Below are 72,089 nucleotides of genomic sequence, written 5' to 3'. Positions count from 1 at the left end.
AGCGTCACATAATCATCACATTCATCATGTTCTTGGGGGCGAATGGATATCTTAGAATAGGAATAAGCTTGAATTGAATAGAAAAACAATAGTACTTTGCATTAATTCATGAGGAACAGCAGAGCTCCACACTTTAATCTATGGTGTGTAGAAACTCTACCGTTGAAAATACATAAGTGATAATAGAGTTCATTGGTCTCGGCCCCAGAGGGGGAACCAGAAGAACCAACCTCTGAATATAGTAGTAAAAAGTCTTTTTTAAACTAAACTAGTTACTAGGGTTTACAGAAATGAGTAAATGATGCAGAAATCCACTTCCGGGGCCCACTTGGTGTGTGCTTGGGCTGAGCATTGAGCTTTACACGTGTAGAGGCCCTTCTTGGAGTTGAACGCCAGTTTATAACCTGTTTTTGGCGTTTAACTCCACTTTGCAACCTGTTTCTGGCGTTTAACTCCAGAATGCAGCATGGAACTGGCGTTGAACGCCAGTTTCAGTCATCTAAACTCGGACAAAGTATGGACTATTATATATTGCTGGAAAGCCCTGGATGTCTACTTTCCAGCGCAATTGAGAGCGCGCCATTTGCAGTTTTGTAACTCCAGAAAATCCACTTTGAGTGTAGGGAGGTCAGAATCCAACAGCATCTGTAGTCCTTCTTCAACCTCTGAATCTGATTTTTGCTCAAGTCCCTCAATTTCAGCAAAAAAATTTCTGAAATCACAGAAAAACACACAAACTCATAGTAAAGTCCAGAAATGTGATTTTTTAATTAAAAACTAATAAAAATATACTAAAAACTAAATAAATCATACTAAAAACTATGTAAAAACAATGTCAAAAAGCGTATAAATTATCCGCTCATCATGCACTGAGGATGGGTCTGGTTGAGTGTCAGGGAAGAGAGATGTATGATTTGAGAAATTGATGAGCTAAGGAGTTCAAAATGGAACTTAAGAAAATGATGACTGTTGTGGCGAGTATGAGTGGGAGTGTGCTATGAGGAGTGGCCTCTGATTTTGATTACGTGATTATTTTATGCTTTGCTATCCGTTGTAGGGGCTGTGGCAGTATCCCGCCTACGTTCGGATGAGAGGCCTAAAACTAAACTTCTCACTCATATTGATTGCTCCAGAGGAAGGTGGTAGGGCACGCTCCCTCGGAATGTTTCCCTCTGAAATAAGAAGGTGGTAGGGCACGCTCCCTCGGAATTTTCCTCCTGAGCATGGGTTTCTCTCTGATTGCAAGGTAGTAGGGCACTAACCCACGGAATCATGCGACAACCAGAGGATGGTGGTAGGGCATGCTCCCTCGGAATATTTCCCTCTGAAAGGAGAAGGTGGTAGGGCACTCTCCCTCGGAATTTTCCTCTTTATGCGCAATAGAGAGACTAATCTGGGAGTTGTCGACCGGATTTGCTGTCGAGTTTGGCACGATAACCGACTTGTGATATCACAACCAAATAGTGGTAGACATTCATCGTGTGTATCTTCTATATACTTGCTTGCTTTGTTTACTTGAGTTTGCCTAATTTTATAACATGCTTACTTGCTTCTTGAATTACTTGCTATAAATGAATTCTATCTGTGTTTTACTTGTCTGCATTACTTGTGATTGTCTGATGATAGGAGATTAGGTAGGGGTGGCGATGGGATCGCACGGAGGTTAGGCTAGTGAGAGCTGTGGGATACAGCGGTGTGATTAGCATTAGTTAGAAACCCCCTAAGTTTAGATGACCCGATTTATGGTTTAAGTCCTTTATTTATTTATTGATGTTAAGTTTGAATATCCGTATGTGATGTGAAGTTCTAGGATTGCCTTCGGCGTCCCGGAGCCTTACATCTTACATCATTGGGCACTGTTACCATACTGAGAACCTCCGATTCTCATACCATATTTCTGTTGTGTTTTTCAGATGCAGGTCGCAACCCACCTCAGTGAGTTGTTTGGTTGGTGACCGAAGCGGAGGATCCGGATACCTTTTGAGTCTCTTTGATTTGTTTTGTTTATTTATATATATCTCTCACTTTTGTATTTTTATTTGTCCTAGAGGCTTGTATTAGAGAGAGAACAAAACTTGTATAAGCCATTTTAAACTTCAGTTCCTCCTTATCTGTATATTTGGCTAGCCGGCTTAAACTCCGCGAGCCATGGCTAGTTTCCTATGATATTACACTATTATACCATTATTTTGTTTATATCACATCTATTCCTTGTGCTTAAGTTAGACGCTTCATTAGTTCATTTTGTGCTTTTAAATCCTGTTTTTGAACTTTATCCTTCATCAGGCTTCTAGATAATATTATTCCTTCTATATATCATATGTATGAGATTAGAACTGTCATAATCCTTGATTAATCTTTGTTTTACGACGCGAGGTAAAGCTTAGGCTAATTGGGGTGTTACAGATTTTTTCACTCCTTCTCTTACTCTCTGCGACACCATTTCTGGAAAGAAGTAGAAACTAGTGATGGATTAGCTCTACTTTAAATCAATGGCTTAAAGTGTTACTTGGAGCCAAAGCACCTTATCAAAGGTGTGGATTTGGGATTGTCACTGAGAAGACATCTTTTTGATGCTCTGTGGACCTCGGTCAAAGCAAATGAATCAGTTTCAAAATTTCTAATTTTGGGAATGATTGAAGAAAAAGGAGGCACGATTTTTGAGATCTCAAAGTCCAAGGAGTTGACTGGAGAGAAACCCTATCTGGCTCTCAGCACAAGGTACAAAAAGAAAATTTCTTCTCTGTTTTGGAGAAGGAGAAAGAACCAGAATCTGAGTTGCATTGAGAGCATTCCCTGTAAGTGCTCAACGCTTTGGACTGTGTTACTACATCAAAGAAACATACTGCTAAAATGAAGAACTATCATAGAGAAGTTATGAAATTGGTTCATCTGATAGCTGAAAGGCTGTGATCAACATCTCCTTCATGGTTTATTGTTCCATTATTCTATTTCAATGTTTATCTTTCTCTGTTTTCTCTTGAGTGGAAAAAGGCATAAATGTGAGGCATTTGAAAAAGCCAAATAGAGAGAAAAGGCAAAGAGAGGAACTTGGAGAGAAAAGCCAAAGTTGATTTCAGATTTCTATTTGTTTGTATTTTAATTTTGCATTTTGTATCTGATGTATCCCTTGCTAAGTTGGGTAAGCACTTAGTGTATTGAGAGTCTAGGATGTTGCCTAGCCAAATCAAGTTTATGTTGAAGTTTGGTTTGTCCCAGATAGGATTATGTTGAGTCATAGGGAATTGATGTTTGTAACACTTGAAAGTATAGTGAAAATTCCACCAACGTTGTGGTGGAGACTAGAAGTAGGTTGCATTGCACAGAGCGATTGAACCAGAATATATGCTAGTGCCATTTTCTTCTTTTCTGCACTATTTTGTCTCTCTGCGACTTATGAGACAAAACTAAATTGTCTCCTGTACAATCCTTCACGCAGACAAACAGAAACAAATTTTCATTTCTTGGTTTTAAGGGTTAATCAATCAACTTAAAAGAAGGCCATAGATTCAACACCCCCTCCTTCTCTAAGCCATCAAGGACCTTCATATATGTATGACAAAAGTAGAGAAAACACACTAACACAAAAATTTTATTCCTTTACTTCTACATACACAAATATATGTGAGCATAATTTTTGGAGAAGAATTTTACAGTGTGCAAAGAGTTATGAAGGTGTTTTTTTAATTTAGATCATATACCCATATGTCAAAAAATTGACAGTAATTATTGGTCTTGATGTGGATAAACATAGCGCATTCGTATCATCAAAAGAGAAAATTATTTTTTACTAGCATATTCAGGTATTTGAATTTGATCTATATTATTCGAATAAAATTTAAGTACAAAACAGATCTTTAAGATTACTTTACTACTTCCGTTTCATATTATGAACACATAGTAATCCTACACTACAATTTGGTCGTGTTCAAACTTTAGGTCCCTCGTTTAATATGTAAAGAAAAAGTATAGGTAATTAACTCTACCTACAACTAACTTGAACAACTTTTTAAAAAATATGATTTTGGAATTCCAAAAACTAGGATTAGGTTCAAAAACATAAGCCACAAAAAATTAACTCCTACCGTGACCTCCGATTCCAATTACTCACTCAGCTGCGACTTCCTCTGCGTTCGCCCCCTCCATCGCATCTCTCGGCGGTGTTGGCCACTCATCATCCAACCTTGGTCACGAGTTAAGCCCGACATTCCATTTTTCCTCAGTGCTACTGACCAGCGCCGCACATAAACCTCCTTTGTGAACGCAGTACCACCACTGCATGCACGCAGCGCCCTCCTTCTACACACCACAACCTCTTTCCGCCTTACACACTCCCATTGCGAATGCCGCAACTTCCATTGTGAACACAACAACCTCCATCGAAAACGCCACTCGTCTGCCACTTTGTCGCCTGTCGTCGCGTTGCCCAGTCACGCACTAGTCGCCACCCACGGTCTCCTTTTTGTTTTCTACTAGGTTTTGAATGATATTTTTAATTAATTTTAGATGTTTCTCATGATAATTTAAATTTATGTTTTCTCTAAAGAGAAAATTCGAAAAAAAGGCCCAATTCCTTTTTTTTTCTTTGTTAATGAACTTCCTTTTTTTTATTAGTTAATTGTAGTTGACTGCATCCTTAATTAGTTACTTAATAGGATTGATATATAAAATAGATAAGGTTTGCATAAAAAAGAGTCTTCCATAGTAAAATGTCATTTCTTCTATTACTCGTTTATTTGATTATGACCGTAAAAAAGTGTGTGGAGTGTGATTTGCAAAAAAAAAAATAAATAAATAAACTTTTAAAAGTTTTACATTTAAAATCATTCTTATATAAAGTTTTTAGTGTAAAATTTTTAAAAAGATATATATAAAAAATTACTTTTCTAACCCCATGTCTCTTATGACTTATGAGGCAAATCAGGGCAAATTTGAAGTGATAGATAGGAACCCTCCCCAAGAAAAAAAAAAAAAAAAAAGGAAAAACCTTTAGTGAGTTTACAGTTGGGTTCAGATTTCATATGGAACATTTTGAAATGCCTAAGATTATACTTATAAAAGGAAAACTTTCTAACACCGTAACACAAAATCTAGAGAACTTCACGAACAACATAAAATTATCTAGTGGAAAAATGAGAACCAGCAAATTAAAGATGATGAATGGAAATATGGACGGACTCATTATTGTGATCTTGAGCGATGATTCGTAATTTATTTTTTAATTATTCTTTTAATATTAAAATAGATAAAAATTAAAATATATATTTTATTTTTTGAAAATATCAAAAGATAAAAAAATTTAAAATTTTATTATTTAAAAATTAAAAAATATTAAAAGATAAGAGAATGAATTAATACAACTTCTACTAATTTTTTATATTACCTTAACCTTTTGGTGAGTTAGTACAAAGGTCAAGCAATCTTTGTTGACGAAATCAATCAAATGTTGATTATTATTTGGAAAATTTTACTATGCTGAAGAAGGATTCATTTCTCAGGTGCTGAAGCATCCGTGTCAAATTAGGAGGATGTACGCGTATATTTTGCAGTATAAAAGTGACTTTAAATTTTGATAAGTGACAAATAATAGCTGCATAAATTGGATCCACAATAGCAGGCTTTGTCTAATAATTAACCTTAGAAAAATTATAATCATCTAATTAAGACATTAAAAAATTGTAGGTATAACATAATTTTTTAATGTTAACATAACCTTTTGGGCAATTTACGCAAGTAAATTGTTTGATCCCCAATATTACGCAAATACATTATTTCAGTTTTTAATACGCAAATGCATTGTTTCTACATACAGTCTACGATAACAATTGTTGTACGTGTAGTTAATTTGGGCCACATATAGTGAAAAAAAGTGTAGAATGGACTAAGAAATTAAAATTTTGAAAAAGTATGTAATGAGGTCCAAAATAAAAAGAGAAAAATTGAAAAAAAAATTAGAAAAGGTTCTCTGTCAGGAAAAAAAAAGAGAGAAACAAAAAGTTTATATTGATTTAGATCTATTATGGTAAATATCCACCATACAAGAAAGGTCAATGCTACTCAATATGCATGACACCCATTAATTATTTTCAACGTTCTATAATATTAGTGAAGTCCACCTGGTTATTTATAACGATTTTTATTTTATATTAGAGAGTGTATATAAAATGTTTGTTATGATGTGATAAATTTAATTTGTTACGACAGTAGAGTTGTTAAATTTGTGTAACAAACTTAAGTTAAAGATTAAAATTTTATAATTATATGATTTAAGATAGTGTAAAGTTAAATTTAGATTGTATGATAACTTAATATTTTGTTGAATGGTTTAAAATGTTCGTTTTAGTTATCTTAGATAATTTTTTAAGTTTAAGTTTATGGTAAAGGATGTAATGAGTAGTTGTTTGGATTTAGAACTTTATTATCATGATTGAGGATTTAAAATTGTGGTAGTTTAATTCATGGTTTATGGGTTATTGTATAGGATTTAAAGTGATAGCATTTATTGTTTTGATAGAAATGTAGGGTTTAGACATGTAGGGTCTAGGGTTTATATTTAAGGTTGATGATCTAGAAATTATAGTTGTGAATTTATGGTTTTTTGTTTTTTAAGATTTAGGGTTTACATGTTTGTTTGTGGGGTTGACGTATATACATCCCAAACAAAAAAACTATATATGTGAGAAACTAGTTTGGCAAATTCTAGATAAAAGGTGTGTTTAAGTTTCTTGAACGCATTTTTTTGTGTTTTTTAAGTTTTTCTGGTTTGACGAAGATGTGATTTTTCATCCTAAAGGTTTGTTTATTGAAGCAAGAAGTTATAGGTTCTGCGTTCACTTAATGTGTGTTTATATATTTGATTTTTTTGGTCGTAGTTGGTTCCAATAGTTTTTTCTATAAGACTTTTCATATTTGTTTCAAGTCATTTCATGTATTTCAAATTTTTTTACATTGTTATTGTTGTTTTTGATGTTATGATATTTTTTGTTGAATGTCTTATTGTAATTTTATTATAATATGAATTGTTAATCATGTTAAAAAGGACAAAGGAAATAAAAAAGTTATGAAACATAAGAGTAATAAGTAACAAAAATTTGTCGTGAAAAAACAAAATTAAGAAAAATGATAATTGGGAATACCAAAAAAACTAAAGAATATTTTTTTATTTGACATTGTAATATTTATCATTAGAAATCTTGTGCATGGTTTACTATTCTAATGTTTTGTAATATATACTATTGTAGGTATTAAAAATGATAAATTAAATAAAAAATTAAGCATAAATAATAATGGAAGCATAATTAGTAAAAAGTTAAAATTTACTAATAAGATTATTGAGAGTACTTAAAAAAAGTACTAAAATATGTTATTTTAAATGTTATTTTTAATGTAGTAAATGAAAATTATTTTATTATAATCTAAGTACTTAAAAAATGGTCAATTTTTATATGTTATTGTAAATTAATCAATAAATATGAACTTTTATTATAATAATAAAAAATTATTGCATTCTAAAATAGATAGTAATAAAAAAATATTATATAAAAACATATTAAAAAAGGTACAAAAAAAGATTAAATATAATTAAAAAGATGACATAATAATTTAATATAAAATTTTTTTAATAATTATCTATCTAGAGTGATTTTAAGTAATATTATCCAAACAATATTCATTTTAACAATTATGAATTTTAGCATAGAATAGCCAAACATAAATTTATGTATATGTGTTTATTGTATATTTTTATGTATAATGTTTAGTAATTATTGTGTTGGAAGTAATAATTAAGTGTTGTAAATTAGTTGTAGGTAGAATAATATTTTTCGTCTATGTACATGATATATTAATGACAATTCGTGTTTTGTATTTTTTTAATGTACAACTCTTCTATAGAACAATAATTACATAGAATTATGCTATGTGTACATTGAAATCAGCTATGTGAATAAGATACATGTTATAATATAAATACACGTTAAAACTAAATTAAATCACACATATATTTATACGCAAATACATTGGTGACTAATTTTAGTGGCTGATTTGGTACGCAAATAGTATTTTTGAATTAAATAAGATGAACTTAAGTTTGTTTGAATAAAATAGTCTTGAAAAGTTATTATTATTATTATTATTATTATTATTATCATTATTATTATTATTATTATTATTATTATTATTATTATTATTATTATTATTATTATTAATTGGTAATATTAGTATAAAAAATATATTGATTATTATAATAAATTTAATTATTCTTAATATTTTAAGTAGTTACAAAATATGTAATGTAAATTTTTTAATAAATTTCAAAGTCAATAATTAGATATTAAGAATAATTAGAACTTAGTACGCTAAAGGTAAGTATATTATTACTATTACTATCACATAATGTAAAATATTTTATGTTTTTTTGAAAATATTTAATATAAATTTTTTATATATTTTGTGATTAATGAAAAAAGAATAAAAACAAATAATTTATATTTTAATAATAATAAATATATTTTATACAACTATCTAGACTACTAGATAATAATATTAATAATAATATAAAGTTTGTATTACTATTAATGTAAAAAATTTTAAATTAATCATGAAATGTAATAAAAAACTTCTAATTAAATAGTTTTATAACAAGTGAAAAAATAAAAAATATTTAAAATATGACCATAACAATAAGTATGTATTGTGTATGATTTTTCTTTTTTTAACCACTAAAATAATTATCACTAATTTATATATAAAGGTGATGACTAAAATGTATTTTAATAATATAAGAGATATAACGTTAAATGAAATTGCTTAGTGGAGTCTGCAAAAATTAATTTATTGCTAATTTGAAATAAGGTTAGTATTATTTCTCCTGGTTAGCCATTGGCACGTGATCGATGGGATTAGTTGCTACAGGATAGATTCTAAAGCTGGCTGATATATACATCTGGTCACTTTAGGAATTTCTAAGAGGTCTAGTGAGTTCTACCTAATATCTTGGGGAGTTGTGCGTGAGAAATTTAAATTAAATATAATATAGTAGTGTAAGAAGGAAAATATTAAATGCCAATGCAGGTTACTGGTGAGGAATTTAATATTAAGTATTATTTAATTACCATTACAATTTTGTCTCATGTTACATGGATTGAATGATGCCCCTTGCTGCAAATGAAAAGCATGCATTATTCCCTCCCTATATAAAATGCGTGCATGGAACTCATTTTTGAAGAGCTAGAGTGAAAAAGAGTTGCACTCATGGAGAATGGGAGGAAACGCTTCTATGTTGTGAAGAGGGGCTGCCGGCCAGGTATCTACACCAAGTAGGAAGACGCACAGCTTCAAGTGGAGGGGTTTAGCGACAACGAACACAAAAGTTTTTGTTACAAGAGTGATGCGGAGGATTGGCTTGGTCAGATCTAAGAAGATCTGAATGATGAAGAGCACAGGCCACATCGTCCAGAGTTGGGGCTAGATGGTTTGGTTGTTCCACTTCAAAGTCTGAAAATGGCCGAGGCGTTGTTGATAGGTGGTGTTGATAGTTGCGACTCTTGGGCGTCCAATTCGGAGACTGGTAAGTTGGTGCGTTTATGTTCTTTCATGTTTACATGGCCTGATCTTGATGGCGTTGTTAAGCATTATTCAAATTTTGGAGTGTAGAGCTTGATGTCATGCCAGAGTTAGATCGAACAGAGTTTGTTTACATCGAGGGCATGGCACAAATGCTCATTTGAACATGTGGCCAACTTCAAGTTAGGCCTCCTATCTTTCTGAAGTGTGATAATGTCATGAGGCAGGGAAGGTGCCTTGCTTCTTTTAGTGTTGTAGTTCATCAGCCATACAAGGGTGCAAGAATTATTGCCAACGAACGATTGTCGATTACAGAAAGCCGAGGTAGAGAAGACATTGCTTTTGTGGCCCTTGAGCCATTGTTGTCAGAAACGCAATTGAAGATCTTTGACTTTAACTATCAAGTTGTTCTTAGGTCCCAACAACGGGTGCATCAGTTGCGGCGTGAAGCTAACATGCCCTTGTCGAAATTGTTGATGGTCCTTGAAAAGGAGAATGCAGAGCTGAGGCAAATGGTAGCCATGTATGGTGATATGTATCGGCATTAGGATATATTGTTTAGTGTTGAAGCATGGGGGAAGGTATATTTGTGTGTGGTTTAGGGTTCGCATTTAGTTTTTTCCCATAATGAATGATGTTCTCATGTTCGGTTAATACAGTGTTTGGGTCAGTTGAAGGATCTAATGTGAACTAAGTTGTGTTTTAAAACGATGATTCAATGCTGCATCATGAGGTAATGACAATTCTTAATTACTAGGTTCGGCTGTTTCTGATTAAAGTCTAGTGTCACAGTGTAAGCATATCGCATATTCCGATCCTTGGGCAGAGTTTATTACTGTAAGTTAAGAGGAGAATACAATACTATGAATATATTTTTATGGTCAAATTCAGAAGAGGAATGCTACCTAATCTATTCATTCAATGGTCCATATGGATTTAGAGTTCATGAACACAAAGAAAACGTTGCTGGGAATGTGATGATGATTGGAATAAAAGTAAATTGATTGCTTTTATATTTTGGGCTTCTAGTTTGTTCAAATTAAGATCTTTATTTACTATAACCAATCTTCTAAATTATTCTAGCTTGTTGCAGATGCAATAATAGGAAATTTATATTACTAAGTCAAATTTTTCTATTCGATTTATATCTATATAAAGACAATGATAAATCAAATTTGTATGCTTTGAGTATTACAAGTCTATAAAAAAATTGTTTTTTATAAAGTTTAAATATGTTATTATGTAATATGTTCGTAACGAGTACACCATAAATTTTTATCGTACTCATAATACCGTTGAAGCAAGTATTAAATCTTATAAAATTATTTACAAGAATTACAAACATTGTGTATGGTAACAAAATTTAAAACATCATAACAATGTTTCCTTTTAAAATTGAATTGTTAAATTTTAGTTGAACTAGTTAGAAAATAAAGAATTGTCAAACATTTTTTGTGTTCGATAAGCCATTAATAAATTTGAACATATAGTTTATTGAAAAATTTACATAACTATTATGACAATACACAAAAAAAATTAAAAATTTGATCTCTACTTTTTTTTCATGCTTTGATAATATTTTTAGTTTTTGACATAAATAATATTGTCAAAAAATAAATTTAGCAAAAAACTATTAAATTTTAAAAGTAGTGAAATATCAATGTGCCAATTGTACCTGTTTAAAAACTGTTAGAAAAATTAGTGTGTATAATATTTTTTGATAATACATCTCTAAAAATTAGAGGAGTTTAGTTGTCTTTTCCATCATACCAAATCGCCGTTACCCTACAAGCCACTCCTATTAAGCTTGTGGCTCATTTTCCCATTACATGTCTTATCATTGGTTGCTTCTTATGATAATAAAAAATGAGCTGTAACCCAGCACATTGTGAAAAGTGTTGGCTTTGTATATGTTGATGATTTTTGTTTATTGTTACTGAAACTAATAAAATTATTTATTTTTTACAACTTTAAACTACCACGGAGAAGTATACATGACTGCTATATGGTTTAAGAATGAATGACCATTTGTATCCATAAAAGATGATAACGCTGACATATGTACCCATGATAGATCGAAACTGATCTTGTACCCACAAGAATTGCCTTCCGTGTGACAAAAATACTCTATTTTGGTTAAGTGGGAGAGTTGGGATTTGGGAAGGAAAGCGCAGGGATGAAGCAATAGTGCCAAGTAACGGAAGAGCAGTAGTGGCGGCAGAGGAGGAGGAAGCTGCCATCATGAAAGAGGAATAGGTGGTTGAAATTAGAAAGAGAATTGAAGAGGGATAGGGATTTGGAGGGTTAGGGTGCCACGTAGGTTCGGATAATAACGAAGCAAGCACTTAACCAAAATAGGGTTTTTTGTCACAGGGAGGGCAACTCTCGTGGGTACAAGATCAGTTTTGATCTATTATGGGTACATATGTCAGTATTATCATCTTTTATGGGTACAAATGGTCATTTATTCATGGTTTAATAGTAGGCTAACAACTGATACGACCTTTATAAAAAGAGAAGCCCACCTCATACTATTTTATTAAAGTGTTAGTGTCATTATCTCTTGTATTTCCGCACTAGAGAAAAATTGAAACGTCGTTCTCAACTCCAATGGAGCACCCCCCACAATGTGTGGAAAAGGTGATGGAGAAATTGAAGGCAAAAACAGTCGAAGATGTTGATGTCAATGCCTCTACAACCAGGTATGATACCTATTTATTTTCACATTCTTCTTGTCCTGTTGTATTAATATGGTCTAAATAAAAGTACTAGTTTTATGGTTTTGCATCTTATTCGGTTGCAGCGATGTTCTGAAAGGGACTGACGGGCTCGACAGAAGCATCGTGGAAGACCATTTCCTCTGCGTGCTAGACAAGATCGAGGAGGTAAATATGGGATTATTTTTAAAGACGTTTAGCCTTTGTAGAGAATGTGCTCACTTTTTTTAGAATAAAAAAAACATAATGTTAACCTCTTAGAATATTTTGCCGCAGCACATTCTCAGTGATAACGAGACCACGAAGGCCATCTTGAAGAGTCAATGTGAGCAAATAAGAATGCTGGCCGAGATTATGGCAGATCATGGGAGGGCTATTTAGGCTCTTATCAAGGTGGTTACCACCTCCGCTGAGACAACAGCTTTGGCGGCAAAACCAACACCCACTATTGTGGCCCTCAACAAGGGTCAGACCTCGAAGCCAATGAAAGAAAACAACGACGCTAAGGAGTCGGGAACACACAAGCGCCACCCTGATATGACGTCATCCAAGGAAAAGGCAAAACCATCTTTGTCGCGTCAATAACGGAGTAAGAAAAAGGCTTCTGCAGAGGGTTCAAAGTCCCCAGCCTTAAAGGTACTTCAATAGCCTTTAGTGTGTATATTTTGTTCTGGGTTATCAATGTGTCAACTTGTTTTCATGAGATGTAAGCCTGTATCTCGTCTTTTGTGGCTAGCGGAAGTTAACATATGATGAGCATGAGCCCTCCTCCCATGTTGGCAACAACATCAGACAGACTACACCTGGGTCGCCATTCACATACCACACCCACGGTCCTACTCATGTAGCTGAAGAGATGCCTCAGGTGATGTTTGAAACCTATTAAACACTTCTCATGCAACCCGTGACTTTTTACGTAGAAATTTATACTTGTTGACCATGTCATATTTTTTTTTCGGTTGACTAGTGCTTGGATCTGGTCTTCTGGCCACCCAACGGAATGAACTTTAGAGGGTTGGAGTTCGCCATTGCGGCGTACATCTTCTCCAGAGGCCTAGATGAACGGCAAAATGTCGAATGCCTTTTTTCAGGGTTTTGTACACATTGTTGTTCATTTTGAGGTTATGGTCTTTTATATATTTTTTGTGAATCATATTCTCAGTGAGATCCTTGTTAGCAACGACCATTCAAGAGGGGATCGAAAGGTCTTGTGGAGCCTGTCCCTTGGAGCTTAGGTTTACGATGATGTATGGTCTATATGTGTTTTTCTTCTTTCCTAATGTAATTGTGTTTGTTATATTTTGGATGTTGCATTCACGGAACAGAAGTATAGTTATGTGTGACCCCTTGTTAGGTGATTAATCTGGTCGCTTCGATGCTTACTCATGAAAACAACTGTAAGAGGTGGTTTCTACCCACAACCTTTGCGGTAACCATCTTTAGTGTAAAGAAAATGATATTTTGACCATGATGGACCATGGCTACGCTCAATTCACCTACCTTTTTCTTTTGATTATAACGGCAAATTGCTCCCAGTCCTGTGAACCATATCATCGATACATTCGAGTTCATTCGAACTCGATTTATGGGATTCGCCGATGAGTTAATGCGGGTATGCCCATCAACAATTATCATACATAACTGTAAGCCTATCGCTAATATACGTAAAGAGACCATCACTATTAATTGGCTTCATTCACTCTTCTCTATTCATTGGTAGATATATGTTCCTTTGCATCGGGAGGGTCATTGGTACTTAATGATAGTGGACCTAGTCTACTGCAGGTTGTTGTATCTTGATTCTGCAAAAAGCACCCTAGATCATGATGCAAGGATTGCACAAATGAAATACGTGATAATTTTAACTATCATGGTGGATGCTTCATCCATTAAATCAAAACCGTGGATATTGTGTCATTTAATTAATTTGCTCATTCATTTGCAGGCTTTCTTCATAGAGACTATGTTGGAGGACAATCACTTTTGGTGGAAACCTGAGCACCTAAAACTGCATCCGTCGACGTACGATGTAGAAGAGCCAACTGTGGGACAGTAGAACTGCAGTAGTAATGATTGCGGTGTGTGGGTTGTTCAATGGATGATGCAGTCGTGGTTGTATCGTGACTTCATACTAGAGGTAACTATGCTAAACTTCAATGCTTCTTCTGTGTCTATTGTTAAAGTAGAAAGTTATTTACTACACCAGTAAAACATGATTTTTATGAAACAGGATGTCAATGACCAAACTAGGATGCGGTTGGCTCTAGACTTGATGATGGGGCGTCATAATCCAATAGCTCGTACAATATCTCGCAAGGCAATGGCGCATTGAGATCGTATAATGAACCACTCTAGTAGGAAGCAGAAAGACGATGAGGAAGAATCTGCTAAGACACCCTCACCCAGCCAAAGCCTCACTATCTAGTCCTAAAGATCACACTGTACCCAGGGAGTAGAAACTCTTTTGTATTAATTTCTGTCTATTACTATATGGGTTGTATTTTTATATATTCTAGTCCCTGGGTCTAGTGTTCTGTGTCTAATGTAGCGGTATAACATTCACAGGCATTAATAGGTGTAACTATGTGTTTTGGTTATGCCTTATTTAGTTATAGTGTGGTTAATTATATGTACAGCAAACATTGCCTGCCTTATTTAGGTAGATATAATTTAAATTAATGATTTATAAAATTTTATGTATTCATATTATTGTACTCATATGATTAATTATATTTATTCGATTTAAAAAAAATAACGGTTGTTAATTTTTAACTAATAAATAAATACATTTATACTATTTTTAAATTAAAATATTTTAAATAAATGTACTCTTATTATTTTAATTTTTTAATAATAAACATATTCGTATTATTTTAAATAAAAATTAAAATTAATATGAGTAGGTTTATTTAAAATTAAAAATTTTTATATTTTAAAAAATCATACTCTTATTATTTTAAATTTTTTAAAATTTAAATAAACGTACTCATATTATTTTAAATAAGCATATTCTTTTAATTTGAAAATAATATGAATGTATTTAAATAAATATACGCATATTCTTTTATTGTGAAACATGAGAAAGAACTCTTTTAGTCAGAAATGTAGAGACACGCGAAGAATTAGAGTAGATACGAGTTTTTGAATGAGCCATTATTTTTAGCTATATCAATCTCTTACCTTCTTATGAGTAGTTAATTTTAAATGATACAATTTTATTCCATGCTATTTTACATAATTAAATGAAAATTTTGAGTGATTAATTTTACGTTGCCTTTTATATTAGTGAACAATCTTTTGAAATTTTATGGGTTCAATTTTATTGTATCACAATTAACCCAGCATATTAAAAATGTTATGCAAGTGCATTGACAAATAGATGACATAATTTGTGCTACATAGTGTTAAGGTAAGATTAATGTCCAATGTTATGCAAGTGCTTCGACACAGACACAACATAATAATGACAAAATATATAAAAGGTAAAATTAGTATCCACATGCTAAAAGCTTGCCCCAGTCCACATAAGGTCCTAAACGCATATACCATGGCTCAGCAAGGTAAGTGTCCTAACCACCATCCTATATACCCTTATTTCTGATGTCTATGTTGGAACCTGACTGAACTTGGCAGAATAACTCCATCACCTATAGCAACAACAACAACAATCAAATTCAACTTAGGTGCAATAATATGGGAACATAAGTCAAACTCAATAAATCAGGCACAATATGCAGCAACCTAAACAACTCAATTCAAGCTCAATATAATCCAAACCCATCTATTAACCTAACCTCTTGCTCCCAATCCGTTTTGGGTGGTGTCTCGAATTTCTTTTCACCTGAATAGAGGTCATAGTTGCTTGAGGCCACGGTTTAAAGGTCTACAACGTCTACAGTCTTCCGCCTTTTACATGCAAGTGTGATGCCTTCACCGCCTCGCGCCTAAACTCAAAAACTAACATTAGTGGCACCAAATAAAAACCACAATACCAGAAGTGTCAGCCACAATTGAATTGAAATGTGATGAAATAAGTAAGTCACCGAACAATATCTAATTATATTTTGCACGGGTAAGTACAACAACATTTAGCTCAAGATGTGTTACAACTACATGTACCTCCGTTTGCGAAGGATCGACACAATTGTTCTCTGCTCGAGGGTTCTTTCTGGTCATTCTTTCGGGACATTTCCTCTTTTTGTGCCCAGTACGCTTGCAACAGGTGCAATGCCTACCCTTCCCATGCACAGTCTTTGCTATCTTTGATGCTCCTTTTGATTTCGCAACCTCTGGGTCCTTAACAACACCCTTCACATCCTTTATCCCATCTTTTGAAGTGCGAAACTTACAATCTGCCTCAAGGATTTTACACAGGCTAACTATTCCATCCATTGCCTTGCGAAACATCGCTAAGTTATGTGCCCCAAGGAAAAACAGCCACTATGATGCAGAATATAGTGCACCATGGCATAGTAAGTAACCCCTCTCGCCAATTCTCAACATATTTGTCCGGAGATTTTGCATCCAATCTCCATCGCTTCAGAACTAAGGGTTCTGAAATTTTTACAAGGTGCTCAGCTTTCATCACGAAGAACATATGCCTACAAGGATACCCATTTTTTCGCCAAATGTTACACAGGCATTCTAGTTTCCCCGACGCCCTACCAAAACATGCCATTATGTGCATGTTCGGTTTCCTATACTCCTCTAAAGTTTACACCATGGTGTTGAGGCACCTCCTTTTCCTCACTAGATTAACAGCTCCAGCCTTTTCTATTTCCTTCTTCACATTCAAAAACACTTCCTTGTATACACCCTTGCAGCAGCAGACTCGATTGATTTGAGACAAGTGGTCATCACAGGCACAGTGTGTATGAAGTTGAATTGGAGGAGAATTTTCTTGTTTCTGTATTCGCGTACTACTAGTTCCAAGTTCTGGATCATCTCAAGTATACTGTGGGTTGACTTGGAGAACTTGTTGACGAATGCATTAATCCCCTCATAGCGTGATGTCGTTCAAAATCCCGCACAAAACTTGTCGTACAGGTACGTATTTGCCCACATTTTTCTCTTCTCATGCATTTGGTTGGCCTACAAACTATCCTTCAGCCCAAACTCCTCAAGCGCATCCTCCCAATCCGCCTCAAATTCGGCAATCTCCATCTCTGAGTACAGCCACCGCTTGAACAAGACCTTCAAATTCTCGTCCTTCACATTGGAGGTAACATTCCTCTCCACATGCTATGCGCACAACCGATGTGTCGCTTCAGGTAAAACTTCCTTGACAGCCTTAATTATTGCTTTATCTCCGTCTGTTACAACTACCAATGGCTTCTTCCAACACATCATCTCTAAAAGATTCTCTAACATCCAACGATACGAGGAAACACTTTCATCTATCAACAACCTAAACCCAAAAAATATCGTTTCCTTGTGGTCATTTACACCAGAAAAAATAACAATGGGCCTCTTATACTTGTTTTTCCTGTAAGTAGAATCGAAGGCTAACACATCGTTGAAGTATTGGTAGTCTGATCGGCTTGGACCATCAGTCCATATCAAATTCTCCAGCCTTTCCTCGGCAATGATGCTGTACCTTGCAACTGACATCGGGTCCGAACCAGCTTTTCCTTCAAGATATACTAGGGCTGCATTTGCATTTTGATGCTAGGGCGTCTTGGCCAGTTTCACTGACCTTTTCTTTACTATTTTTAGGTTAGTTTCATGCATTTCTTTAGGAAATAAGCTAGTTTTAGGTAAATATTCACTTATGCCTTGACTCAAGCATACATTGTGCATTTTACATGATTTCATGAGGATTTTGCATAAGTTTAGTGACAAATATTATGTTGCATTACTCATGACTTGGACTAGAGCTTTGATGCACTTTGTTGCTTGATTTCAGGACCAAAAAGAAGCAAGAAAAGGGGAGGTAACTTGCAAGATTAATGAGAAAAGTGATTGCCAATAACACTCTCAAAAAAGCCATCAATGCCCACGTTAGAGAGTCACGTTAACCAAGTTAACGTGAACTCTAACATGGAGAAGAGAAGTTGAGCCAATGTTAGTGACACTGAACATTGTCACTAACGTTGGCAATTACTCATAAGTGGCCACGTTAGAAGCCACGTTAACCTAGTTAACGTGGCCTCTAACGTTAAAGGGGGGAAGAGAAGCCAACGTTAGTGACACTCAACATTGTCACTAACGTTGGCCTATGGTGCAAAGTACGACGTTAACTCCCACGTTAACTTGGTTAACGTGGGAACTAACGTAGAGGATGAAGAGTTGTCGACAAAGTTAGTGACACTCAACATTGTCACTAACGTTGAAGTAACCACACAACCCCCAAGAGTCATGTTAACTTCCACGTTAACTTGGTTAACGAGGAAGCTAACGATGAGAAATGAAGGATGAGCCAACGTTAGTGACACTCAACATTGTCACTAACGTTGGGATGGCTAAAAGATGGCCACGTTAGAAGCCACGTTAACCTAGTTAACATGGACTCCAACGTGAGACCTAGGGGCACATTGGAACGTTAGTGACAATGTTGAATGTCACTAACGTTCTCGAAGGATGGCAAAGGCCACGTTAGAAGCCATGTTAACCTAGTTAACGTGAGCTTTAACGTGAAGCAAGAAGGGGCACATTGGAACGTTAGTGACAATGTTGAGTGTCACTAACGTTCTCGAAGGTTGACAAGGCAACGTTAAAAGCCACGTTAACCTAGTTAACGTGGGTTTTAACGTGAGGCAAAAGGGGTGTATTGGAACGTTAGTGACAATGTTAAGTGTCACTAACGTTCCCGAACTTGGACTTTCACTAAATGATTAACACTCCTTACGCCCTGAGCTTAAGTGTCTGCCCACTCCGCACTTTCTCTCTGCAAGTAAAGCCAAGCCCAAATAAAGAAAGGAACTGCTTCAAACTCAAGATCCAAAGGCCCAAGACTTGAAGAGTGAACTAGAAGCTGAGAAGAGTAGTATATATAGGAGTAGCTTTGAATTGTAAAGGAGTTCTGAAGGCTGAAGAACCACTCTCTATATTTTACTTTCTTTGCAATTTCTAGTTTTATGATGTATTCTCCATCTTTGTTTTCATCTTCAAGAGCTATGAACAACTAAACCCCTTTCATTGGGTTAGGGAGCTCTGTTGTAATTTGATGGATCAATACTAATCTTCATTGTTCTTCTTCTATCTTTCCTCTTGATTTTACTTGAAAGCTTTCGATCTTCATCCAATTGAGTAGTTATCTTGGAAGAGAAGCTATTCAAACTTGGATCTCTTTTGAACCTTGGAAGAGGAATGAAGAGATCAAGCTAGAAATGCTTTCTCATGCTGGACCAAATTGGGTTTGGATGGGTATGTGACTGTAACCCTCTCAATACTTGGTTTGGGAAATGCATGTGGTATAATCAGTGACCATACTTCATCTCTTCTCATGAGCAATTGACCAAGGAATTGGCTGTTGATCAAGATTTGAGAGATTGAATTGCAAGGAATTGCAATTCAATCACTTAAGATTGCCAAGGAGATCAATGAGTGCATTGATTGAGGAAGAGATGAAAATAAACTTGATCCGGAGAATTGCAACATCTCCTAAGCCCAATGAACTCCCCATCTCTACTCTTACCCATTCTCTTTAATTTCTGCGATTTACTTTTATGAGCAAATCCCCCATTCCCATTTACAATTCTGCAATTTATTTTCAGTCATTTACTTCCAGTTCTTTAATTCTAGCATTTACTTTTCTGTTATTTACATTCCCGCCATTTTATTTTCTGCAACTCTCAACCCAAATTCTGGACTCGCTCAACTAGAACATTCTTCTAATTAAAGTTGCTTGATCAATCAATCCCTGTGGGATTCGACCTCACTCTATTGTGAATTTTTACTTGACGACAACTTCGGTACACTTGCCGAAGGAAGATTTGTTGAGAGACAAGTTTTCCCTGCATCAAGTTTATGGCGCCGTTGCCAGGGATTGATTGTGCATCAACAATGATTAGATTGGAAGATCACTAGATTGAGCATTTTATTTTTTGAATTTCATTTTTCTGTTTGAGTGATTTACTTTTTGTTTTAGCTAAACTTCTTCCCTTCTCCATCTACTCTTTTGTTTTTCTTTATTATTTTCAATTATGTTTGCTAACCCACTAACTGTTTGATATACTGCATCACCCACAACTAACAATAACTCTGACACAAATACTGTCTGCACTTATTTTCTCTGCTTGTACTTGTTGGTTGTATGACAGGGAGAAGAAGCGGGGCTTCAACTTCCTTTGATTCTGAACCAGAGAGAACCTTCCTTAGACGAAGGAGGGAGGCAAAAGGAAAACGAGTAGTTGGTGCTGAAGAAGAGGAGGAACAGTTTGAGGAATCCTTTGAACCAAACATGGAAGAAAACATGGAAAATCATCATGAAGAAGAGACTCACAACCATGGTAGAGGAGGTGGAGCAAATCATGCTGGGGAGGATAGAAGAGTTTTGGGCTCTTACATTAATCCAAACCCAGGCAATTGTGGAAGTAGCATCCAAAAGCCAACAATCCATGCCAACAACTTTGAACTTAAACCACAGCTCATCACCCTTGTTCAGAACAACTGTTCGTTTGGAAGAGGTGTTCAAGAAGATCCCAACCAACATTTGACCACCTTCCTGAGAATATGTGATACAGTGAAATCTAATGGTGTTCATCCTGACGCCTATAGATTGCTCTTATTTCCCTTCTCACTTAGAGACAAGGCAGCCAAGTGGCTGGAATCCTTCCCAAGGGAGAGCTTGACAACTTGGGAGGATGTGGTGAACAAATTCTTAGCAAGATTCTGCCCTCCTCAACGAATCAATAGGCTGAGAGCTGAGGTTCAAACCTTCAGGCAACAGGATGGTGAGACTCTGTATGAAGCATGGGAGAGGTTCAAAGACTTAACAAGGAGGTGTCCACCTAACATGTTCAACGAATGGGTCCAGCTGCACATTTTCTATGAAGGGCTCTCTTATGAGTCAAAGAAGGCAGTAGACCATTCATCTGGAGGGTCCTTGAATAAGAAGAAGACCATTGAGGAAGCCATAGATGTTATTGAAACAGTAGCAGAAAACGACTACTTCTATGCTTCCGAAAGAGGGAACACAAGAGGAGTGATGGAGCTAAACAATGTAGACGCTCTGTTGGCCCAAAACAAGCTCATTACCCAGCAGCTGGCTGACCTCACCAAGAAGATGGAGATGAACCAAGTAGCAGCAATCTCCACTTCATCAACAACACAAGAAGGAGTAAACCAAGAAGCAGAAGGGAGTCAGGAGCAAGCCAACTACATTGGGAATTCACCAAGGAAAAACTATGATCCATACTCCAAGACTTACAACCCTGGATGGAGAAATCACCCGAACTTTGGGTGGGGAAGTGAGCAAGATCAAAACCAAGACCAGAGACGTTACAACTCCAACAACAATGCAGCTCACCAACAATTCACCCAGAGGACATCTCAACACCCCCACAATAACACTTCTCCACATACTTATCAAAACCAAAACAGCACATCTGCTCCGAACCACTCATCAATTGATGACAGGCTCTCTAAGATTGAAGCCTTACTTGAAGGAATATGCCAAGAGATTCAAGAAAATAAGGTGTTCAAAGAGGAGGTGCGAGCCAATATTAAGAACCAGGGAGAAACCATTAGGAAGATGAAATTCCAGGTGGGATATTTAGCTGAGAAGATTCCCAAACCTACTGATAGCTTCCCAAGTGACACTGAGAAAAACCCCAAGGGAGAAGCAAAGAAAGTAAGATGGGAAGATTGCAAAATGGTCACTACAAGCGATCAAGAGATTGAAGACAAGCAAGGCAAAATGTGCAAACAACCTGAAGACAACTCAACAAAGGAGGAGGATAGAGATCACAAAGAATCAGAAATCTCACAACAAGAGCTGCTGAAGCTCTATGCACCATTCCCTCAACTGCTCAATGGTGCTGTGGGAAAAAGAATATACTCAAGGTTCCTAGACTTGTTTGCATCTCTGCATGTGAACATACCATTCATCAAGGCAATTCAACAAATGCTTGCATTCATCAAGTATATGAAGGAACTTCTTCCCAGGAAAAGCTCACTCAAGGGAGGGCAGACTATAGTGATGAACAAGGAATGTAGTGCCCTTATTCAACCTGAGTTGCCTACAAAAAGAAGAGACCCAGGAAGTTTTCATATCCCTTGTGCCATAGGTGAAAATATGTTCGACAGAGCACTATGTGATTTAGGGGCCAGCATCAACTTACTGCCCTTATCCCTGGTGAAGAGGCTGCAGATCAATGAGATAATGCCTACAGATGTCATTATCAGACTGGCTGACAAAACTCAAAAGCAAGCAATAGGAGTGGTGGAAAATGTGTTGCTAAAGGTTGGGAAGTACTTTCTCCCAACAGACTTTGTCATTCTGGACATGGAAGAAAGTCACACTCACCCAATCATATTGGGAAGACCATTTCTAGCTACGGCCAGAGCACTTATCGATGTAGAGAAAGGGGAGCTAATATTGAGAATCCATGATGAACGACTCAGCTTCAATGTTTTCAAACTCTCACAAGAAACAGATCAAGAGGACAAGGAACTAAGCACAAATGATAATGAGACATTGAAGGAGGAAACAAGCACTGAAGCACAGCCAGTTCGTTCTGAGACCCCCTTAACTGACAAACAAGGAAAACAGCAATTGCCACAGCTCAAGGAAAAGTTGGAGGAACCCAAACCTCCAGAGGCAGGTGAAGACATCATCACAACTCCTTGGAGAAAAGAGGTCACCAAGGGGAAGGCAACCTCAAAAGAAACAAAGAGGAAGGTACCAAGGAGATGGAGGAACAAGAAGATCCCTACGGAAGACTTCTCTCCAGGGGATAGAGTTGTATCAGCTTACTTCCCAGATATTCCCCCTAATCTCCCTACTGTGCCATCTCAATTACCTAAGGTCTTCACTATCAACAGAGTTCTTTCCCTGAAACATGTGGAGATCATTGATCCAACCAATGGATACAAGTCCACAGCAAGAGGGGAGGACTTTAAGCACTACCAACCACCGTGATAAAAGAAAAACGTCAAGCTAGTGACGCTAAAGAAGCGCTTCATGGGAGGCAACCCATGTTTTATATGCTTTCAGATGATAATGAATAAGTCAATCTTTATGATTTCAACCCAAACTTGAAAAACACTTGGTGAAGTCTTTATCATGCAGTATATAGTGAAGAACAAGTTTGGTGTTCAAAGCAAACCAAGATGCATGCTAGTCTTGGAAGCTTTGAACAAAACTTTTCATCACATTGCTTCAAACTAAGTTTGGTGTCACACCATGGTGCCACCAAAATGCATATAAGGACCCACCCATAGTTAGTTAGTTAGTTGGAATTCATAAACAAATAATCAAATCCTTTCTTTCATTTTTTCTAGCCGTAGATTTTTTTTATGATATTAATTTTCTTGTTTCAAATCTTTATAGAAAAGGAAAAGAAGCATAAAAAGGGATTGATTGGACAATTAAATGGGGGAGATTTCGCCACTTAATGAAGAGCACTACACACATGTCTCAAGAGGAAACGCATGGGGAAACGCTGCCATGCAACATTGGAGAAAGAAAACCCTTGAAGACCGAACCAATCACTCTCATTAAAGTGATGATCCTTGTCTTTCCTTCATATACAACCCCATCCGTCTATCTAGTAAACATTCATGCAATCCACACCCTTCACTCACTCATCATTTTCTTATATAAGTGAACCTTAGTGCATGCTCACTCCTCACATCCAAATCCCCACTCTCCATACTTCTATTGGCACACTAAACTCTTCATCACAAATTGCCTTAACCAACCCACTCTTCATCTATCCGAAGCCCCAAATCCCCTCAAACAACAATTCAAGTCATGGCATCATCAAGCTCAAAGAGGCAAAAGAGGAAGGGGCCTATGGAGAGTGCTCCTTTTGATGACAAGAGATTCAAGACTGCCTTTCATGAGCATGAATTTGAGCGGATAAGTGCCAGAAGGATATTTCCAGAATTAATCTTCCAAATCAATGCCAATGAATCACCACAGATTTGGAGAAAAATCGAATAGAGGGGGTGGCAATTGCTCACCAGTCCAGAGGGGAAGATCGATAGAAACCTCGTCAAAGAATTCTATGCAAATGCAGTTAGAGAGGATAAGAGCAAAGCCCCAACCTTCAAAAGCTATGTGAGAGGAAGGAAGGTGGACTTCAGCCCAAGTGCCATAACAAGAGCTCTTCACTTGAAATCACCTCATTTTGATGAGGAGAGTTATCAGGCAAGGATAAGTAGAAGCCCCGATAAGGATGAGCTCTCAAAAATAGCATCAGATATCTGTGTCATAGCCGCTGACTGGGAGAGGTATTCAGATGGGAGACCAAAATTCATAAAAAGGGGAGACCTTCACCCTGAAGCCAAAGGGTGGTTCAAGCTAGTAAGGAGGTCTATTCTCCCAGCTGCAAACAACTCGGAGGTGAATCTCGAGAGAGCAACAATGTTGCATTGTATACTCAAGGGAGGAGAAATCAAAGTTCATGAGATCATAGCTCAAGAAATTAGAAAGATGGCAGAGAAAAGCGACTCAAGAGGAACATTAGGTTACCCCAGCACCATTTACCGAATATGCAAGAAAGCTAGAGTGGTTTTTGAAGATGAGGACCCCGTTTGGATACAGGAAGGCATTCCAATAACGGTCCGAAGGATGAATGCTGCAGCACTCCCCCTGCCTCAACGGAAGCAAAGAAAGAGGACAGCTCCTCAAGTAGTTAAAGGACAAGTCTTAGAGGGACAAGCACCACAGACCTTGGACATGCACCAATTACAGGAAGCCATTGATGGCTTATCTAGACAATATTTGGAAAGCCAAGGAGCATAGAAAGAGCTTCAACTACAGATGATGGGGCAGCAAGATGAGTGGCAAAGGCAAATGATGGAACAGCAACTAAGCCAAGGACAACAATAGGGAGAAGAATTCAACAGGATGGAACAAAGGCAAAACGAGCAACAAGAATCCACCCAGAGGCTAATCAACATCCAAGCACATCAAGGGGCACACATACATGAGATGCATCGAAGACAAATAGAACAGGCAGAACTATTGGACGAGCAAAGGGCATTCACAGAAGGAGTTTACATGAGTCAAACAGGACATCAGATAAATACTCAAGCCAGGCTCGGCTACTTAGTGGGACAGCTGCCAATATTGCATCCAGGAATAGTCAAGTATGATGAAATGAAGGATGAATTAGCATGAAAGGAAAGACAAAGGGTGGAAGAGAGTCATGAGTCAGTGAGGAAGGCACTTGAGGATTGGAAGCAAGCAAGATTGGCACGGATGCGAGGAAATGCAAGAGGAAACAAGGAGGACAAGCAAGGAAAAGAGCGTGGACACCCACAACAGTAAAAGGTGGTGGAGTTCCTTCTTTGTTCCATCTTTCTCTGTGTTTTAAATAAGGAAGATCTTGTATGAAATAGAACTTGCTTCCATGTTATGTTTAAACCTTTTTCAAATCATGTTATTTTTAGTTTTTGGTATTGAAGAGAGTCTATGTGCACTGGTTTTTATGTCACTGCATCATTACTTCCCTTTGTTGTAAGCTTGTCCCTTTTTAAATCAAATTGAAGAAGAGAAGGATTATGTTTTTAAAAGACCGGAGTGGAGTTCATATTGTGGAAGTGCATTCATGAATCTTTGGGGTAGTCATAAGTTAGCTAAGTTGGTTCAACCACAAGGTTAGGAGGACAACTATCTATCCTGAATACTTGACTTTGGATATACCCATGAGACTGAGCATATGACAAGATCCTAATAAGAGAAAAGGGAAAGAATAATGGAAGTGAAAAAAAAAAAACAAAAGAAAAAGTGTAAGCAATAAGGCTAGGCATCAATGGTTTTAAGCTTGAGGCAAGTGTCTGTGGTGCTCCTGTGTGAGGGATCTACTTGGATGAATAAGCTCTTAGGGGTGCCTTATCACTTGGTAACTTGGGTTAAATAACTCGGGATTATCAGCTGAAAGTCCACTATCAAGAGTAACCTTCACTACAGAACACTTAGTAACCCAAAGAGGTGCTGGACACCAAGGTCTCAAGAAAAGAAAATAAATAAACTAAATGCCTGTAGTGTGTATGTATGGGGGATAGGCTTGAGGGAGTAAGTCCTTAGGGGTGTCTCAACACCTAGCACCTTGAACCAACTGGTTCGGGTGTGTTGGCTGAAAACTTATCTTAAAGAGTTGCCCCCTTATAGAGCATCTAGCCTAAATAACACAAACAACCCTTGTAATAACAATAAAAGGATCAATGAATAAAAGTCTCATGGGATATGAACAAAGTGGGTGTTTTAGGACAGAATAAAGGTCTGAAAGCCAGTAATGGAATGAACCTAAGTTGTTATGCATGAAACCACCATAAAATTAGTAATATGACTTTCACAAGGATGACTCATTCCTCTGGATATTCCATTCATCATTCTCTTGTTCCAGTACTTGCTTAGGGACAAGCAAGCTTTAAGTTTGGTGTTGTGATGCCAGGGCATCTTGGCCAGTTTCACTGACCTTTTCTTCACTGTTTTTAGGTTAGTTTCATGCATTTCTTTAGGAAATAAGCTAGTTTTGGGTAAATATTCACTTATGCCTTGATTCAAGCATACATTGTGCATTTTACATGATTTCATGAGGATTTTGCATAAGTTTAGTGACAAATATTCTGTTGCATTACTCATGACTTGGACTAGAGCTTTGATGCACTTTGTTGCTTGATTTCAGGACCAAAAAGAAGCAAGAAAAGGGGAGGTAACTTGCAAGATTAATGAGAAAAGTGATTGCCAATAACACTCTCAAAAAAGCCATCAATGCCCACGTTAGAGAGTCACGTTAACCAAGTTAACGTGAACTCTAACGTGGAGAAGAGAAGTTGAGCCAACGTTAGTGACACTCAACATTGTCACTAACGTTGGCAATTACTCATAAGTGGCCACGTTAGAAGCCACGTTAACCTAGTTAACGTGGCCTCTAACATTAAAGGGGGAAGAGAAGCCAACGTTAGTGACATTCAACATTGTCACTAACGTTGGCCTATGGTGCAAAGTACCACGTTAACTCCCACGTTAACTTGGTTAACGTGGGAACTAACGTAGAGGATGAAGAGTTGTCGACAACGTTAGTGACACTCAACATTGTCACTAACGTTGAAGCAACCACACAACCCCCAAGAGTCACGTTAACTTCCACGTTAACTTGGTTAACGTGGAAGCTAACGATGAGAAATGAAGGATGAGCCAACGTTAGTGACACTCAACATTGTCACTAACGTTGGGATGGCTAAAAGATGGCCACGTTAGAAGCCACGTTAACCTAGTTAACGTGGACTCCAACGTGAGACCTAGGGGCACATTGGAACGTTAGTGACAATGTTGAATGTCACTAACATTCTCGAAGGATGGCAAAGGCCACGTTAGAAGCCACGTTAACCTAGTTAACGTGAGCTTTAACGTGAAGCAAGAAGGGGCACACTGGAACGTTAGTGACAATGTTGAGTGTCACTAACGTTCTCGAAGGTTGACAAGGCAACGTTAAAAGCCACGTTAACCTAGTTAACGTGGGTTTTAACGTGAGGCAAAAGGGGTGTATTGGAACGTTAGTGACAATGTTAAGTGTCACTAACGTTCCCGAACTTGGACTTTCACTAAATGATTAACACTCCTTACGCCCTGAGCTTAAGTCTCTGCCCACTCCGCACTTTCTCTCTGCAAGTAAAGCCAAGCCTAAATAAAGAAAGGAACTGCTTCAAACTCAAGATCCAAAGGCCCAAGACTTGAAGAGTGAACTAGAAGCTGAGAAGAGTAGTATATATAGGAGTAGCTTTGAATTGTAAAGGAGTTCTGAAGGCTGAAGAACCACTCTCTGTATTTTACTTTCTTTGCAATTTCTAGTTTTATGATGTATTCTCCATCTTTGTTTTCATCTTCAAGAGCTATGAACAACTAAACCCCTTTCATTGGGTTAGGGAGCTCTGTTGTAATTTGATGGATCAATACTAATCTTCATTGTTCTTCTTCTATCTTTCCTCTTGATTTTACTTGAAAGCTTTTGATCTTCATCCAATTGAGTAGTTATCTTGGAAGAGAAGCTATTCAAACTTGGATCTCTTTTGAACCTTGGAAGAAGAATGAAGAGATCAAGCTAGAAATGCTTTCTCATGCTGGACCAAATTGGGTTTGGATGGGTATGTGACTGTAACCCTCTCAATACTTGGTTTGGGAAATGCATGTGGTATAATCAGTGACCATACTTCATCTCTTCTCATGAGCAATTGACCAAGGAATTGGCTGTTGATCAAGATTTGAGAGATTGAATTGCAAGGAATTGCAATTCAATCACTTAAGATTGCCAAGGAGATCAATGAGTGCATTGATTGAGGAAGAGATGAAAATAAACTTGATCCGGAGAATTGCAACATCTCCTAAGCCCAATGAACTCCCCATCTCTAATCTTACCCATTCTCTTTAATTTCTATGATTTACTTTTATGAGCAAATCCCCCATTCCCATTTACAATTCTGCAATTTATTTTCAGTCATTTACTTCCAGTCCTTTAATTCTAGCATTTACTTTTCTGTTATTTACATTCCCGCCATTTTATTTTCTGCAACTCTCAACCCAAATTCTGGACTCGCTCAACTAGAACATTCTTCTAATTAAAATAGCTTGATCAATCAATCCCTGTGGGATTCGTCCTCACTCTATTGTGAGTTTTTACTTGACGACAACTTCGGTACACTTGCCGAAGGAAGATTTGTTGAGAGACAAGTTTTCCCCGCATCACATTTGCATTGTCTATGAAAACCACCACGAATTTGTCTAAAAAGGGACGAAATACTCTGTTCATGTAATCCATGAACACAGCAGGTGCATTCGTTAACCCAAAGGACATCACCGCAAACTCGTAGTGTCCATAGTGCATCCTAAATGCAGTTTTTGGAATGTCATCATCCTTCACCCTTATCTGATGATAACCGGATCTTAAGTCAATCTTGGAAAACACTCCAGCTCCTTGCAGTTGATCCATCAAGTCATCTATCCTTGGCAGCGGGTACTTGTTCTTCACAGTCACTTTGTTCAACTGTCGGTAATCCATGCAAAGTCGCATTCCTCCGTCTTTCTTCTTTACCAGCAAAACTGGCGCTCCCCACGGAGACACACTCGGTCGAATGAACCTCTTGCTCAGAAGCTCTTTCAACTGAGTTTTTAATTCTGCCAGCTCTATCAGAGCCATTCTATACGGCACAATCGACACTGGTCTGGCTCACGACACTAATTCAATCACAAATTCAATCTCCCTTTGAGGTAGGAACTCAGGAATATCTTCCGGGAACACTTCTGGAAAGTCCCTAACTACTGAGATTTGATTCAGCTTCTGATTATCACCTAACGCATTTGCAGCCAACAGTATATAACCCTGACACTCTTACCCACTACAGTGCACCATTACAGAGTTCAGGTAATAACCCTCAGCTACCACTGCTCCATTTTTTCCTTCCGGCATAAACTGAATTGACCGCTCAAAGCAATCTAACAAAACTTGATTCTTTTTGACAACCAATCAAACCCCAAAATTATCTCCAACCCAACCATTGGTAAACAAATCAAATCGTGCACAAAGTCTCTACCCTCAAGCATGAAACCTATTTGTCTACAACCTGACCTAGTCATAACCGTCTGATGCAGAGTATGTACATGCAATTCAAAGGCTAATTCTGACAATTTCAAGCCTAGTTCCTCAACTTTGTCAAATGAAATAAACGAATGCAAAGCTCTAGTATCATACAATGCAACCAAGATTTTATCACCAATTAAACAGTTACCTCTCATTAGAGGATCCGCCTTAGCAGCATCCTTGGCGTTCACAGCAAATACTCGCCCTTGGTGTTGACTCTAACCCGCATTCGGGTTCTTCCCACAAGTGCAATCCCTTGCAATATGACCAGGCAAACCACTGTTGAAGCAACCACTCTGATTCCCTCTCCTTTTGCCATGCTGGTACTAGTCATAAGTGTTCTTTCTAAAGCCTCCTTGACTTTGAGGCGCATGTCCTCCTCTCTTGAAATTCTGACCCCTCGACTGAAAGTACTTGTCACATCCTCGACTAGTGTTTCCTCCACAAGGGTCCTTTGATGAGGCTACCGTCTTTGCATATTCATGAACAACTCTAGCCTTGTTCACCAAATCGGAGAAAATACAAATCGCCAAAGGAGCCACAACAGTCATGATGTTGTCCATCAAACCCCTTTGATACGTAATGTATTTCCAACTCTCGTAGGTCTCTGAGGCACCCTAACACATCCTAGAGAACCTATAGATCTCCTCAAATTAGCTAGTATAGTCCCCCACAGACAAGGAACCTTGCTTCAGCTGCATAAGTTCTATCTCCTTCGCTTCCCTTGCAAATTCAGGAAAATACTTCTTATAAAAAGCCGTCTGGAATACATCCCAAGGGATATCGGCATTCTGAAGCTGTAGTAAGCGACATTCTCCTTGCCACCAATGTTGAGCCTCTCCCAAAAGTTGATACGCAGCAAACTCCACATACTGGTTGTTCGGGACATGCTGTGCTTGCAACGCATGCTCCATGGCCTGAAACCAATTATCCGCTTCCGTAGGATTGGTTGAACCTCGGAAACTTGGTAGATGAACCTTGAGAAAAGTAGCCAAGGTCATCGGAGCACCTCCCATATTATCACCATTTCCTTCGGAATTATCATTTCCGTTGCCATCTCCATTTCCATTCCCAGCCGGTTGGCCCAACCTCTGCACAGCTTGCAGAGTCGCAGCAGCATTAGCCTCCATGGTGTTCACAAGATTCGCCATTGCTGCCATGAATTCGGCATGGTTATCGGCCAGTTGCGCATTTCTACTCTCTGCTCGTGAACGTGTACGACCTCGTCCGCGAGTGGCCATTAGGGTTCCTGTCTACACCAAACAATCGATATCAAGGTGATCAGTCTCAATATCAAAAGCCTAGTACTTCAATTATCCCAAAAGGCACTCACAAACAAGCATGCTATGCAATATCAAGTAGATAACCTAAATAGCATCAAAGAAAAAGACACAGAGTATGCATTAAAGCACAACCGGTCCATCCCTAGGGCTGACGAGGATGAACCGCTCTGATACCACTAAATGTAACATCCTAATTACCCCATGCCTTACCTCGCATCATAAAGCAAAGGTTAATCAAAGGTTACAACAAGTCTAAAGCTTATACATATAATATATAGAAGAAATAATATGTTTCCAGAAGCCCGATGAAGGATACAGCTCAAAAATAGGATTTGAAAAGCGCAAAACGTACACACGAAGCTACTAACTTAATGCACAAAAAATAGAGATAACATAAGAAAATATCAGAGTATAATAGCATAAAGATCTAGCCACGGCTTGCGGAGTTTAAGCCGGCTAGCTATATACAGACCATACAGGAACCTGACAATTAAAACAGCTTATACAAGTTTTTCTCTCAAAGTAAGCCTCTAGGCAAAAGTAAAATACAAAAGTGAGAGATAAAAACAAAATAAATCAAAAGACTTCAAAATATATCCAAGATCCTCCGCTCTGTCACCATCAAAGTAACTCACCGAGGTGGGTTGCAACCTGCATTTGAAAAACAACAATAGAATATGGTATGAGAACCGGAGTTTCTCAATATGGTAATAGTGCCCAGTGATGTAAGATATAAGACTCCGGGACGCCAGAGGCAATCCTAGAACTTCATATCCATCACAAGATTCATCTTAAAGCATACTAAAATATTAAAGCATAAGTTAAACCTTAACATAATAAAAGGGCATTCTAACTTAGGGGATTTTCTACTCTAACAGTTCCCCGCTGTCCCACAGCCTTCACCAACCTATCCTCCTTGCGATCCCATCACCACAGCCTTCCTAACCTCCTCAATCCCAGTAGAAAACACAAATAATATCAATGCAAGTAAAGCACAAGTATAGGCATATATGGCAAGTAATTTAAGTAGGCAATTAGGCATGTTATATAATTAGGCAAGCAATTACAAGTCGGCAAAGAAAACAAATAGATAGAAGATGCACATGATGAATACCTGTCCTACTGGCTGTGATATCACATTGTCGGTTCAACTGCCAACCCAACACATCTCCATGGAGACGTTGTCCTTCGGAATCATAATTGGAAACCCCCGAGATATGGTGCTCGGAACACCGTCCAGGATTTTGTGCCTGCACACTCTAGTGATTCGAAAGGATGTGAGCGGGATACTATTGCCACGGACCTCACATCTCAACGTAAGCGGGACGAACCACCGCCCTTACGCCGCCGCTGCTACCTCGACAGGAAGGATCCAACCACCGTCCCTGCCAGGCGCATAGCGTCTCAACAATCTCAATATAAAACAGTGATACAGTGGTTTTCAGAAAACATTTTCAGTATATCAATGATTCATCATTGCCATTCCGAGTCCTCGACTCATCTCAACCACTACCAATTTAACATTTCCATTCTAAACTCATCAGTTCATCAGTTTCTCAGTTCATATACCATTCTTCCTTCTCAGAGTTTTGCACAGCGATGCGTGCACGTGTCTGACGCGTACGCATGACAAGGAAGTTTGCCAAACGACGCGTACGCGTGACTGACGCGTACGCGTGACATGCGCTACCTGCAGAAATCGCAGAAAATGCTGGGGGCGATTTTGGGCAGAGTTTGGACCCAGTTTTTGGCCCAGAAATCCAGACTAGAGCCAAGGGACAAGCAGAGACTCGACAGACATTCACATTACGGATAGTTTTAGTTTTAGTTTTGAATCTGAGAGAGAAATTACACTTCCTCTAGGTTTTCTTCACATTCATAGATTTCTAGTTTTTATGTTTTTTATGTTTTTGCTTTGGATATTGAGAAGAGTCATTACCTCCATTGAAGTTGCCATTATTCCAGTTTGTTTCCTTATTCCTTTACGCTTTTAATTGCACATTAACCCTGTTCAGATAAGGATGTTGCATTTTGGGATTTATTAATGCAAAGTACTATTTTTATTTTTAATTAATTTTCAGTTATTATTTAATTTATTATGTCTTCTTCTTATTCTCTTTATATGCCTGTGAAAGTTATATTCATGTCAATGGAGTAAACTCCCAACTTGATTTGGGAGTTGATTAAAAGGAGACTCTTGAGTTGGCATGCTCAAGTGTTAATTTTAATTGGAAGTTGTTGGCTGGCTCTCTAGTCTCTGACTCTAATCCTTCCTTAGGAGAGGATTAGGACTTGAGGATATAGTTGGTTAGTTAGTTACTTGACTTTCCTTTATTCAGTAAGGGATGACTAAGTAGAACAACAACCTTTTAATATTACACTTGGGAAAATCCAACAAGGATAGAACTTCCAATTAATCTTCTCCCGGTCAAGGCTTTTATTCTGATTATATAAATTCTCTTGCTAATTCTCATTGCTTTTATTCACAATCATCTACTTTTCTGTTCTCCAACTCTCAAAATTTCTCAGAAAACTACTGACTAATAAAATAGCACTCTTTTGTCAACTCGTTGGGAGACGACCTGGGATATTTACTCCCAGTATTTTTATTCTAATTTTGTGACAACCCCTCTAAATTGATAAGCGGATTTTAGTCGGTTAAAAACTGTACTTGCAACGTTGTTCTTATTATAAATTCTTAATCGGCCAATTTCTACCACGTCAATTTTTGGCGTCATTGACGGGGAGTTGCAATAGCGTGCTAAATTGTTAGTTGGTGTAAATATTTTTAATTTTATTTATTTGCATATTTTATTTTATTTTATTACCATGAGCTGTATGTTTCTTTTGTTGAATGATGCGTTCACTGCATAATCCGAGCTTAGCCGCATTTGATCCTGAAATTGAAAGAACTCTTTCGTGTATAAGGCGAGCTCGGCGTCGGTTAGCCTCTGAGGGTGGTGAAGTGGTTGCTATCAATTCACCAGTCTCATCGAGGGCAAATCTGAAGCACCGTTTGAGGAAGAAACAAGCTCCTCTTCTACTAATTCGGTTGATTCACGTGCAGGTAATATGGCAGAGCCCAAGAGGATTACTCTCCAGGAAGCAGGAGCTCCAGACTTTACCCTGAAACCGTATCAAGCACATCACCCAAATCTGGCTGCAGAATTTGAACTGAAGACTGCACTAATCAACTTAATACCTAAGTTTCATGGCTTACCTGCTCAGGAGCCTATAAAGCACCTCAGGGATTTTCAGACAGCCTGTTCTACTGTTAGGCCTCATGGTGCAGATGAGACTTCTATTCTGCTGACCACCTTCCCATTTTCTCTTGAGGAAAAGGCAAGGGAGTGGTACTACACTCAACCTAAAGCGGTTGTTACTAACTGGGATATACTCAGGAGAGAATTCTTGGAGAAATACTTTCCAGCTAAAGTTACTGATAGACTGAGAAAAGAAATCTCCTATATTATTCAAGGCAAATCAGAAAGTCTTTATGAGTATTGAGAGCACTTCATGAATCTTCTAGACGCATGCCCTCACCACATGATTGACAAGTTGGTGTTGATCAGCTACTCACACAAGGCATGAAGCCTCAGGATAAGACTACATTGAATGGTGCGAGTAATGGTTCTCTGAAAAAGTACAAGACCGCGGATGAAGCATGGCAGCTGATCGCCGATTTAGCTGAATCTACCCGGAATGCTAGGCATAGGACCAACCATCCCAAGGTTGTTGCGGAGGTTTCCTCTAGCGGTGAGACTGCTGCTCTCACACAGGCTCTGGGAGAGATGACCAGCATACTGAAGCAGCTACAACTGAATCAACAACAATCTCAGCCTCCCTCACCACAACATAGTCACCAGTTGGTTCCTCAGAGAGTGTGCGGGATATGTGCATGCTATAGTCATTATACTGATGAGTGTCCGCAGCTCCAACAAGAAGACAACACCTTGGCAGCTACTCACAATTTCTATGACTGCCCGAATCAAGGATACTATCAACAAGGCGGCAACTACAACCAAGGTGGGAACTGTAGCCAAGGTTGGCAAGACAACTCCAACCAGGGCTGGAGGGACAACTCCAACCAAGGCTGGAGGGACAACTATAACAGAGGAGGCAGAGACAACCAGAAAAATCAGAGGTGGAATAATAATAACAATCAGTAAAATTGATACCAGCAGAATACTCCCTATCAACAGCAGAACCAGAACCAGCCTTACAGAGCACCTCACCTAAGGTAGTCCCAAGGACCTCAGAACAACCAATAGTAGACCCCTCAGATCACTTATCCCCCTTCCTCTTCTAATGACGAGATACTTCGTTCTCTTGCACAAGGACAACAAGACATTCAGACTACACTGAACTCTACTATAAATGGTCTAAATGCCATGTTACAAGATCTCGTCTCCCGGATGGATTCATTATCTACTCCCAACAACCAGTATTAAAGCTCCAGTGGAATTCCTTCTCAACCTTTATCCAACTCCAAAGGTGGAATTAATGCCATCACCTTGAGGTCCGAAACCACACTGCAAGAGAGGAATCATGAGGAGCCAAGCTCAAAGGAAAATGCCCCAGTTGAGGACATGGTTGAAGTGGAGGATGTTGAAGAGGAAGATGAAGTACAAAACATGGTTGAAGAAGAGGCAGCTCAACCACAGAATGGAGAACCAAAGGAAGCTGAAGCTATAAGAGACGCCATCCCTATCCCATTTCCACACCTTGCAAGGAAGCCCAGAAAGCAGATGGAGCTCGACCCCAAAATGGTAGAAATCTTCAAAAATGTTGAGGTAACAATTCCCCTTTTTGATGTCATTCACCAGGTACCTAAATATGTAAAATTTCTAAAAGATCTGTGCATGCATAAGGATAAGATTAATGAGCTAGAAACTATTCCTTTAGGTAGTTCTATATCTACTTTAATGGGGATATACCAGAAAAATGTAGTGATCCAGGTCCATGCATGGTTAACTGTACCATTGGGGTGTAATATTTTCTGACTGCATGTGTGATTTAGGAGCGTGCGTGAGTAATATGCCATTGTCTATATATGATACTTTAAGGCTCCCTCCCTTAAAAAGGTTGGCATCTCGTTTTGTTTTAGCAGATAAAAGCATCATCACAGTCGTTGGAATTGCTGAGGACGTGCTGGTGAGCATTAAGGGGCTCACATTTCCCGTTGACTTCTATATCTTGGAGATGCCCCCTAATGACTCAGGAAGACCGTCATCCATCCTACTTGGAAGGCCATTCCTGAAAACTTCAAAGTTCAAGCTGGATGCCTTCTCAGGAACTTATTCTTTTGAGATAGACGGCCTAGCAGTGAGCTTCAATCTGGATGAAGCTATGAAGCACCCTCCGAAAGATCATTCTATCTTCCAGTGCGACATCATTGATGAGACTGTAGCTACAGTTCAACAAGAAGAAGTAGAAGAGATGCACATGGAGCAAGGTCCAAGTGTGGGGAGACCCTCTGAACACAATGAAGACACTTTGCCACCATCACTAGCTCCAGAAGCTCAAGTGCCTAGCCATGAGCAGAAATTGGAATTGAAGCCCCTTCCACTCCACCTCAAGTATTCTTACGTTGAGGATAATCAGAAGCTCCCAGTTATCATTGAAAGGGAACTGACTTCCCAACAGGAGGAGCAGCTGCTTAGTGTGCTGAGAAGACACAAGAAAGCAATTAGGTGGAGCTTGGCGGATATAGTAGGCATCAGCCCTCAAGTTTGTGAGCACAGGATATTTTTAGAAGAAGGAGCAAGGCCTGTTCGTCAACCCCAAAGAAGACTAAATCCCACCATCTTAGAGGTTGTCAAGAAGGAAGTGACCAGACTGCTGGAAGCTGATATCATCTATTCAATCTCAGATAGCGAATGGGTCAGCCCAGTACAAGTGGTGCCCAAGAAGTCTGGAGTCACTACAGTGAAGAATGAGCAAGGAGAGCTCATAGCAACTAGATTGTAGAACGCCTGGAGGGTTTGTATTGATTACAGGTGCCTCAACCAGGCCACTCGCAAGGATCACTACCCCATGCCATTCATTGATCAGATGCTAGATCGTTTGTCAGGTAAATCACACTACTGCTTCTTAGATGGTTAAACAGGATATTTTCAAATTTTTATAGCTCCTGAAGATCTGGAGAAAATTACTTTTACATATCCCTTTGGAACGTATGCATACAAGAGGATGCCTTTTGGCTTATGTAATGCACCGGCGACGTTTCAAAGTTGCATGATGAGTATTTTCTCATATTTTCTTGAGAACTGTATGGAAGTTTTCATGGATGATTTTAGTGTGTACGGTGATTCCTTTAGCCTTTGCTTGGATAGTTTATCTAGAGTATTAGACAGGTGTGTTAGTTCAAACCTTGTTTTAAATTTTTAAAAGTGTCATTTTATGGTCAAACAAGGTATTGTTCTAGGACATGTTATTTCTAATACTAGTATTTCAGTTGATCCAGCAAAGGTAAATATCATTTCTAGTTTACCTTACCCCTCCTCCATGAGGGAAGTCCGTTCATTCCTTGGTCATGCAGGTTTCTACCGGAGATTTATCAAGAACTTCAGTAAGGTAGCCCTGCCTTTATCCAGACTGCTGCAGAAGGATGTTGAGTTTGAGCTGAGTGAGGACTGTATGGAAGTGTTTGATAAGCTGAAGATCACATTGACTCAAGCCCCGATTGTGAGAGGACCTGACTGGAGCCAGCCCTTTGAGATTATGTGTGATGCCTCCAACCATGCAGTAGGAGCGGCGCTGGCCCATCTCGCAGGTAAGGACCCTTTTATAATTGCCTATGCCTCTAAGACCTTAGATGCTGCTCAGTCCAATTACACCACCACTAAAAAAGAGCTTCTGGCTATTGTTTTTGCTCTGAATAAATTCCAAGCCTACTTACTTGGTACTAAGGTGGTAGTGTACTTAGACCATGCAGCTCTAAAATATTTATTAGCCAAAAAAGAGTCCAAACCAAGGCTAATACATTGGATATTGCTGCTGCAAGAATTTGATTTAGAAATTAAAGATAGGAGTAGCTCCTAGAATTTAGTGGCGGACCACTTGAGTCGCCTTGAGCACATTAAGACTGACTCCACTCCTATCAATGATGCTTTTCCATTTGATAGCTTGCATGCAATATCCGAAGTAGTTCCTTGGTATGCACCTATAGCTAACTATCTAGTCAGTCATACCTTCCCTCCTAATTTTACTAAGCATCAAAAGGACAAGCTGAAAAGCAAGTCCAAATATTATATATGGGATGACCCTTATTTATGGAGGTATGGTGCTGACCAGATAATTAGAAGGTGTGTGCCTCAATCAGAATTCCAGTCAATTTTAGAGGCCTGCCACTTATCTGAGAGTGGTGGACATTTTGGTCCTCAAAGGACAGCTAGAAAAATTTTAGACTGTGGATTCTGGTGGCCCACTCTTTTTAAGGATGCTACTGCCTTCTATAAATCTTGCTTCCCATGCCAAAGGTTTGGAAATATATCCAAGAGAGATGAGATGCCCCAACAACTTATGCTATTCTGTGAAATTTTTTATGTTTGGGGCATTGACTTCATGGTCCAAACTCGAGCGGTTTCTTATATATATTATTAGCTGTAGATTATGTTTCTAAATGCATGGGTGGAAGCAATTCCTGCCCGTACTGATGATGCTAACACTATTGTCTCTTTTGTTAGAAATCATATTATCTGTCGCTTTGGATCACCACGAGCAATCGTGAGTGATCAAGGCACTCACTTTTGTAACAAGAGATTAGCAGGTCTACTGAAGAAACACGGCATTGTTCATAAGGTGGCGACTGCCTACCACCCCCAGACTAATAGACAAGCTGAGGTGTCAAACAGAGAGATAAAGTGTATCTTGGAGAAGATTGTCAAGCCTCATAGAAAAGACTGGAGCACCAGGCTACAAGATGCGCTTTGAACATATCGGACAGCATACAAGACACCAATCGGGATGAGCCCCTTCTACCTAGTTTATAGGTAGAGCACAAAGCATTATGGGTGGTAAGAGAGATCAACATGGGATTTGAGAAGGCTGGTACTGAAAGGAAGCTGCAACTGGCAGAACTGGAGACCCTTCGACTCGAAGCATATGACAACTCCAGACTATACAAAGAGAAGGTGAAGGTTGTAGATGACAAGCATATCAAGAGAAGAGAGTTCAGACCTGGGGAGCTGGTCCTCTTTTATAACTCCAGACTGAGGCTCATGCCAGGCAAGCTGAGATCAAGATGGGAAGGTCCCTACAGAGTCGAGAAGGCAGAGCCATACGGAGTCTTTCACCTGAGTCATCCTTCAAGCTCCAAATTCATCAAGGTCAATGGACATCGCTTAAAGCTGTATCATGGTGAAAAGATGAAGAACACCAAGGAGCTAGAGATCTTCCTCTTGGAAGATCCACCAATAGAAGAAGACTGAGCTTGTGGACCGTCAAATTTAAGGACGTAAAAGAAAAGTGCTAGGTGGGAGACAACCCACCATGGTACGATCTTTCATTTTTCTTAGTTTTATTTTAGTTTATTTTTATCAGTGTTTAGTCATAATTTTTGCATTCTGCATTCTGCATACACAAAAAAAATCAACGCGCACGACGCGCGAGCATCCACGACGCGTACGTGTTGTCTGTGAGTGCGAGAATATGCAGGTTTGAACAGAGAGTTCCACAACGCGTGCGTGTCATTTGCAATTTTGACACTCCACGCGTACGCGTCAAGCATGTGCACGCGTGGATGAGAAAAATCGGCGTAAATGAGTGTTTGGGCAGAGAGTTGAGATGGCTTGGGACTGGAACTGTGCTAGAGGCACAAACTTGATCACGCGTACGCGTCGTTTCCACAAATGGCCATCCACGTGTGTGCGTGCATGACACGCACGCGTCATATGAGAATTTTGGTTCCCAGGCCACGCGAACAGAGAGTTGTGCGTGCATACGGCTGCCTTCGCGCGATTCGCACAAACCAAGGGCATGCGTATGCGTGCCAGACGCTTACGGGTCACTATCAAAATCGCGCGTCGCATGCGTCGCCTCACTTAAACCTGTACGCCGCCCAGTTTCCGTTACCCTCCCCCCAAATCCTAATTTTCTTAATTCTTTCTTACTTCTTTCTTCTTTCTTCTTCCTTCCCTCTTCTCACTTCTTACTTTCTACTTCTTTCTTCCTCCTCTTTTCATCTTCTTCATTAGGTTTCTTTTTCTCATCTCCTCCACTATTTCATTCTTCATTTAATTCTTGCACTTAGTTACTTTTCCTTTCTTCTAAATTTTCTTTTAGCTTCATTATTTATGGTTTCTTTTCTTCCTTTTTCATGCATTTTTACGTTGGTGTTAGAGCTTTATTTGAGTTATATATTATTATCTTTGAGTTTGTGGATATTGTGGGGAATAATTTGACAATTGACTTGGATCTCATATGCACTTGGATTCCTTATTTGAATCCCTATTTTAACTTGAACACCAAGTGTTTGTGAAAAAGCCAACATGGCATTTTTGAATTCTTTTCTACTCTTTCCTCACTACTTTAATGCCTTTTTTTCATAACACTTGCATTCCACATATAATTGGAATTATCATTCACAATTGTCATCATTACAAATGCTCTTTTATTTGGCACATTTATTACTTGATGCTTGAGTTATGCTTCTCATGCCTGTTACTTGCATATTTTTACCCTCTTGCATCTTATTATTCTGAATTGCCTACCTGATCTTACTTGATGTCTTACCTACATGTTGTAGCTACCATATATTTGAGATATCATCTTTTCTTTGGCATTCATTATCACTTAGAATTTTTCTCCTTCCAGTCTTAGTTATCTACATTTCACACTCTTCCTTTTTTTTTCCTTAGGCATCGGTACCAAGAAAGGAAAAGAGAAGGCCACTAACAAGACACCAGCAAGGAGAGGAACCAAGAAAACCTTGGCAAAAGCGCTTCCATCTCCCAGTGTAAAGCCACCAACAAAGTGGGTGAAGAGGATCATTAAGGTTGAGGAATTAGAGAAAGCTTTTCCCGCCCGAGACTCCACCCGGTTTGCTAACCGTTATTGCGAACAGATGTTCCCCATCCTAGCTGAGAGGAACTACAACAATGAACATCTGCTCATTGTTCCAACATACTTAGTTGATTTTGTGGAGCCCCGGATAGAGAGGAGACAGTAGAGATTTTTGAGAAGGCAGCCGCGAGAGGCCAACTTATCATGGGTAGTTGAATTCTACTCAAACTTCCACTCGTCTACTTTGCAGACTGTCTACATTCGTCATCAGCAAGTCCCTGTCTCCGAGAGTGCCATACAGAGAGCACTGATGACAAGTCATCTTATGCTAGTTTTACAAGCATTTTTCATTAGTTTCATTAGGTATTATGCACTTTCTTGCACAATAAGTAAGTAATTGGAGTGGATTTTCATGATTATGTTGAACCAATCAAACATCATTTATTTTACACAAAATCATAGATTTTATGCTAGAATTAAATGATTTTATAAATGATGTAAAGATCTAGTAATTTTGGTGGGACTTTGATTAGTTATTTGGTTGCTTGTAGGTGAAGAAATGATGAAGAAAGGAAAGAACCAAGGAAGCGCTGCATTATCAAATGTGGCGTTCATTAAGGCAACGCTAGGAAACTAGCGCACCAAGAGGAAGGCACATGCCAAGAAGCCACATTCAGTAAAGTGAACGCTACATTCACTATAGCCAACGCTTTCGTGCTTTTGGCCAAGGCCCATGAAGGAGACGCATCAAAGCAACAAGGGTAGCGTTAAAAAATTCAAATGCTATGTTCACTTTAGTGAACTTTCTCGTGACTCAAGGCTTGGAAACAAGGGAGCAAAGCCCAGTGTTCAAGGTCTTGAACGTAGCGCTCGAAGAGGGAGCACCAAGGGAGCTGGGCGCGCATCAAATCAACAAGGGTAGCGCTCAAAAATTTAAACGTGGAGTTCCCTTTTGCAAACGTTTTTGTGACTTTTGCCAAGGAAAGCAAAGCACGCACCAAGCAACCAACAGGGAGCCACGTTCAAAGAGTGAACGTAGCGTTCAATATAACAATGCTAGGCAAGAAGGCTTAGCACGTGAGGAGCCACAAGAGTGAACGTCAAGTTCACTAATCCAACGGAGCGCTCCACTGGAGCATGCCTCTAACCCAATTTCAATCAATTGCCATCTTGGATCCATTTCTTCACAAATCAAAAGGCCCACTCCAAGCTTTCAAGACCAAAATAGAAAATGTATAAATAGGAGTAAATTTGATTTAGAGAAGGGACCTTTAGCTTATTTTTAGTATTTTCACTTTTAAATTTTCATTTTGAATTTGGGAATTGGGATTAAATCTAGTTTGCTTTCTGTTTACATTTTCTTTCTTCTGCAACTTCTACTTTCTGTTCTGGGTTTTTGGATTGAGATTGAAGAACTCCATTGAATTTCTTGATCTGAGAATCATCTTTACTTTTCTTCTATATAGTTCTGAGAATTGGAGAATTGGATCTGAATTTTCTTTATTGTTTTCATTTTCATTTCTTCTGCAATTTCTTTTCTGATTGGTCAAGGGAGTAATTGAGATCTAGATCTGCTTTCTGATCTCATTGCTCTTCTTCGATCTTCAATTTCTCTTTTAGAATTTCATAATTGAGCTAAGTTTTCTTTCTGTTTTTTTCTTCAAGTAATTTTCCATTTCTGTTTGGTTACTGAACTGAATCTCTTCATCTCATAGCTCTCTGATTTACTTTAGCTTGCATTTTCTTGTTCAATTTTGAATCCCAGTACCCAAATCCTTTTATTCTTTAAGCAATTTATATTTCTCAACAATTTAGATTCAGTAATTTACATTTCTTGCACTTTAAGTTTCTGCAATTTACTTTTCTTACAATTTAAGTTTCAGCTCTTTTACTTTCTTGCACTTTAAGTTTCTGCAATTTACTTTCTCTGCACTTTAAGATTCAGCTAATTTTAATTCTGCAACTTTTATTTTCTTGCAATTTTTCTTCTGTTAATCAAAATCACTAAAATCATCAACTATTCACTTAACTAAATTCATCACCTAACTAAAATTGCTCAGTCCATCAATCCCTGTTGGATCGACCTCACTCTTGTGAGTTATTACTACTTGATGCGACCCGGTACACTTGCCGGTAAGTTTGTGTAGAATCATTTTTCTCTCATCAAGTTTTTGGCGCCATTGCCGGGGATTGATTTAGATTGACAATGATTAAGTAAGGTGATAATCTAGATTAAGCATTTTCTTTTTCTTTTTACTAAGCACACTAACTGTTTGAGACTTTGTCTCCACTAATCCTAATTACACTCAAGCTGCAGAGTGTTCTGTTTGTATTTTTCGATTTCTGGTTTTGTGTGTATGACAAAAGCAAGGAGAGAGGTCTCCACCTCTTGTGACTCTGATGAGAGAACTCTCCGATGACTAAGGAGAGAAGCAAGAGGAAAGGGAGTCATTGGTGGAGAGGAATCAGAGGAAGAGAATAAAGAGATGGAAGGGAATGCCCCTAATCCACCAGAGGGAGTGTCTCACAATAATGGCCAGCCTCAAAGGAGAGTTCCAGCCTCCTATACTTTCCCTAATCCAAGGCACTGTGGGAGTAGTATACTTACTCCAAATGTCAATGCAAAAAACTTTGAATTGAAGCCTCAACTCATCATCTTGGTGCAAAATAACTGTTCTTATGGAGGAGGTCCATTGGAAGATCCAAACCAACACCTATCCACTTTTCTAAGGATATGTGACACAGTGAAAATCAATGGTGTGCATCCAGACATTTACAAGCTGTTGCTATTTCTGTTTTCCTTGAGAGACAAAGCTGCTCAATGGTTGGAGGCATTTCCAAGAGAAAGCATCAACAGCTGGGAGTATCTAGTGAATAAGTTCCTAGCCAAGTTCTATCCTCCCCAAAGGATTGTCAGACTCAAAACAGAGGTCCAAACATTCACTTAGATGGATGAAGAGTCATTGTATGATGCCTGGGAGAGATACAAAGCTCTAATCAGGAAGTGCCCACCAGAAATGTTCAGTGAATGCGATAGACTCTAAAACTTCTATGAAGGATTGACATTAGAGCTTAAGAGGCACTTGATTACTCTGCTGGAGGCTCAGTGCAACTCATGAAGACAGCTGAGGAGGCTCAAAATCTCATTGATACTGTAACAAACAACCAATACTTCTATGGTCATCAAAGGCAATGCCAACCAGCTCAAAATAAGGTGATGCATCAATAGATTCAACAACAGATGGAGATGATGGCCAAGAGGATTGATGGACTTCAAGTGGCAGCAGTGAACACTCCACATCAACCATCATGGGGGAAAAATGAAGAACTCTATGAAGAGCAGCAGCCAAGGAGTTAATCAAAATGAATTTCATGGAGATACCTACAACTCATCCTGGAGGAACCACCCTAATTTTAGGTGGGGAGACAATCATAATCAAAACCAGCAGCCTTGGCAGAGAAACTCAAACCAGAACAATTCTAGAAACATAAAGCATCAAAATACTAACCAAAACCAAAACAGAAAACCTCAATCCAGCTACTACCCATCCAACAACTAGACCAACTTCCACTCACCATCTACATCCTATAATCAACCATAACCACCCCAAGAAGCTTAAAGGATCTCCAACTTGGAGACAATAATGGAAAAGATGATCAAGCATCAGGAATTGGCCAACAAGAATTATGAAGCTTCACTGCAGAATCTAGAGAGACAAATTGGCCAATTATCCAAGCAAACAGCAACTGAGAGACCACCCAATGCATTACCAAGTGACACCATTCCCAACCCCAAGGAGGAATACAAAGCAGTCCAATTAAGTAGGGGAAAAAACTTGGTAAATGACAAAGAAACTAACAAGAGGCCAGTTGAGAATGATAAGGCCAGTAGCAAGGAAGAAGTAACACTTAAAGACATGCAAGAGCAAGAGAAGCTAAAGGAGAAAGAGGAACAGCCACAATCCTCAATGAAAGGAAAGCGAATCATGGAGGAGCCATCACAAGAACAGAGGAAGATGGTGAAGCCATATACTCCTTCCATTCCATATCCTCAAAGATTGCAAAAGGAGATCAAAGACCAATAGTTCCCCAAGTTCCTAGAAGTTTTTAAGAAACTGGAGATCAATATTCTTCTTGCTGAAGCATTGAAGCAGATGCCTCTATATGCAAAATTTCTCAAAGAGCTCATCAATAAGAAAAGGAGCTGGAACGAGAAAGAGACAGTAATCTTAACCCAGGAATGTAGTGCAGTGATTCAAGAAGGCCTCCCGCTAAAACTCAAAGACCCTGGGAGCTTCTTCCTACCTTGTGCCCTTGGTAACATAATCATTGACAAGGCACTGTGTGATTTAGGAACTAGTATCAACCTAATTCCTATGTCTATGATGAGAAGGTTATGTATAGAAGAAGTGAAACCTACACAGATGTCATTAGAGCTAGTGGATAGATCTCTGGTAATTCCCAAGAGGGTGATTGAAAATCTCTTGGTCAGAGTAGGGAAAATCATATTACCAGCAGATTTTGTAATCTTGGACTTAGGAGAAGAGGGAAATGACTCTATGATATTGGGAAGACCTTTCCTGGCCACAGCAAGGGCCATCATTGATGTGGAACAAGGAGAAATGACCTTGAGGGTAAATGATGAGAAGATCACTTTAAATATCTTCCAAGAAGTACAACATACTATTGAGGAGAAAAACTACATGAGGGTTGAAGAAGAAGAACTACAGTGGAAAGAAAAACCTAATGAGGCACTCATCAGCTCACTTGTAGAGCAAGAGATGGGCAGTGGAGAAGAAAAAGAGGGTAAGGAACATGTGAAGGTTGAGAGGAGAAGGCAGGAAGGCATTGAAGAGGTGATTATTGAGAAGGAGGCCCCTAACATAAAATCTGCTGCAGAGAAAGAAGGACAAGTGAAGAAAGGAAAGAAAAGTAAGAAAAGGGTCCCAAAAGGGTGGAAGAACAAAAAGATACCAACTGAAGGATTCTCAAAAGGGGACAGAGTAAGATTGATATACCAGTAGTTAGAGACAGATCCACAAACTGATGATTACTACACCATCAACAAGATACTCTCACTGGAGCATGTGGAGATTGACCATCAACGTACAGGAAGAAGGCTCACAGTGAGAGGAGACAAACTGAGGCACCACAATCATCAGTCACCCTAACAAGGGACCAATGTCAAGCTAGTGACAATAAAAGAATGCTCCATGGGAGGCAACCCATGATTTAATATTCTTGTCTTTGCTTTAATTTCGATAACTAATGGTTTTTCTAGCATAAGTTTGAGCTCTCATGAGTGAATTTGATAACTGCACACATCATCTTGAAGCATATGTTTGACTCCTAAATTTGGTGTGCCTCAAGGCACTTTAAAATAACTTTTCATGCATAATTGATCATAGAACCATTATGGGATATATACTCATTCATTTTGTTTAAGTATATAGCCAAACCTTAAGTTTGGTGTCTGTATATGCTATGAATTTCAAGAAAGTCATTTTTACTCAAGGGTTCAAATTCATGAATAGATAAACCATACATTGCATCATTTTATGCGTTTATGGTAGCATGGTAGCAAATAAAATGTTCCTTATAATGAATATACTGATTATGATAGATATTCATTGAATTTTATATAGATCACTTAGAAGAAAACAAGTTTGGTGTTCACCAAAATTTTGTTCAATTTCTAAGAGGCATGGTTGGTTATTCATAAATAAGGAACACATAGCAACATTTTCTTTTTATATATATATTACACCACCACCGTATGAAATTTAAAGTTTAAGCTCACTATTTGTTTGGTTCATGTGGATAGGAATGGTTAAATTTGAAGAAAAGGACAAAAGGCATGTACGGTTATCACAAGATGGAAAGGGGAGTCACATGTGCTTAGTTAAGTGTGCTCTCTTGGAAACAAAATCTGCATGGTTTAACACCTAGGAGGCCAAACCACATGACCAATGAGGGAGTGATCCTTGTCTTCATCCACCTTTACATGCAAGCCGTCCATTCCATGAACTTTCAACAATGCTTTGATGAATCCTCACCCTTCATGGCAACTTAACCGAATCCTCCACCCTTGTGTTTTGCTTCAAGACATCATGACCTTGTCTATAAATTGGGAGCAACACTCCTTAAGCCACACACCTTTGCTTTCTTCGTATAAGTCCCCCACAAGATTTATATTGTTCTTCTCTCACCCAAAGGCATTACATAGCACCTTACCTCCCATTCTTCCATCATAACCGTGCTCTAAGAAAGTTCTATCTTTTCTTCTCACTTCTTTCCTTCCTAATTCATGGCTTCATCAAGTTCTAAAAGAAGAAAAGGAAAGGAACCAGCTGAAACCGAACCACCAACCTATGATACCAAGAGATTTAAGTCTCAGTTTCATGAATTAAGATATTATAGATTGATGGAATCAAAAAAGATCATTCTAGAGATGAGGTTCAGACTAAAAGATAGAGAATATCCCATCATGAGAAAAATAACCATAGAGAGGATATGGGAGCTTCTATGTGAACCTCTCACAGACATAAGTGCAGTCATGATAAGAGAGTTCTACACAAATACTGTGAGGTCAAGCAAGACCAGCCCTCCCTACAAGAGCTATGTTAGGGGGTTAAAGTAGATTTCAGCCCATCATCCATCATGAGAGTCTTGCAGATAAGAGTGATAACCTATGGAGAACGCAGTTTTGATGACAGAATGCAGGGTGAAAATGACCCTGATGAGATACTAAGCGGGTTATGCTTTGAAGGCAAAGACTGAAAAAGAGACTCAGAAGGAAATCCAAGCTACTTGAAGAGAATGGATCTCATACCTGAAGCTAACGGGTGGTACGAGATAGTGAGAAGATCCATCTTCCCCACTGCAAATATATCTGAGGTTACAATCAAGAGGGAAATTCTGACATATTGCATACTTAGGGGAGGAGAAATCAATATCCCACAGCTCATCGCAGATAGCATTCAAGAGATAGCCGAGGATACTGGTAAATCAAGTAGACTTGGTCACCCAAGAACCATTCTGAGGCTGTGCAAGAGAGCATGAGTACTCTTTAATGATGAAGATACAGAGAAGGTAAAAGGAAGCAGAGGGGTCACCAAGCAAAGCATGGAAGGTGTCACTGATGACACTGACAATCAGCAAGAGAGAAGAGCTCAAGGAAGAAGGAGAAGACCACAAGTGGAGGGAGAACAAGCTTCTGGTACAATGGACCTGAGCCAAATGCAAAGAGCCATTGAAGAAATATCTCAACAATTCATGAGAGCACAGGAGCAACAACAGGAGCAATACTTGAAGCAACACAGTAGCAAATGATGGAGAAGCAAGAAAATTTCCAGCTCAAGATGTTGGATCAACAGAGAAAGTTTCAAGCAAGAATTCTTGAAGGACAAAGGGAACAATCAGAAAATTTTCAAGAAACATTTAATAGATTATCCCTACGACAGGCCAAGTAAAGGGAGTACACCCAAAATCTCTACCTATGGAAGAATATATATCATACAATTGGAGAGCATAGGAACTTGGACAGAATGGAGTATGATATAGAAACTCAAGCAAAGTTGGACTATGTAGTCCACAGCATGCCAGCATTGAACCAATAGATCAAGCCATTTGCTCAATGCCCAGAATTGGTAGACCATCAGAGAGCAAAAGCCCAGAAAAATCCAGCACACATGCAACAAGGATTGAAGGATGCTGGGCTCTGGGGTCAGGTAGACCAAATTTGGGATCGTAGGTGCCCTGTTGAAGAACCCCAAGAAAGAAGCAAAAAGCATAAAAAGAAAGGGGAATCCAGCAAAGGAAAGGAGCATAACAATTAAGAGGTGGTGGAGTCCCTTTTATAGTTTTAATTAAATAAGGATGATGCATATCTGAAACATGATATGCCTCCAAATATTTTATATTCTGCACTTTCATATCTTGAGTAGATTTCTTATTAGGATCTGCATTATACTTGTTATCACTCATCTACTTTAAATTCATATCTTGTTTCCTTTTTTGCATCAATAAGAGAAAATGTTTGAAATAGAAAGTGATTGTCTAATGTGTTAGGAATTAGAATGAAGTTTTGTGGTGGTAATTGCTTGATTGGATGGAAAGCTCAATAATAAAAGCTGCATAATGTTCTATGTAGTGTGAACTTAGTTGCTGTCATAAAACCTGTTATTAATGTACATCCCTGGGAAATGAAGAAAAGTAAGAAAGAAAAAGAAAAGAAAAGCCTAGGATTGGCAACAAAAGTAAAAGAAACAAACAATAAGGCTAGACACCAATAGCTTGAATCTTAGGATATATGTCTGTGGTGCTTCTTGTACTAGGATATGCTTGGACAATTAGGTTCTGAGGAGTCTTTCAAAACTTGGTAACTTGGATTAACTAATTTGGGATTACCAACCGAAAGTCCATTATTAAGAGCAACCTAGTTACAAAGCATTTAGTGACCCAAAGAGGTGTTGGACATCAATGTTCCTAAGAAGAATTGTGAGCCAAGTGTTTGTAGTGAAGAAGTGTTGAGCAAAATTGAGCCAAAAGGCTGCTACAACACTTGACACTAAGTTATCATTGAGAAATAAGCTTTCTAAGCAAAAGAAAGAAGGAAAAAACCAAAAAGGGATGAATCAAAGAGCAAGGAATTATAACAGCAACTTTAGTGAATCCTCAAAGAAACATTTCTTATCTATCAGCAAAGAATAAGTGAGCTACATCTGTCTGCATAAAATCCCATGATCTTAATTCAATTACCTGCTAAATAAGGATATATGCTTCTCTGTTTCATTTCATTTCTTCTCATGTTTAGTGCTTGCTTGGGGACAAACAAGGTTTAAGTTTGGTGTTGTGATGATAAGTCATCTTATGCTAGTTTTACAAGTATTTTCATTAGTTTCATTAGGTTTTATGCACTTTCTTACATAAAATCATAGGTTTTATGCTAGAATTAAATGATTTCATAAATGATGCAAAGATCTAGTGATTTTGGTGGGACTTTGATTAGTTGTTTGGTTGCTTGTAGGTGAAGAAATGATGAAGAAAAGAAAGAACCACGAAAGCGTTGCATTACCAAACGTGGCGTTCATTAAGGCAACGCTAGGAAACTAGCGCACCAAGAGGAAGGCACATGCCAAGAAGCCACGTTCAGCAAAGTGAACGCTACGTTCACTATAGCCAACGTTTTCGTGCTTTTGGCCAAGGCCCATGAAGGAGACGCATCAAAGCAACAAGGGTAGCGCTCAAAAATTCAAACGTTGCGTTAACTTTAGTGAACTTTCTCGTGACTCAAGGCTTGGAAACAAGGGAGCAAAGCCCAGCGTTCAAGGTCTTGAATGTAGCGCTCGAAGAGGGAGCACCAAGGGAGCTGGGCGTGCATCAAATCAACAAGGGTAGCGCTCAAGAATTTAAATGTGGCATTCTCTTTTGCAAACATTTTCGTGACTTTTGCCAAGGAAAGCAAAGCACGCACCAAGCAACCATCAGGGAGCCACGTTCAAAGAGTGAACGTAGCGTTCACTACAACAACGCTAGGCAAGAAGGCTTAGCACGTGAGGAGCCACAAGATTGAACGCCAAGTTCACTAACCCAATGGAGCGCTCCACTGGAGCATGCCTCCAACCCAATTTCAATCAATTGCCATCTTGGATCCATTTCTTCACAAATCAAAAGGCCTACTCCAAGCTTTGAAGACCAAAATAGAAAGTGTATAAATAGGAGTAAATTTGATTTAGAGAAGGGACCTTTAGCTCATTTTTAGTATTTTCACTTTTAAATTTTCATTTTGAATTTGGGAATTGGGATTAGATCTAGTTTGCTTTCTGTTTTCATTTTCTTTCTTCTGCAACTTCTACTTTCTGTTCTGGGTTTTTGGATTGAGATTGAAAAACTCCATTGAATTTCTTGATCTGAGAATCATGTTTACTTTTCTTCTATATAGTTCTGAGAATTGGAGAATTGGATCTGAATTTCCTTTGCTATTTTCATTTTCATTTCTTCTGCAATTTCTTTTCTGATTGGTCAAGGGAGTAATTGAGATCTAGATCTGCTTTCTGATCTTTTGCTCTTCTTCAATCTTCAATTTCTCTTTTAGAATTTCATAATTGAGCTAAGTTTTCTTTCTGTTTGTTTCTTCAAGTAATTTTCCATTTCTGTTTGGTTACTAAACAGAATCTCTTCATCTCATAGCTCTATGATTTACTTTAGCTTGCATTTTCTTGTTCAATTCTGAATCCCAATACCCAAATCTTTTTATTCTTCAAGTAATTTACATTTCTCAGCAATTTAGATTCAGCAATTTATATTTCTTGCACTTTAAGTTTCTGTAATTTACTTTTCTTGCAATTTACATTTCAACTCTTTTACTTTCTTGCACTTTAAGTTTCTGCAATTTACTTTCTCTATACTTTAAGATTCAGCTAATTTTCATTCTGCAAATTTTATTTTCTTGCAATTTTACTTATGTTAATCAAAATCACTCAAATCATCAACTATTCACTTAACAAAATTCATCACCTAACTAAAATTGCTCAATCCATCAATTCCTGTGGGATCGACCTCAGTTTTGTGAGTTATTACTACTTGATGCGACACGGTACACTTGCCGGTGAGTTTGTGTGGAATCGTTTTTCCCTCATCAAGCACTGGATCTTCCACCTAGTCCATGGGAACCTTGGGAAAGGAAACATGAAACCATGCTTGAAATCCCTTCTCACACTTGAGTAGAATCTGGGTTTTGGTGTTTGGATATGTGACATATAATCCTCCCTCTACTTGGACCTATAATGGTGTGTGGTATAATTAGGGACCAAGCATATCTCTCTTCATAAACAATTAGACCAAGGAATTGGCTATTGATCAAGATCTGGGAGATTGAGTCACCAAGGGATTGGAGCTCAATCAATCATGATTGCCAAGAGGTCAATGAGTTGCATGATTGAAGAGGATATAAGCTAGACTTGATCCAAAGAGACAACATCTCTCAATCTCAATAAATTTCCCCATTCTTATCTATCGCTTTCTTTATAGCTTAATTTTACATTCAGCAATTCCCCATTCCCATTTGCATTCAAGTCATTTATGATTCTGCACTTTACATTCTGCCATTTCTATTTCTGCACTTTATTGCTTTTCTTTATATTCTAGTCATTTACATTTATGTCATTTACAATTCTACACTTCACAATCTTATTGATCCGCTTGACTAATTCATCAATTAAATAAAATTGCTTGAATTTGCCAATCTCTGTGGATACGATCCCACTCCACTATGAGTTATTACTTGACGATAATTTTGGTGCGCTTGCCAAAAGAACTAATTCACCAATTTTTGAATGGGGTGTGAATTTTAGTCATCAAGTTTTATGGCGCTGTTGCCGGGGATTGGCTTAAATTTGACAGTGATTAAATTGATTGGAGAGCTAGATTAAGCAATTTAGATTCCTTGTTATTTTATTTTATTTAGCGCCTTTTATTTTTTTTATTTTTATTTTGAGTTCTATTTCTTTCTTCTTTGATTATTTTTTATTCATCCATATTTCCACTCTTCTAACTGTTTGATTAATTGCATCAACAAAGCTAACCACTAATCTCAACAAGGTTTTCCTTACTACACTTGTTCTCTGATGGTTATTTGCCAATTGTATGACAGGTAGAAGAGGAGAGACTTCATCTCCCTTGATAGTGAAATTGAGAGGACCCTCCTTAGGCGAAGGAGAGAAGCAAGAGGCAAAGGCATAATTGGAGAGGAACTAGTGGAGGAAAATCTAGAAACCACCATGGAAAAAGAAGCACATAACCATGTTGAAGAGGAGGCTGGCAATCATGTTGGGTAAGAAAAGAGAGTCTTAGCACATTCTTGAGGATATGTGATACTGTAAAGTCCAATTGGGGTACACCCTGACATCTACAAACTACTCTTGTTCCCTTTTTCACTCAGAGATAAGGCAGCAAAGTGGTTGGAATCATTCCCCAAGGATAGCCTAACTACATGGGAGGAGGTCGTGAACAGATTTCTTGCAAGATTTTACCCTCCACAAAGAATCAACAGGCTGAGAGCTGAGGTGCAAACCTTCAGACAACAAGATGGAGAAACACTCTATGAGACATGGGAGAAATTCAAAGATCTGACAAGAAGATGCCACCAGAAATGTTCAATGAGTAGGTACAACTACATATCTTTTATGAAGGGCTATCCTATGAAGCAAAGAAGGCTGTGGATCATTCTTCAGAGGGCTCACTCAACAAGAAGAAAACCATTGAAGAAGCCATAGATGTCATAGAGACTGTAGCTGAAAATGAGTATTTTTATGCTTCAGAAAGGACTCAGAAGAAAGGAGTGTTAGAACTCAATTCTGTAGATGCTTTGTTAGCTCAGAACAAGACAATTGCAGCTCAAATAGCAGCTTTAACCAAGAGGATGGAGGCCAATCAAGTCTCAGTCATTCAAGACCAAACTCCTCAACAAGAAGGGAATGCACCATAACCTGAAGGTGACTGGGAACAAGCTAATTATGTGAACAACTCGTCCAGACCACCATATGACCCACACTCTAGACATACAACTCAGGTTGGAGGAACCACCCAAATTTTGGGGGGGAAATCAACAAAATCACAACCAGGACCACAACAAACCTTATTCATCAAATCAGCATTCCAACCACAACCTCAACCATCAAACAGGGAAGCATAGACCCTACTATAACTCACAAAACACATCATACCATAGTAACCAACCCATACACAACAACCTCAATCAAGATGCACCATCCTCAACTATACAACCATGTGAAATCAAGAGCAACTTTGAGAGGATGGAGGCTGCAATAGCACAACTGTCATCACAGATTACAGGGGCAGTCTCCACCCTCATGGACAGACAAGCACAAACTGAAAGAAGGATAGACGCTAATCAAGAGGAATACAGGTCAAATCTAAAAAATCAAGGCGCAGCAATCTCAAAGTTGGAAGTACAAGTGAGGATTTTATCCAAGCAAATCCCACTTCCCACACACATATTTCCCAGTGATACCATGGCTAACCCAAGAGGAGAATGCAAAGCCATTACTCTAAGAAGTGAGAAGGTTGTAGAGGAAGGAACCCCAAGCAAAGACAATCATGAAGAAGTTGCAGCAAAGCATGGGAACAAGGATGAAGGAGAGATCCCTGTTCCACCTCCACCAAAACCAGTCTTGAAGCCTTATGTGCCAAAAGCACCATACTCGCAAAGACTGGGAAAAGGTGGGAAGGATGGCCAATTCTCTAAGTTCCTAGAGATCTTCAAGAAGTTCCAAATCAACATACCATTTGCTAAGGCACTAGAACAAATGCCACTCTATGCCAAATTTTTGAAGGAGCTTATAACCAAAAAGAAGAACTGAGAGGCAAAAGAAACCATAGTATTGACTGAGGAATACAGCACCATCACACAGAAGAAGGTGCCTCAAAAGCTAAAAGACCCAGGGAGTTTTCAAATCCCCTGCATCATAGGGGATATCACTATTGAGAAAGTTTTGTGTGATTTGGGAGCTAGCATAAATCTTATGTCCCTAACCATGATGAGAAGGATGAAGATTGAGGAAGCCAAGCCAACAAGAATGGCACTCCAATTGGCTGACAGAACATTTAAGTTTCTACATGGGGTGGTGGAAGACTTGCTAGTAAAAGTAAAAAAATTCATTTTCCCTGTTGATTTCGTTGTGCTGGACATGGAAGAAGAGGCCAACACATCAATTATCTTAGGAAGACCATTTCTAGCTACTGTTGGAGCCATTATTGATGTGTAAAAAGGGGGACTAGTCTTGAGGTTGCATGAAGAGAAAATGGTCTTCAACATCTTTAAAGCAATGAGTTACCCCAAGGAATCCATAGGAGAATGCATGCTAGTAGACACCATGGAATAGATAGTTCAAGAAGTCTTGGAAGAAGAACAATGCGGAGGAACCCTTTAGCTGGAACAAGCACTAGATGGAGAACCACCACAAGTGACCATGAGAAACTCAATCATGCCAACCACTACAGACAACAAAGATGCAGAGTCACCAAAACTAGAGCTGAAAACCTTACCACCCAGTGATCATAAATTCAAGTCTGAGTAAGGAACAAGAAGAGGAGCTTATCCAAGTGCTGAGACAACACAAGGATGCCATAGGCTGGACACTTACAGATTTAAAAGGGATCAGTCTTTCAATGTGTATGCATAAAATCTTACTTGAAGAAGATGCCAAACCTTCAAGACAACAACAGAGGAGGCTGAACCCAACTATGAATGAAGTGGTTCAGAAAGAAGTGTTGAAATTGTGGCAAGTAGAAGTGATCTACCCCATCTTAGACAGCCCTTGGGTAAGCCCGGTGCAAGTAGTCCCTAAGAAGGGAGGGATCACTGTTGTGACAAATGAGAAGAATGAATTGATACCCACAAGGATAGTGACCGGATGGCGTATGTGCATTGACTACCGAAAACTTAATGAAGCCACCCGGAAGGATCACTTTCCCCTACCTTTCATGGACCAGATGCTTGAAAGATTGGCAGGTCATGAGTATTATTGCTTCCTAGATGGGTATTCGGGCTACAATCAAATTGTTGTAGACCCCAAGGATCAGGAAAAAACTTTATTTACTTGTCCATATGGTGTCTTTGCTTATAGGAGAATGCCCTTTGGATTGTGCAATGCACCTGCAACATTCCAAAAGTGCATGCTCTCCATTTTTTCAGACATGATTGAGAAGTTCATAGAAGTATTCATGGACAACTTCTCTGTGTTTGGGAACTCATATTCCGATTGCCTATACCATCTTGCTCTTGTGCTAAAAAGGTGTCAAGAAACCAACCTGGTTTTAAACTGGGAGAAGTGCCATTTTATGGTGACTGAAGGGGTGGTTCTTGGTCACAAGATTTCAAAAGATGGCATAGAAGTGGACAAGGCAAAAGTGGAAGTAATTGAAAAATTACCTCTACTATGCAATGTCAAAGCAATCAGAAGCTTTTTGGGACACGCTGGGTTCTATAGGAGGTTTATCAAAGATTTCTCAAAGATTGCAAAACCTCTTAGCAACCTACTTGTCTCAAATACTCCCTTTGTTTTTGATAGAGAGTACATGGTAGCCTTTGATGAACTTAAAAAGAAACTCTCCTCTGCACCTATTATAGCACCACCAAGCTGGGATCTTCCCTTTGAACTAATGTGTGATGCATCTGATTTTGCTGTTGGTGCTGTTCTAGGACAGAGGAAAGACAAGCTAGTACATGTTATTTACTATGCTAGCAAGGTCCTTAATGAGAATCAAAGGAACTATACCACCACAGAGAAAGAACTTTTAGCCATAGTTTTTGCTTTTGATAAGTTTAGATCATATCTTATTGGCTCAAAAGTAATTGTGTTCATTAATCATGCAGCACTCAAATACTTGCTTACCAAATAAGAATCTAAGCCCAGACTAATAAGGTGGATTCTGCTGCTCCAAGAATTTGATATTGAGATTAAAGATAGGAGAGGAGCAGAGAACAAGGTAGTTGACCACCTCTCAAGGATCCCACAACAAGAAGAAATGTAGCAAGTAGCAGTAAATGAAAGCTTTCCTGATGAGCAATTGATGATGATTCGAGTAGCCCCTTGGTTTGCAGACATAACTAACTTAAAGGCTATTGGGGAACTACCAACTAACATCAATAAGCACATGAGGAGGAAGCTAATCAAGGATGCCAAACACTACATCTGGGATGACCCCTATTTGTTCAAAAAGTGTGCTGATGAAATCCTAAGAAGGTGTATATCCCATGAAGAAGGGCAAGAAGTTTTATGGCAGTGCCATGGATCCGCATATGAAGGTCACTTCAGTGGAGAAAGAACAGCAGCAAAAGTGCTTCAATCCAGATTTTACTGGCCAAAAATGTTTAAAGATGCCAAGGAAATGGTGTCAAGATGTGATGAATGCCAAAGAGCTGGTAATCTAACCAAGAGAAATGAGATGCCACAACAATTCATACTAGAGCTGGAGCTATTTGATGTATGGGGGATTGATTTCATGGGACCCTTCCCAACCTCCTACTCAAATAGCTAGATATTGGTGGCTATTGATTATGTCTCAATGTGGGTAGAAGCCATAGCCACTGCAACAAATGACAACAAAGTTGTGATAAGCTTCTTGAGGAGGAACATCTTCAGCAGATTTGGAGTTCCCAGAGCTCTCATTAGTGATGGAGGGACACACTTCTGCAACAAACAACTCGAGACACTCCTCCTCAGATATGGATTAAAGCACAAAGTGGCAACTCCATACCACCCACAGACCAACGGGCAAGCTGAAATCTCCAACAGAGAGCTAAAAAGAATCCTTGAAAAAATTGTTGGAAGCTCAAGAAAGGATTGGTCTAAGAAGCTGGATGATGCACTATGGGCCTACAGAACAGCCTATAAGACTCCCATTTGGATGTCTCCATACCAACTGGTATATAGCAAGGCTTGTTACTTACCAGTTGAACTTGAGCATAGAGCATTTTGGGCTCTAAAAATGTTAAACTATGATGAGCAAGCTGCTGGAGAAAAGAGATTAATGCAACTCAATGAGCTGGAGGAGTTTAGAAATCAAGCATATGAGAATGCAAAAATCTGCAAAGAAAACACAAAAGATGGCATGACCAAAAGATAGCAAGAAGGGAGTTCACTGAAGGACAGAAGGTGTTACTCTACAACTCAAGACTCAAGTTCTTCCCTGGAAAACTTAAGTCTCGATGGTCAGGACCTTTCACCATACTCAAAGTGTTTCCCTATGGACATGTAGAGCTCATGGAGGACAAGACTCAGAGAACTTTTACTGTCAATGGCCATAGACTTAAACACTACTTGGGAGGCTCCTTAGAGGATCAGAGAGCGAGCTACAAGCTCACCTAAAGATGAAGGAATGTCAAGCTAATGACAATAAAGAAGTGCTAGTTGGGAGGCACCTGATAAACCCTGTTTTCAGGGTTTATTTTGTGTTGGATTTAGAGTATTTTGCTAACTTTTTCTCACATTTAGCCAATGATTTAGCATGATTGTGTGATCTCTCTCTTATTTATGCCTAAGTGTAAAAAGCATGCTTTTTGGTCTTTGATTAGATAACTTTAACTTCTCCTTGATTCCATAAGATGCCTTGATGTGTTTGTTAGTAATCTCAGGTTGAAAAAAGGCTAGGAATGAATCAAGGGAGCAAGGAAGAAAGCATGCAAGTGGAGAAGATCATGAAAAGCCAAAGAGTTAAACTCGGCCATGGACGCACGCGCGCACCAGGTGCTTACGCGCACATTGCGAACTTACCCATGGACGCGTACGCGTGCTGTGCGCATACGCGTCGGTGCTAATTTATGATTTTTTAATGAAAATGTGGCCAGCGAATTCTCAAAGCCTGTGGGGCCCAATCCAAGCTAACTTTGGCGCCAAAACACTCAAAAGGACCAAGGATTGAAGGGGGACGGGGATCTTAAATCATAACACACATTAGGATTAGTTTTAGTTTATTTTTAGAGAGAGAAGCTCTCACTTCTCTCTAGGATTAGAATTAGGATTAGGTTTAGTTCAATAATTTAGATCTAGGTTTCAATTCATGCTTTCTTCTTCTTCTACCTCTCAATTCTATGTTGTTACATTCATCACTTTTCTATTGTTGTTATTACTTTCTCCTATTTTGTTTGTAGATCTACTCTTGTTCATCCTATTTTCTTTTAATGCAATTTGAGGTAATTCATAATAATTGTGTTTCTTTTGATTATTGTTTTTAATTCCTTGCAATAAGTAGTTGTTAGATTTCATTTTTGTTATCAATTTACCTTGCTTTCCTTCTATGCCTCCCAAGTGTTTGATGAAATGCTTGGTTGGACTTTAGTGTAGATTTTTGTGCCTCTTGGCTTTGGTAGAGTAATTAGTGACGCTTGAGTTATCTAATTCCTTTATTGATTGTTAATTAGAAGTTGCTAATTAATTTGGATACCACTAAAGCTAGTCTTTTCCTTGGGAGTTGGCTAGGACTTGTGGAATCAAGTTGATTCATCCACTTGACTTTCTTCCATGACTAGAGGTTAACTAAGTGGTAGCAATGGACAATTTATGATCACAATTGAGGAGGATAACTAGGATAGGAGTTCTAATTCTCACAACCTTACCAAGAGCTTTCATAGTTATTAGTTTACTTTCATTGCCATTTACACTTCTTGTCTAAAATCTCAAAAAACCCCAAATATAACTCATAACCAATAACAAGACACTTTATTGCAATTCCAAGGGAGAACGACCCGAGGTTCAATACTTCGGTTTATAAATTTAGGGGTTTGTACTAGTGACAAACAAATTTTTGTATGAAAGGACTATTGCTTGGTTTAGGAACTATATTACAACGAGCTTACAATTGTGAATTCTAAACCACACAAAAAATCCAATCATCAGCACCCCAACACTTTATCCTTTTTGATTTAATCACCTTTCTTAGAAGTAGTTTAAAATCTAGTGCTTTAGATAGTTTAATTTTCAGTCTCACATTTGTGTTACATTACCAAATTAGGATTAGTTTACAATTGTAGATTAGAAAGTTTGATATTAGCTTTGGTAGCTAGATTTTCGTTACACTATTTTATTTATTTCTATTCTGGAATTGCAACTTGATGAAGGCATAACTAATGAGGAGTGAATGAGCTGAGAACTAGCTAAATTGCTAAGTTTGGTGTGGCTTCCCACTCACTTAATCTAGGCTTACAAATAATTAATAGCTTGATTTTGAAGAGTAAGTCCAGAGATTAAGTTTGGTGTGGCCACCACCAAGGATCACCTAGCAGCCCAAGTCACCCAATTTGAAAGCACTTAATGTTTTGGGTAAGAACATGAACGTGGCTTAATGAGTTCAAAGGAATTGGAATCCAAAGAAAATAAAAAGATTGATGTTATTCCATTCTTATGAACACATTAAATACACAATGATGGAACCAATTTATTAAGATGCCAAAAGATTAAGTTTGGTGTCCCAAGGGACACCCATCAGTTGCAATCTAAATCATTCTTGATGAAAAGGAATGTGAAGGGATTCTTTTGTCATTACTAAGGGGTTCATTTTTCATTTCAGGAGAGAAGATGGGGCCCACATGGTAAACAACTCACAAAGCAAGGAAGTCAAAGTGTACTTGCACTTTGGAACTCAACACATGCAGAAGGCACTGTGAGAAAAGAGTTGGCGCCTCTTCCCACGCTAGGCGCCACTCCCCAAGTGGGAAAACATTTAACCCTTTTTATTTCCCACCCTTCGACCACACCATTCACCCCTATAAAAATCCTCATCTCCCCAACTCCTCTCCCAATTCAACAACTCCAATCACACGCGAAAAGCATACATACACCCTTCACCTTCCTTTCTCCTTTCACCTTTTACTATCTCTCTTCCCCTACTTTCTTTCCTCTTTTTCTTGATTGGGACAATCAAATCCTAAGTTTGGTGTTGGAGCAAAACCTTGTTTCCCTTGCTCTTTCTTGCAACCCCCAATTTTTTACACACTCTCTCAACCTAATGGCACCACCAAAAAGCTCAGCCTCAAAGAAAAGAAAAACCAAGGAACCAACCTCTGGATCCTCAAGCTCTTTCAATGACTACAAGTTCCTCTCTGCATTCAACCAAAATCAATTCTATGGTTAGGTGAGTGAGAGGGAGATCATTCCAGAAGTTGGGTTTCAACTAGGGAGGAATGAGCATCTTGAAATCAATATTGAGATCAACATTAGGGGTTGGTCACTTCTATGCAACCCACCAAGGAAAGTGGTAGAGAGCTTGGTGAGGGAATTCTATGCCAATGCAGTACCTCAGCCAGGACAACACTATGGCTACATTAGCTATGTAAGGGGAAAGTCCATTGACTACAGCCCCTCTAGCATAGAAAGAATACTAATGGTGAAGAGGACAAGCTCCACTCAGAGATATGAAGAAAGAATGAAGTAGCAAGACTCTGGGTTTGATGAGATCCTGAATGAAATTTATGTGCTGAATGTGCGTTGGATAAATGATAAGGATGGGATACCCAACCAATTGAGGAGAAGAGATTTGAACCCCCAATCTAGAGGGTGGCTAGAATTTGTGAGGAGGTCCCTAATCCCCACATCCAACACCTCAGAGGTGACCAAGGAGAGAGCTGTGCTCATCTAAAGCATCATGAAAGGAGAGAATGTCAATGTGGGGGAGATGATCGCCAACAACATCAACAAAGTGCTGAAAAGCACCAGTGACAACACAAGGTTGGCATTCCCCAGCATTATACAAAGGCTATGTGATGAGGCTGGAGTTGAAAAGATCAGTGATGAGGTGCTTGTGAAGCAAGACAAGTTCATAACTGCCAAAAAGATGGCCAAGGTGGTGGCTGTTCACCCACTCAACAAGGCCAGAGAACGAAGAGCTCATGCTCATGGACCACAACAACAACAAGAAGAGGAAGAGGCAGAAGAGCAACCTCACTTCCTGGCACTTCAACCACCACCACACTACCAATATCAACAATTTCCAGAGGGATTCAACTGGGAAAATTGCAAGGAGATGTACACCAAATGAAGGGAGACCTACACCACTTGAGGGAAGATGTCAATCAACTCAAGGAGATTCAGCAACAACAATGGAGCCAAGTCAAGCAGAACATTCAACAACTCCAAGGGGGTTTTGAGAACCTTAAGGAGCAGCAAGAACAATTTGATTGTGAAGAGGTGCGAAGTGCACTGGACAAAATAGTAGAGCAAGGCAAGTGGCAACAGAGGAACCTGGCTGAATTCAGAAATCTCTATGATGCTAGAACCATATCTAGGAGGCAGTATGACAACAATACACAAGCGAAGCTGAATCACTTGTGTAACGCCGTAGCCGCTCTAAACCCAGAATACCCAACCTTCATGCAAGGAATGGAAGAGCTAAGTGCAAGACAAGAGGAAATCCTAGCCAAACATAAGGAAGATGAAAGGAACTATATGAGGAGGCTAGGGTTTTGGAAGCCAAAGGATACCAAAGCACAAGAAGGTTCCTCCAAGCCAGATGAAGGTGGCTCCTCCCCTTCCAAGAAGAAGGACAAAGGGAAAGGGCCAATGAACTAAAGATGAAGCTGCTCAAGGTTGTTGAGTCCCATGGTTGACACTTTCTAATTTCTGAAATCCTGTTTTAAGCTTTTGTTTGATTTACTCTTTGAATAAATAATCATTCTAGGATAGTTTATATTTTATGCTTAGTTTTAATTCCTGTTTGAAGTCTTTATGAGTTTTTTTTTATTACAAGAAAGAAAATGCCATGTATTTCAAGTCTTCATTTCAACATAAATAAAAATAGAGCTTGTCTCCATAAGAGTTACTGTGAGTTGTGCAAAAATAATAAGAGAGACCAAGGCCAAGAGAGATCATCAAACAAACTAAGAAACTAAGTGTAGAACCTTGGATGAACTAAAAAGAAAATGAGTCATGGAGAGCAACTAGTCCTAGAAGGTATAACAAGGGAAGGTTAAGGGGGTGTTCCTTGAATATCCATAGAACCAAGAGGTAGTAAGCAATAAAGGCCCAAGGCTCTGAGCATCAACTACTGGGATGGAAAAAGAAACATTAAAAAGCTCAAAAAGAATTAAAGATCTTAGTAGATGCTTGTGGTGAAGATGTGTCAAGAAGAGACCTGGGCAAGTAAATTCTTAGGGGTGTTTCAACACCTAGTACCCTAAAACCAACTGGTTTCGGAGTGCTAATTGAAAGCTTAATTAAAGGGTTGTCTTGAGACAAAACACTTAGAGTCGTGGTTAAGAAAGCAAAATAACCCTTGCTACTTCAAGGTGACAATCAATAGAAAAGACCCCTAAAGCCTATACCTGGAAGAACCCTCAAGGATCCAAGAGCTTTTCATGACATTAAAACATTCATACATGTTTTTAACACTTAGTTTTACTCTTAGTTGTATTGTAATCATTCAAAGCCAAGGCGTCAAATTATAAAGGCTTACTCACATTGATTTGCTTGGGATAAGCAAAGCTTAAGTTTGGTGTTGTGATGACTTGTATCATCTACCCTTCTTTCTTGCATAAAGAAGACCATAAAAGAGCATAAACCTCATTTGATCAGTACAATTCATGCATTATTTGATGAATATTATGGTACACTACTTTGAGATGAGTTGTGCTGAATTTCAGGTGAAAAAGGCATAAAAAATGGGTAGAAGAGAAACAAGAAGTTGGGTGTGTGAAACTGGCGTGCCACTTGGGAGCAAATGCCACAAAAATGCACTGGCGTGGCACGCCAGGAGCTAGGCATGGCACGTCAGTACTAAATTCCAGAAGGGAAGTCCAAGCATGCATGTCGGCGTGGCATGCCAGGGACTGGGTATGGCACGCTAGTACAAAATTTCAGAGAGCAACAATGGAGGACACAAAAGGGGCGTGGCACGCCAGGTTGGGCGTGGCACGCCTAATCCATCAACTACTATGGGCGTGCCACTTAAGCAAAGGGGCGTGGCATGCCAACCCACCATTCCAAACTTAAGCTTTGGGCGTGCCACTTGAGAACCCAGGCGTGGCACGCCAAGCTTGAAGAGTTCACAAATCCATGGGCGTGCCACTTGAACAGCATGGCGTGGCACGCTGGTACAATAATCCAGAGAAGGGGCTGAAGGCAATTGAAGACTGGACGTGCCACTTGAAGTCGAAGGCGTGGCACGCCAACCTCTCAATCTCACTTAGGCGTGCCACTTGAGCAACCAGGCGTGGCACGCCAGTGCACAAAGAGACCAAAAGCAAGGACTGAGCGTGCCACTTGGTATCGAAGGCGTGGCACGCCAATGCAAGCATCTCACTATGGCGTGCCACTTGAAGGCTGAGGCGTGGCATGCAAACTACTGGAACCAAGGCAAGATCATGAGCGTGGCACGCCAGCCTTTAGGCGTGGTACGCTGGTATAAGTTTCGAAAGAGGATGAAGGAGGCCAATTACATTGGGCGTGCCACTTGGTATCGAAGCGTGGCACGCCAATCACCATTCTCCACTTAGGCGTGCCACTTGAATCCCAGGCGTGGCACGCTAGTACCATTCAGAGAGCAAAGAAGCATTAGGGCGTGCCACTTGAGTTCGTGGCGTGGCACGCCAAACAGAGGAACCACTCACTCACAAAGGGGCGTGGCATGCTAGACCCTGGGCGTGCCACACTAGTTCAACTTTCCAGAGAAGCTTAGCCAAGCATAGAGCAAGGGCGTGGCACGCCAAACCCTAAGCGTGCCACGCTAGTTCAAGTTTCCAGAGGCAAAGAGAAGTGGAAAAAAACTAGGGCATGGCACGCCAAGGTTGTTAGTGAAGACGAGCGTGCCACTTGAACGGCTGGGCGTGGCACGCCAAGCTAAAATTGAAGAGCACGTGACATGCCACTAGAGCGGCAATCACACGCCAGCTGGGAGGTCACACTTATTAAGCTTCTTTTTCCCTCCAAAATGTAATTTTCCTTTTTCACTTTTGTAATTCTTTTATTTTACTATGAGTAGTATAAATACCCCCAAGGAGTACTGAAGAGGGGGTTGAGCAGTTAGTTTTAGATCTACTTTTACACTCCACTGTGGGTTATTACTTGACGATAATTTTGGTGCGCTTGCCAAAAGAACTAATTCACCAATTTTTGAATGGGGTGTGAATTTTAGTCATCAATCCTGTATCTTGTGTGTTAGCTCCGTGTGAACGTTTTGCACTTCTGAAATTCTGTTTTAAGCTTACTCCTTCATCAGGCTTCTAGATTAAATTATTTCCTTCTATATATAAATATGTATAAGCCTTAGGATTGTCGTAACCTCTAATTAACCTTTGCCTTACGGCTAGAGGTAAGGCTTATAAGCCTTACGCACGCACAAGTGTAAAATTTTCTAACTCTGTTCAATCACACAAGGCGTGCGAACGCCCTCAATAGAGTGCACCTTCCCACGTGTGCGTGCGCACATGGCTGTGCGTGCGTACAGATTGTAAAACTTCATTGGTTATGTGTGCGCACAGGTCGTGCTAGCGCTCTCAACAGCAAGCCTTTCCCTGTGTGTGCGTATGCACAAGGCTGTGCATGCTCACAGGTCTAAAAAATCACAGGGGTGTGCGTGCGCACACAAACCAGAAATCACAAATTCTGCAGCATGTATAGAATTCAGATTTTGACACCAAACTTTGAATGATCATATCTTTCTCTACAAAATTCAGATTTCCACAAAATTCAAACCATTTTAAAGCTTGTTCAATTACCTTTCATTTGATATCAAATACATCAAATTTCAAAAGTTGTAGCTCAAGATATGATCCGTCAAAGTTAGCCCAAAAACTCATTTTTACCAAAAAGTCACAAGTTCTTAAATTTCCACAATCCGCAACCAAAATCAAACCAAAACCACACCAAACTCCATTTTACATCATAACTCACCCTTTGTATCACATTTCACCATTCATACCAAATTTTCCTTCACAATTCATTATTCTCAACCACAAATATCAAATATATAACACTAAAATCAAACCTCCACCAACACATTCGTCAATCATAAATCTATCAATACCAAGCATCATAATCAATCTCATTTCGTCTCAATCTAAATATTTCACACCCTCTTTATCAATTTCAACATCATAATTCATCAACATATTCAAAAATCATCAATTCATCCTAATTCATCATAAATCATCATTCAACAATTCAACAACCATTTCAATTTAAACCTATCCTATGGGTCACTAGCCTAAGTGTCCAGAAATATTATATATTACATAGAGGAAACCAAAACCTGATGCACGGAAAACTTGTCTCATAACAAATTTCCTTCGGCAAGTGTACCAAATTTGTCGTCAAGTAAAAACTCACAATAGAGTGAGGTCGAATCCCACAGGGATTGATTGATCAAGCAACTTTAATTAGAGGAATGTTTTAGTTGAGCGAATCAGAATTTGAGTTGAGAATTGCAGAAAATTAAACGGCGGGAAAGTAAATAACAGAAAAGTAAATCCTAGAAATAAGAGTTGAATGTAGATGACGGAAAGTAAATTGCAGAATCTTAAATGGGAATGGGAAAATTGCTCATAAAAGTAAATGACAGAAATTAAAGAGAATGGGTAAGATCAGAAATGGGGGGTTCATTGGGCTCAGGAGATATTGCATTCTCCGGATCAATTTCATTTTCATCTCTTCCTCAATCAATGCACTCATTGATCTCCTTGGCAATCTTAAGTGATCGAATTACAATTTCTTGTAATTCAATCTCTCAAATCTTGATCAATAGCCAATTCCTTGGTCAATTGCTCATGAGAAGAGATGAAGTATGGTCACTGATTATACCACATACATTTCCCAAATCAAGTGTTGAGAGGATTATAGTCACATATCCATCGAAACCCAATTTGGTCTAGCATGAGAAAGCATTTCTAGCATGATGTCTTCATTCCTCTTTCAAGGTTCAGAAGAGATCCAAGTTTGAATAGCTTCTTTTCCAAGATAACTACCCAATTGGATGAAGATCGAAAGCTTTCAAGTAAAATCAAGAGAAAAGATAGAAGAAGAATAATGAAAACTAGTATTGATCCATCAAATTACAACAGAGCTCCCTAACCCAATGAAAGGGGTTTAGTCGTTCATAGCTCTGAAAAATGAAAACAAAGATGGAGAATACATGATGAAACTAGAATTGCAGAGAAAGTAAAATACAGAGAGTAGTTCTATGCCAAGAGGCTCCCTATAATTTCCAACTCCCAATTTAATTCAAAGCTACTCCTATATATACTACTCTTCTGTTCTTCTAGTTGGCTCTTCAAGTCTTGGGTATGGGCCTTTGGATCTTGAGTTTGAAGCAGTTCTCTTCTTCATTGGGCTTGGCTTTACTTGCAGAGAGAAAGTGTGAAGTGGGCAAAGACTCTAGCTCAGGACGTTAGTGGTGTTAACGTTCAGTGAAAATATGGGTTCGAGAACGTTAGTGACAATCACCTTTTTCACTAACGTTCCTCACCCAAGTAAGAGCCACGTTATCTTCAACGTTAGTGGCACAAATGTTGCCACTAATGTTGCCTCTTTGTCCTTCGCACACGTTATTGGGACTTGCCTTTCCCAATAACGTTGAGAAGTCTCCCCCTTCCCTACGTTAGAGTCCACGTTAACTTAGTTAACGTGGCTCTTTTTAACGTAGGCTTGCCAACCTTCGAGAATGTTAGTGACACTTACCATTGTCACTAACGTTCCAATGTGCCCCTATTTCTCACGTTAGAGTCCACGTTAACTAGGTCAACATGGCTTCTAACGTGGCCATGCTAGCCATCTCCAACGTTAGTGACAAAGTTGAGTGTCACTAACGTTGGCTCATCATTCCCTTATCCACGTTAGCTTCCACGTTAACTAAGTTAACGTGGGAGTTAACGTGGCTCATAGTGGCTTATGTGGGCTAATTCCAACGTTAGTGACAATGTTGGGTGTCACTAACGTTGGCGATCACCTCCCTTCTTCACGTTAACTTCCACGTTAACTAAGTTAACGTGTTAGTTAACGTGGGAGTTAACGTGGGTTATTGGGGCTTGTGTGGGTTCCTTCCAACGTTAGTGACAATGTTTGGTGTCACTAACGTTGTCGACCACTTTGTCTCCTCACGTTAGCTTCCACGTTAACTAGGTTAACGTTGAAGTTAACGTGGCTTATTGTGACTTGGCCAACGTTAGTGACAAAGTTGAATGTCACTAACGTTGGCTTCCCTTTTACTTCTTAACGTTAGAGGCCACATTAACTAAGTTAACGTGGCAACTAACGTGGCCACTTATGAGCTTGGTCCAACGTTAGTGATAATGTTAAGTGTCACTAACGTTGGCTCCATTTCCTTTCTTCCATGTTAGAGTTCACGTTAACTTAGTTAACGTGACTATTAACGTGGGTAATGATGGCTTCGAGAGCGTTATTGGCAATTACTTTTCTCATTAACTTTGCAAGTTACTCCCATTCCACGTTAGTGTTAACGTTAGTGTAACTAACGTAGCCACTAATGTGGTTCTTCTTTGCTTCTTTTGTCCTTAAATCAAGCAATAAAGTGCATCAAAGTTCTAGTCCAAGTCATGGGAAATGCAACAACCAATTTGTCCTTAAATTCATGCAAAATCTTCATGAAATCATGTAAAGTGCACAATGTATGCTTGAATCAAGATGTAAGTGAATATCTACCAAAAACTAGCTTATTTCCTAAGGAAATGCATGAAACTACCCTAAAAATAGTAAAGAAAAGGTCAGTAAAACTGGCCAAAATACCCTGGCATCACAACACCAAACTTAAAGCTTGCTTGTCCCTAAGCAAGTACTCGAACAAGAGAATGATGAATGGAATGCCAAGAGAAATGAGTCATTCTTGTGGAAGTCATGTCCTTGGTTTTATGGTGGTTTCATGCATAGCAACTTAGGTTCATTCCTGGCTTTCAGACCTTTATCATGTCCTAGAATACTCACTGTGATTGCATCCCATGAGACTTTTATTCATTGATCCTTTTGTTGTTGTTTCAGAGCTTATTTTTGTTCTTAAGCTAAGTGCTCTGTAAGGGGGCAACTCTTTAAAATAAGCTTTCAGCCAACACTCCCGAACCAGTTGGTTCAAGGTGCTAGGTGTTGAAGCACCCCTAAGGACTTACTTGCTCAAGTCTCTCCCCCATACATACACACCACAGGCACATAGTTTATTTATTTTCTTTTCTTGAGACCTTGGTGTCCAGCACCTCTTTGGGTTACTAAATGCTCTGTATTGAGGGTTACTCTTAATAGTGGACTTTCAGCTGATAATCCCGAGTTAGTTAACCCAAGTTACCAAGTGATAAGACACCCCTAAGAGCTTATTCATCCAAGTAGATCCCTCACACAGGAGCACCACAGACACATGCCTCAAGATTAAAACCATTGGTGCCTAGCCTTATTGCTTACTCTTTTTCTTTTATTTTTCAACCTTTATTGTTCTTTCCCTTTTTCTTATTAGGATCTTCTTATTTAGTTAGTCCCATGGGGTGTGTTCAAAGCATAGTATTCATGACAGATAGTTGTCTTCTCACCTTGTGGTTGAACCAACTTAGCTAACTTATAATCACACCATAAACTCATGAACTTACTCCATAGTATGAACTCCTCTCTGGTCTTTAAAAATACTCATTCTCTTTTCATTTGATTTAAAGGGACAAACATACAAGTAAGCAAAGTAAGGGTGCAGTGACATAAAGACCAGCAAACATAGACCTTTTCAACACAAAAACTTAAAAGACAGAATTGAAAAAGGTTTAAACATAACATGAAAGCAAGTTCTATTTCATACAAGATCTTCCTTATTCAAAGCATAGAAAAAGATGGACCAAAGAAGGAACGTCACCACCTTTTACTCTTGTGGATGCCCATGCTTTCCTCCTTGTTTGTCTTCTTTGTGTCCTCTTGCATTCCCTCGCATCCGTGCCAATCTTGCTTGCTTCCAATCCTCAAGTGCCTTCCTCACTGATTCATGACTCTCTTCCACCTTTTGTCTTTCTTCTCGTGCTAATTCATCCCTCATTTCTTCATACCTTGTGATTCCTGGATGCAATATAGGCAGCTATCCTACCAAGTAACCGAGCCTGGCTTGAGTATTTATATGATGCCTAGTCTCGCTCAGGTAAACTCCTTCTGCGAATGCCCTTTGCTCGTCCAATAGTTCTGCCTGTTCTATCTGTCTTCGATGCATCTCATGTATATGTGCACCTTGATGTGCTTGGATGTTGATTAGCCTCTGGATGGATTCTTGTTGCTCATTTTGCCTTTGTTCCATCCTGTGGAATGTTTCACTCCATTGTTGCCCTTGACTCAGTTGCTGATCCATCATTTGCTTTTGCCACTCCCCTTGTTGAGTCATCCATCTTGAGAGTGACTCCTCTTGCTGCCCCATCATCTATAGTTGAAGCTCTCTCTGTGCTCCTTGGCTTTCCAAATATTGTCGAGATAGCCCATCAATGGCTTCCTGTAATTCGTGCATATCCAAGGTGGCTGGTGCTTGCCCCTCTAAGACTTGTCTTTCCACTACTTGAGGGGCTGTCCTCTTCCTTTGCTTCCGTTGAGGCAGGGGGGATGCGGTAGCATGCATTTGTCGAACGGTTATTGGAATGCCCTCTTTTATCCACACGGAGTCCTCATCTTCAAACACCACCCCAGCTTTCTTGCACAGTCGGTAAATAGTGCTGGGGTAACCTAACGTTCCTCTTGAGTCGCTTTTCTCTGCCATTTTTCTAATGCCTTCTGCTATGAGTTCATGAACCTTGATCTCTCCTCATTTGAGTATACAATGTACCAGTGTGGCTCTCTTGAGATTCACCTCCGAGTTGTTCGCTGCTGGGAGGATGGACTTCCTTACGATTTCGAACCACCCCTTTGCTTCCGGAGTGAGATCTGCTCTCTTGATGAACCTTGGTCTCCTATCTGCATATCTCTCCCAGTCAGCTCCTGGTATACAAATGTCTTGCACAATCTGGTCATGATTAGGGTTGTTATCCATTCTTGAATGATAACTCTCTTCTTCAAATGGTATGGACCGCAGTTTTAATGCCTTCATGACACTCATGGGACCAAAATCCACAATCTTTCCTCTAACAAAGCTTGTATATGACTCATCTGCCTTATCATATCAGACCGCATTTGCATAAAACTCTCTTATAAGATTTGCATTCACCTTAATGACCGGATCAGTGAGGAGCTCCCATCTTCTCTTTTCTACCTTCTTTATGATTTCGGGACACTCAGTTTTCCTAACTTGAAATCCCAGCTCATAAATGATCTCCTTATCCACCATCCACCCGTATTGCAATGCATGGTGCAAGCTTCTAAATCTCTTTTCATCATACGGGTGTTGCTCCATAGGTTCCTTTCCCTTCCTTCTTTTAGAGCTCGAAGATGCCATGAATGAGGGTTAATGTGTGAAGTTGGCAATGGTGTGGAGACTTTTGGTTGTTTAGGGTTGAGTGCAATGAAGGGAGTGAAGGGGAATCCGAATTGGAGAGGTGTGCAGAGTGAGGTACGGAACAACGATCACTTATATAGAGAGGTTGTGAGTGAATGGAGGGTGTGGATTGATGGAATGGTTGCTTGATGGACGGTTGGGGTTGTGCATGGAGAAAGGACAAGGATCATCACTTTATGAGGGTTATTGGTTCGGTCTTCAAGAGTCTCCTTTCTTCAATGTTGCATGGCAACATTTTCCAATGCATTCCTTCTTGAGACAAGTGTGTAGTTTCTCTTCATGAAGTGGCCGAACCTTTCTCCTTTAATTGTCCAATCAATCTCCTTCAATGCTCCTCTCCTTTTCCCTATAAAGATCAAATAAGAAAAGTAAAAAAAAAGTTAAACTTTACGGCTAGAATAATAAAAAGAAGAAAAGATTTTGTTTATTCATGAACTCCAACTAACTAACTAACTGTGTATCCTTATATGCACATTGGTGGCACCATGGGGTGACACCAAACTTAGTTTGGAGCATTGTGATGAAAAGTTCTGTTCAAAGCTCCAAGACTAGCATGCTCTGAGTTGCATTCATGCTTTCTTGGCACGCTTTGAACACCAAACTTGTTCTTCACTATATACTGCAATATAAGGATTTCACCAAGTGTTTGTCAAGTTTGGGTTGGAATTCATGAATATTGACTTATTCACTAGTAAAAGCTCATTAAACATGGGTTGCCTGCCATGAAGCGCTTCTTTAGCGTCACTAGCTTGACGTTTCTCCTTCATTAGGGAGGTTGATAATGCTTCAAGTCCTCCCCTCTTGCCTTGGAC

At 39.0% G+C, this 72,089-nt stretch overlaps 1 non-coding gene across 1 annotated transcript; it reads right to left on the bottom strand.

Moving 5' to 3' along the window:
- Positions 1 to 21,135: 21,135 nt before the first annotated feature.
- On the bottom strand, positions 21,136 to 21,239 carry LOC112774830 (small nucleolar RNA R71). Its single transcript, XR_003189289.1, has one exon. It is a non-coding gene; the product is annotated as a small nucleolar RNA R71 (small nucleolar RNA).
- Between the last annotated feature and the right edge of the window lie 50,850 nt (positions 21,240 to 72,089).

This window comes from Arachis hypogaea, chromosome 18 (assembly GCF_003086295.3).
Source record: "Arachis hypogaea cultivar Tifrunner chromosome 18, arahy.Tifrunner.gnm2.J5K5, whole genome shotgun sequence".
NCBI lineage: Eukaryota > Viridiplantae > Streptophyta > Magnoliopsida > Fabales > Fabaceae > Arachis > Arachis hypogaea.
Note: the sequence above shows the minus strand (reverse complement) of the source record. Positions and strands in the feature narration are given on the sequence as shown.